At 35.1% G+C, this 72,089-nt stretch overlaps 1 protein-coding gene across 1 annotated transcript; it reads left to right on the top strand.

The window, feature by feature from the left end:
• The first annotated feature begins 17,640 nt into the window (after positions 1-17,640).
• On the top strand, positions 17,641-33,254 carry LOC114304104 (protein NRT1/ PTR FAMILY 3.1-like). The gene is made up of 5 exons (XM_082892614.1): positions 17,641-17,814; positions 18,244-18,461; positions 21,694-22,271; positions 31,605-31,958; positions 32,484-33,254. Exons 1-5 carry the CDS (start codon positions 17,739-17,741, stop codon positions 33,013-33,015), a joined length of 1,758 nt encoding a protein of 585 aa, XP_082748740.1. The 5' UTR covers positions 17,641-17,738; the 3' UTR covers positions 33,016-33,254.
• Positions 33,255-72,089: the final 38,835 nt, after the last annotated feature.

Raw genomic sequence — 72,089 nt, forward strand, 5'->3', positions numbered from 1 at the left:
GCCGATCTAGTTAATTCGGCGGAAGCGGAGAAGCAAAAAGCTGCCATCGTTATGAAGGACAAGTATTTGCGGGAGTTGTTGAAGCTTGAGAAGAGAAAGGACGCCGAAATAAGCGAACTGAAAAAGAACATGGAGGCGGTCGAAAAGGAGGGGTACAAGTGGGGTTACAAGGAGGCGGAGGAAGCCTATGTCAAGCAATGCGACGCCGCCAAGGAGCTTTTCTTCAAATGTGGCTGGAGGGCGGCTGTTGAGCAGCTCGGTCATGACCAACAGACCGAGATCTACAACCCTCCAGAATACTTCATACCGAAGTCCCTTGCGGCGTATGCAGACGCTCTGCAACAAGAGTTTCTGGAGGACTCAGACACTGATGACTCCTCTGCTCCTGAAGACATTCCGGTTGTTGGTGCAAGCCCGTCACTTCGGTTGGAGCCCATGGTAGAGGACCCTCCTATTGAACAACCAAGTGACACCGCGGTTCCGACCGAAACTAACCCGGCGACCGAGCGTGATCTTCCCCTTGAAACCGGTTTTCAAGTTGATGGTGATGCGGCCTTTGACGCTGAAATACAAGAACTCTTTTCTTGACTTTGTACTTTTTCTTTTGTTATTTCGTCTTTGTAACCGGGCTATGCCCCTCTTGTACTTACCTTTTTAATGAATGGAAATTTGGCGCAACTCTTACTCCGGTCTTTGTGTGTATGCTTGCATTTGTAATGTCTTCTATTACACTAATTTCTACTTCGGTTTTGGCTTTTAAACTACGCTTACCAGCCAACCACTCCTTAGCCGATATGCTTACTTCGGCTGAGGAGTACAAGAGTTGGTTTATTCCAGCCAACCATTCTTCAGCCATACACTTACTTCGGCTGAAGAGTAACAAGTGTTGGGTTATTCCAGCCAACCACTCTTCAGCCTTGCACTTACTTCGGCTGAAGAGTAACAAGAGTTGGTTTATTCCAGCCAACCACTCTTCAGCCTTGCACTTACTTCGGCTGAAGAGTAACAAGAGTTGGTTTATTCCAGCCAACCACTCTTCAGCCTTACACTTACTTCGGCTGAAGAGTATCAAGAGTTGGTTTATTCCAGCCAACCACTCTTCAGCCATACACTTACTTCGGTTGAATAGTAACAAGAGTTGGTTTATTCCAGCCAACCACTCTTCAGCCTTGCACTTACTTCGGCTGAAGAGTATCAAGAGTTGGTTTATTCCAGCCAACCACTCTTCAGCCATACACTTACTTCGGCTGAAGAGTAACAAGAGTTGGTTTATTCCAGCCAACCACTCTTCAGCCATACACTTACTTCGGCTGAAGAGTATCAAGAGTTGGTTTATTCCAGCCAACCACTCTTCAGCCATACACTTACTTCGGCTGAAGAGTATTAAGTGTTGGTTTATTCCAGCCAACTATTGAAGTTAGTTTTTCCAGCTAACTTCTAGTATTTGGTTATTCCGACCAAATGTCCTACAGCCTAGATCCTTATCCTGGGCTTAGGAAGGGTGTTGGTTTAATCCAGCCAACCTCTAAGTTAGTTTTTCCGGCTAACTTAGAATGGAATGCTTGCAATATACTTAAGTCTTGAAAGCTAACTTTTACTAAGAGTAATCTGTGCTAAAAAGAATCTCATTTTATTGAAGGAAGAGAAAATTACATAATGTTTGAAAAAGAAAAGCTAAAAGTAAAATATCTTGAGATTGGCCGTATTCCATGGCCTAGGGATTGCCTTGCCATCCTTGTCTTCTAGGTGGTAAGCCCCTTTGCCAGCTAACCCAACCACCTTGTAAGGACCTTCCCAATTTGGGCCTAACTTGCCGTCTCCTGGGACCAAGGTGTTTCCCATTACTTTGCGTAGTACCCAATCCCCAATCTTGAATTGTCTTGGATGCACTTTTTTGCTGTATTTTCTGATTAACTCTCGTTGGTATGAGGCGATGTGGACTAGCGCTCTTTCTCTTCTTTCTTCTGCAAGGTCGAGTTCTAAGGCTATGGCTTCTCCATTTAAGTTTGGATCAAAATTTTTGCTTCGAATTGTGGGGAGGCCAACTTCTAGTGGGATCACTGCTTCTATGCCATAGGCTAAGGAAAATGGTGTTTCTCCAGTTGATCGCCGAGGTGTGGTGCGGTAAGCCCATAAGACGTGAGGAAGTTCATCCGCCCACTTGCCTTTTGCTTTCTCTAGCCTTTTCTTTAGTCCATCCAAGACGACTTTATTTGATGCTTCAGCCTGCCCATTTGCTTGAGGATAAGCCGGTGTGGAATTGTAGAACTCTATCTTGTATTCTTCACAAAAGCTTCTGAAGATTCTGCCGTCGAACTGAGTTCCATTGTCTGAGATCAGTGCTTTTGGTATGCCAAACCGAGTGATAATATTTTGCCAAACAAACTTCTTCACATCTTTTTCTTTGATTGATGCCAATGCTTCTGCTTCCACCCACTTTGTGAAGTAGTCTGTTGCTGCGAGAAAGAATTTTCTGCCTCCGGGTGCTGTTGGAAGTGGTCCTACTATGTCTAAGCCCCACATTGCGAAAGGCCATGGGCTAGTTAAGGGTAGCAGTTCTCTTGCCGGTTGATGTATTTGGTGTGCGAATTTCTGGCATTTTTCACACTTCTTCACATATTTTTCTGAGTCTGCTTGCATATATGGCCACCAATATCCTTGCGAAATAGCCCTGTAAGCGAGCGACCTTCCCCCTTGATGACTTCCACATACCCCTTCGTGTATTTCAAACAGGAATGCTTCTACTTTGCTGGGATGAACGCACTTGAGGTAAGGCCCAGAGAACGACTTCTTGTATAATGCCAAAGATGGAGATAGCCAAAATCGCTGCGACTTTGCCCTTATTCTGTTGGCTTCTTTTTTCTCTTCTGGTAGGATGCCGTCTTTTAGGAACAGGATGATGGGATCCATCCAAGAAGGGCCTAATTCTGCGCAATATACTTCTTCTGCTTCGGGGTCTTCTATGCTTGGTTTTGGTAAGAAGTCGACGAGTAATGGATGAGGGATTGATGTATCTGCCATTGAGGCAAGGCCTGCTAGCTCGTCCGCTCGGCTGTTTTCCTCCCTGCCAATTTGTTCTATCCTTCCCACATCAAACTTCTTGATCTCCGTTCTGACTAGCTCTTGGTACTTGGCCATTCTGTCGTCCTTTGCTTCGTATTCGCCAGAAATTTGGTTTACCACCAGCAGAGAGTCACTGTACACCATTAGTTCGGTTGCTTTCATGAAGTGTGCCGATTTAAGTCCCGCGAGAAGCGCCTCATACTCCGTTTCATTGTTGGATGCTGGGAAGCCAAGGTTGATTGCTTGCTCTATAACCAGGCCGTCTAGAGAGATGAGGACTATGCCAAGCCCTGCACCATGTCGGTTGGATGCTCCATCCACAAAGAGCTTCCACATCTCTCCAACGAATAGTTTCCAGCAAGTGGAAGGATCAGACGATGTCGTGAGGTCAAGAATGGTGTTTTCCTCAAAGTCCAGGTTGGCTGTCTGCCCTTCGTCCTCTGTTTGAACTGCTGGTGAGCCTCTGTTTGGCTCTTCCTTGTTGTCCTTAGTATGGTCTGCCTTTGTGCTTGATGGACTACCTTCCACTAGGGGTTGCGCTATTCCGGCGTCAACTTCCGTCCCTAGTTCGGTTGAGTCAGTCAGGTCGACTGGGCAGATATGATGACTTCCAGGAGTAAACTCTGCGACGAAGTCTGCCAAAGATTGAGCTTTTATTGCGGTCTTGGGTTGGAACTTGATGTCGAATTGTCCCAACTCTACTGCCCATTTCAAAATTCCCCCACTGAAGTTCGCCCTTTCAAATAGAGCTTTTAATGGAAAGGCTGTGAGGACGACTATGGTGTGGGCATGAAAGTAATGCGCCAACTTTCTGGATGCCATCATTAACGCTAATGCTAGCTTCTCTAAGGGCAAGTACCTTGTTTCGGCTCCCAACAATGTCTTGCTTACATAAAAGATGGGCAAGTGTTGTATTCCTTCTGCACGAACCAACACTGCGCTAACTGCGTGCTGAGAAACTGCCAGGTACAAAAAGAGTTCTTCACCAGGTACTGGGGTAACAAGTAGTGGTGGGGAAGACATGTACTCCTTCAAGCTTTCTAGAGCTCGGTCGCATTCTTCATCCCACTCAAACTTGGTTTTTAAAGCTTGGAAGAACGGTCGTAGTCTGTCCGATGATCTGCTTATGAACCGGTTGAGTGCAGCCGCCATGCCAGTAAGATGCTGTACTTCTTTGACTGAGTTTGGTCTCTCCAATTCCTGGATTGCTTTGATCTGAGAGGGGTCGGCTTCGATACCTCGGTTGGTCACCAGGAAGCCCAAGAATTTGCCAGATCCAACTCCGAATGCGCATTTGGACGCGTTGAGGCGCAGCTTGTGTTTCTTCAGGATCTGGAACATCTCGCCTAGATCTTTAAGATGGTTATTCTCATCCTTGCTTTTGACCACCATGTCGTCGATGTAAGCCTCCATTGTTCTGCCTAACAATGGTTCAAACATCTTGGTGACCATTCTTTGGAATGTCGCCCTTGCGTTCTTTAGGCCAAAGGGCATGACCTTGTAGCAATATAACCCCCTTGGTGTTGTGAAGGAGGTGACCTCTTGGTCTGGTTCATGCATGGCGATCTGGTGGTAGCCTCTGTATGCATCCAGGAAGCTAAGACGGTTATGCCCTGCCGTTAGGTCCACCAGTTGATCTATCCTTGGTAGAGGAAAGCTATCTTTTGGGCACGCCTTGTTGACTGTTTTGTAGTCGACGCAGACACGCCATTTACCATTCTTTTTCGGCACTACGACTGTGTTGGAGATCCATCTTGGGTAGTGCACTTCTCTTATTGCTCCTGCTTCCAGCAGGTTGCCTACCTCTTCTGCCACTATTTCGGCGTGGTGGAGTGCCGATCTGCGTGTGCGTTGAATGACTGGTCTGGCGGATGGGTGGACATTGAGTTGGTGACTGATGAAGTTTGGATCAATGCCTGGCATGTCGTAAGGTGTCCAGGCAAACACTTCGATATTGGAGGTCAAGAATTCCAAGACCTCTAATCTCTCAGCGCTGGACAACGATGAGCCAAGCAAGAAGAACTTATCCGGGTTCTTCTCATCTATTTTTACCTCCACCAAGTCTTCCACTGCTTTTTGATCAGCCTCTTTGCCGACGTCAGCGAATAGTTCATTACTTTCTGGCTCTTCCACCGAATGAACGTATCCTTTGGCAGCTCGGCTTCCATTCGCTGTGGCGAAGCACTGTTTTGACATGATCTGATCGCCATAGACTTCTTCAATTATACCGGCGTCATTGGGGAACCGCATTACCTGATGGTATGATGACGCTACCGAACGCATGGCATGCAGCCATGTTCTGCCCAGGATGATGTTGTAGGTGGAGGGGACCTTCAATACCCAAAACTCCACCTGTTTTGTTACACTTCCTGCTCTGACTGGAAGGATTATTTTGCCGACAGGCCACTCTGGCATGGAGTTGAATCCAATCAGGGGAGAAACTGCAGGTGCCAAGTCTTTGTCTTGCAGCTTTAGTTGTTTGAATGTGTCGTAATACATGATCTCACATGAACTACCCTGGTCAATCAGAATCCGCTTGACGTCAAAATCCTTGACTCGGAGAGTGACGACCAGGGCATCATTATGGGGGCAGTAAATTCGTTCTAAGTCCTTATCTGAAAAGGTCATGACGTTTGTTGCCTCTGTCCTCCCCTTCTTGATGGCAGGTTGGGCACTCAATACTTCCCTAAAGTGCTCAGCCTTCTTGATTGAACCTCTGAACTCACATACGCGCTCGGGTTCAAAAACTCCATGAATTACATTGATAATGCCTTGAGGTGGTGCATCGTTTGGCATTCTATTGGGATGGTCATTATGATCTTGGGGGGCCGGCTGCACTCCTCCTTCAATGTATTCGTCCAAGTGGCCTGCTGCCACCAATTCTTCCAAGTGCTGTCTCAGTGGCGTGCAATTCTCAGTTCGGTGCCCCTTTTCTTTGTGGAAGGTGCACCGTGATCTGTCATCGTAATTTTTCTGACCTTCCCCTAGCTTGGCTGGCCACTTGACAAAAGGCTTGTCTTTGATTTCGCTCAAAATTCGATATATTGGTTTTTTGAACACCGTGGTTATGGCAGTGCGGATTCTCAACCATCTTTTGTCTGGGTCTTCTCCGTTATCTCGTCTGCCACGCCCGTTTTTGTTACTTCGGTCGACCGTGTTGACCTTGGCAGGGGTTTTCTTTTCTGGTGCTGCGGTCGTACTTGTTTTTGCTTTAGCACGCGCGCCATCCTCTTCTACCCTGATGTACTGATGCACTCTTTCCATCAGGGCCTCCATGGTGAGGGGTGGCGTCATGGTGATCGAGTCCCTTAATCGGTTCCCTACTGGTAGGCCTCTTTTATATTGCGCAATGGCCAGATTGGTGGGGCAGTCTCCAATCTGGTTGAATGTCTCCCAGTAGCGACTGTTGTAAGATCTGAGGGTCTCTTTTTCACCCATGTCGATGGAGAGTAACTGGTCTATCTCCACCGGTGTCTTAGTATTTGTCCGAAACCTTGTTACAAACGCTTCTGCCAATTGGGCGCAGGAGGCTATGCTACCCTCTGGGAGCTTTTCGAACCAAGTCAAGCCTAGGTCGCCCAGACTTGACGGGAAGAGTATGCACATTAAGGCCTCGTTTCGCCTGTACACAGCCATGACTTGGCGAAAGTGGCTCAGGTGTGAATATGGGTCCGTCTTCCCTTCATATGTATTGAATTTCGGCTGAAGGAAGCCTGATGGTAAGGGCGCGTTTTCGATCGCTGGGACAAACGGCGAGGTCTGTAGTCTTGCCAATGCCTTGTCCGTTGGTTCGTAGGCCGGTCGCGGTATTGGCATTCCAACCTCGACGCTTCCGTGCGTCCGAGGAGCCAACCGTTGTAAGGCCGAAACTTGGTGTAGATCCCTTGCCCTGGCATCTTCCTTGCATCGTGCTTTTTCTTCTAGCACGGTTCGTAAGTCGGATGACCTGGGTAGCTCGGTTTGTCTGGATCTGGTTTGGTGTGAATGTGAAGGCCAATACGTGCTTCCTTCAGTGTATGATCTTTCGGATCTCGTCCTCTCAGACCTGGAGTGACGAGTCCTTGAAGATAAGGAGTGAGTGTCGCCTGTCCTGAGGCTTCTGCTCTCTCCTTGGGAGGGTGTAGTATTCCGACTACGACTCTCTGAGTGGCGAGGGGGCGTCTTGTGCTTGCGCCCCTCTCTTGTCACCACATCTTTGGTCTTCATCTAGCGTTTTAAAGCCTCCATGTCCTCCGCCATCCTTCGAATTAGTTCATCCTGTTCCTTTACGCGATCTTCCAAGGCTTGAGGATCAATCCTCCTCCTTTGCCTGTCGGGACTTTGAGAATGACGAGGGCTGCCATTCCGCCTTCCCCTGCCACTCCTCCTGGAATTATGTTGTTGGGGCTCCAAGTCCGTCATGGGAGGGACAGCAGGTAATCCTTCACGCCTTGCGCCCCCTTCTGGAGTTAGTCCGTCGACGGCGGACTGCGGCAAGTCTTCAATGTGTGCCATTGAATGAGAAAAGGAGAAGCTTGGTCAAGAGGTTTTTGTTCTTGTCTGTTCTTCCCACAGACGGCGCCAATTGTACGGGGAGGAAATAATTCTCTTCGTATAATCCTGTTGACCAAGTCCACGCTCCTCCGTACGACGTCGCTTTACCACCTGAAAACACAAACGTGAGCTAGCCGGCGGGTGTGTGCCGGAAACCTCTCCGATGCCTAAGTCAGAAAGCTTGACAAATAGACAAAGCTCTAAATTCTTAGAAAGATTGTGTTCAATTACCTCCTCCAAGGTGATGCTTGTGAGCTTTTATAAGTTTCATATGGCACAATCCTAGTAGGACTTGTATTTCTCCATGCAGAGTCCTCCTAGGATTCATTCTCCTAAGGATAATGCTTATCCTTTTACACCCTCCCCCACTGCTTAAACCAAGTGGGATGGTTTTCTTTATGGCCGGACTTCCATTTGACCGAAATAAAATTGGCTATACCGAGCCACAGAGGGCCGAACTATCCTTAGCTCGGTCTTCTCCTCTAACTCCGTACTTCGGCTGTTCTGTTCAACCTTGACATACTTAGATCAAACTTCCAAGTAACAAGTTCTGACCGACCTAACCATTGTAAGTCACGACCGGACTAATTCTGACACCGGCCTTCTCAGAACATACTGTGACCGGACTAACTCTGAGACCGGCCTAACTGTGAGTAGCCTCCAGACCGGAGTAATTTTACTCTTCCTTGGGCCGAAGTAACTATCTCTTCTTGAGCCGGAGTAATTCCACCTCCTTGGGCCGAAGTAACTTTGTCTTCCCAAGGTCAGAGTAACTTTGCCCTTCTGGGCCGGAGTATCTATTGCGGCCTTCTTACTTAGTCCTTCGCGTTTTGGGCCTCAATGCCCAACTCGCAGCTCGGCCCAATTTTTTCCAAAAATTACCCTCTCACTAATATATTTCTTAATTATAAATATTATTTTTTAATTTTAATTATTGAGTTTTTACATTATTATTAAATTTCTTGTTGTGTTGTGAATTAGATAGGGTCGGGATAGGGGTTACATTTGCATATTTGGGTTGGGGTAGGGGATAATTCCATGAGAGTCAGATTGGGATAGGGACAAGCTGCAAAAATAAAGATGGAATGGGATAGGGGGCCTCAACCTATACACTATCCGTTGTCATCCCTATCCGTACTATACACCAATCACCAAATGTCATATCACCAAATGTCATATTATGTACTTTCTCTCGAACCCTCTACCGAACCCTCTCACATAAAGTTGTAAGTTTCATCCTCACTATCAATCAATAACCATCACTACGGAGAACCACTTGACCATGCTCCATAAACATAGAAAAACTTATCTAAACAGAGACTGTAGCTGGATGACCTTCATCATGTTCTTTTTGTTTTCCTTTTACTTTTATAAATTGAGAAAGATTATTGCAGAGTGATTCTGATTAGCCATTTGGAGATTCACTAATTTACTTAATTTAATCATTCAATGTCTAAATCTGTTTTTTTCAGTGCTATTCTCACTATGCTTTTGATTAACAACATTGTAGGTACCTTTTAGGAAAAATTACATTTAAAACAAAATATTTAAGGTTCAGTCTTTGTAACAAAATAAATCATGATCTTTTAAATTTTATAAATTTGAACACTAATATTTTGTTTTTTTTTTAATCTAAATCATTTGTTTATTTTTATTAAGTAAAATTGATGAAAAAAATAATATTTTAGTCATTAAACTCAATGCAAAAAAATAATACTTTGGATATTTTATGTACACATACGTTAAGTTTAATAGTTAAAATACTATTTTTCTCTCGATTTTACTTGACAAAAATATGCGAATGATTTAGATTGAAAATAAATAATAAAAAATAGAGTTTAAATTGATAAAATTAAAAAATTAGAGTTTATTTGGTTACAAGGTCAAATTTTTTTTTTTTTTTGTAATTTCTTTTACTTTTTATAATAAGAACAAAAAATTATATAAGCACAAAAAATGGAGAGTTTTTGGTGAATTGGAGTGAAAATAACATCACCTTATTTTTTAAGAGTTTAGGGTTGTTGCTGCACATGGTGCGTAGTAGCAATTGTTACATATTTTATTGGGTCCATTTCAGGGTCTAATTCAATAATCTAAACCGTTCATATTTTAGAAGTTATCGAGTAGAATATACTAATAAAAAATCACGTCAATTGGATATCGTTGACCCTTTCATCAAATCGCATTTGTATTTTAAAAAAGAAAAGATAAATGTAATTTAAAATATAAAACTCAATGCAAATGCGATTTGATAAAAGAGATAATGATATCTAATCGACGTGATTTTTTACAGATATATTCTACTCAATAATTTTTAAAATATGAACAGTTTAAATTATTAAATTAGGCCCTAAAATAACCTAATAAGATGTGCAAGTTGCAGTTGCGCACCATGCACAGCAGCGACTGCAAATTTTAATTGATTTACTGATGTTCCTTCCACATTGGCCTCTCTCTCATAAATTGTAACTACTGCGAATCGTTTAATGTCAAAATAAAATCTTACTAATAATTCAGCCCTATGAATAATTAGTTAAATTTAGCCCTATTAAATTTAGGCCCATGCTGCTCTTTTTAATAATTTAGCCCTATGAATAATTAGTTAAATTTGGACAATTAGCAAAACTCAATTATAATTGAAATTTGAACCTTTTAACAAATATTTGAATTTAAATCATAGAGAGAAGCGCGCGCGCACACACACATATATATATATATATATATAATATTTTTATTTTTTAATTTATTATGTAACTAACTAATATAAAAATTAAAATTGAAATTTTATAAATGGACAAATCCGGCCAAGCTAGAGTTCCTCATTCCAAACTCACTCAAAGATTGAATGGACTCAAAATATTAACCCTATCAAGTCATATGCGCCAAAATATTCACACTAACCCTTAAAATATGGGGCTTGTTTGGGCAGACGACTGGGTTAGTAGTCAACCCTATCGAACTTATTTAGTGCAACTTTTTTTTCCTATTTTGCTTATAACTTTTTCTTTCTTTCTTTTTTATTTATTTATTATTATTTTTTTAATATGTGACATAATGTTCAATATCGTTTCTATTTATAATTTAGTAGCAATACACCGGTGCTATGCACGATTAAAATAAATATTTGTTAAGAAGAAATTTTTCTTAGTATTGCCCTTCGAAAACGAAATGTAATTTTTAGAATATTAAAGGTAACATCTTTTCTTATAGTTTCTCTAATTATCAACTAATTATATTACTTACACATCATTGTGTCTAGAAAATGGACTTTTATATCATTTTTTTTTAAATTCAAAAAATTCAACAAAAAAAAAAAAGTATTGAAATTTTGTATCACCAAGAACCTCCAACGTTTTTGTTTATATTATATAATAATAATGAGACTAAAATAATTTAAATAGATTTAAAAAAAAATTGATTACTAAGGGAAGAATAATTTTAATGTTTACTTTTAATTATTACATTTTAATTTAGAAAACAACAAAATATTTTGAAAAAAGTGAGGTTATATTATATATTTCTCTTCACCAAAACAGACAATACAAGGCTGAAGCGGAAGGGGAAAGGACAGAGATTGAGAGTTTTAAGTACAAAGCACTAAATGGAAGTATATATGTGGTAGGAAAATATCTCGTAGCTCAAATTTTTTTGGCCATTTGAGTCACTTTTGAGCCATAAAATTTGAGCTACGTAGCATTGTCGTATGTGGTATTGAAGAAAAAGAAGGGAATTTTTTTTTTAAATATCACATCAATTGGTGAGTTTCACGCATTAAAATTTCTTTAGAGCTCTTATTTTAAAGCTTCTAAACATTTTTGGAAGTGGATATTACGAAATTTAGCTGTCTGTATAATAGGAAAATTTGGCCAAGATTTTTTCATTTGATCCTTATTTAGTGAAAATGATAGTTTAATTTATTTTGTTTCATAAATTCTCTTAAGGAGGAGGCGCATAATTGAGTAAGGTCAAAATCAATATTCTTTTTTTTTTTTTTGAAAAATATTGCTAGAATAACATATTACTGTGAACTAGAATAACATGTTATTATTACTGTGAATCAGAGTAACATGTTACTGTTTATATCAATTTCAACGGTAATAATTTTTTTTTTTTTTTAAAGAATTTCATAGTCAACATAAATCTGAGGGCAAATTACACTAACTTTACATAGTCAACATAGATCTTAGGGCGAATTACACTAATTTTACATAATTTTATCTTTAGTGGGTAGAAATAATTTTTAAAAATTTAAAAATATTTTTTTATCAAATTAGTGTATATTTTGTCAAATTGACTATTTTGCCCTTGAAAAATCCAATAGTATCTTCAATTGTCCTTATTTGGAATAAGATTCAAATTCAAGATCAAATGTATCATAATTGAAAAGTTATGGACCAAAGTGATACAAGTCCCAAATTATAGGGACCGTTAGTGTAATTCACCCTAGATCTTATTTGATAGATCTTGATGAGAAGATTCTAAAAATATTAACTTTATTAAAGACAGACATTTAGTATAATAATGGTATGTATTAGACTTTTTAAAGAAATTTTTTTGTACTTGTCCTTAATGCATTAAAATTTTATTATGAAGGGGTTTTGACTAAATCCTCCTTTATAATATACAAGTGATTTAGACAAAAATTAGGCTTTGATTACAGTTTTCAGAAATTATTTTTTAACGGATATTTATTTATTTTTTCTATATTTTAATCAAATTTTTTATTTTATAGATACATCGAGATTAGATGTATCAAAAGTATTAAAAAAAAATAACTAAAATATGAAGGGAAAAAAATCACTAAAAATAAACAAAAATCCAATTTTTGGTCAAATTTTCATCAATTTTTTACTTAATTTTTTTTTTTAAAAAAATTACTCAATTTGTTTTACTTTTTAGATGTATCTTGATTAAGTATATCTAAAAAATATAAAATATTAAAAAAATTATTAAAAATAAACAAAAATTCATCTAAAAATAATTTTTTAAAAAATCAAATAAACAGAACCTAGCTTTTTTAACATTTTGTACTCTCTAAAGAAGTTTGTAATCAAATCTCTTTCATTCTCAACGAATCTAAAGTACACACATCACTTACTTATATACAATATAATGACTCTAACAAACTAACAACTACGACAACTAACTCCTAACTAATTCTATAAAATATCTTTTCAAAATATCTAAGCTAATAGTTGAGGTTGAAGCTATGGTAGAAGCTGTAGCTTGGAGCTGCGACTGGAACCTAAGCTAGTGAAGCTAGCAACTAATCTAACTGGTGGTGTATCTTTAACATTCCCTTGCAAGCTGTGGAGGGAGAAACTGACATTGAGCTTATCTTTAAGATAGGAATGTCTGGAGACAGACAAAGGTTTAGTAAAGATATCTGCCAGTTGATCAATGGTAGGAATGTAATGCAATACAAGCTTTTTAGCAAGCACTCGATCTCGAACAAAATGACAATCAACTTCTATATGCTTAGATTTGGAATGAAATACAGGGTTAGAAGCCAGAGCAATAGAAGACACATTGTCACACCAGAGAAGAGGAACTGTAGGAAGAACAATTGAAAAATCCTGACGCAACATACCAAGCCAAGCAAGCTCTACTACTGTATGAGCTAAAGATCTGTACTCTATTTCAGTAGAGGATTGAGAGAAAGTGGCTTGCTTTTTAGATGACCAAGAAATGAGGTTGGATCCTAAAAATACATAATACCTTAAGGTAGACTTTCTGTCAACAGAATCTGCAGCCCAATTGGAATCGGAATAAGCATGAAGATCAAATGAGCTGGGGGTATAGGTAAGACCATGAGAAATAGTGCCCTTGTTGAACCTGAGCAACCTCTTTACAGCAGCATAGTGACCAACAGTGGGATTATGCATATGTTGATACAATTGATTCACAGCAAATGAGATATCAGGTCTGGTAATTGTCAAATATTGTAAGGCTTCAACTATGCTTCTATACATAGGTGGATTGGCAAAGGGCTCATCTGAATGTCTAGGCAGACCAGGCTTGACAGAGATAGGAGATGAGCAAGCTTTGCAATCCAGCATACCAGCTTTAAGAAGAATATCTTGAGCATACTTCTTTTGGGATAGAACAGTGGTGAAACCAGAGGTAACTGAGATGCCAAGAAAATAGGAAATAGAACCAAGCTCCTTCATAGAAAAAACTTGATGCATCTAAGTAATAAGAGCTTGAATATGTGTATCATCATTACCAATGATCAATATATCATCAACATAAACAAGTAAGGCAAGAAAAACAAAACCAACTTTTTTAATAAACAGAGAAGAGTCACATTTACTGTTCTTGAATCCTTGAGATAGCAAAAAAGAGAAGAATGTGGAGTACCAAGCTCTTGGGGCTTGTTTAAGACCATACAAGGCCTTATGGAGTTTGCAAACAATCTAAGAAGTAGAAGACTGATTAGGACATTGATCTTCAAACCCTAGTGGTTGCAGCATGTAAACCTCCTCTTCTAAGATCCCATGAAGAAAAGCATTAGAAATATCTAATTGCTTTATAGGCCAATTGTGATGAAGAGCATGACATAACAGAACACGAATTGTTGGTAATTTAGCAACTGGGCTAAAAGTTTCTTGAAAATCAATCCCCTCCTATTGGAGATAACCTTTAGCAACTAATCTGGCTTTATGCCTAGCTACTGTCCCATTTGAATTGCTTTTAATTTTGAACACCCACTTGCAACCTATGACAGTCTTGCCTTGAGGAAAAGAAACCGAAGACTAGGTGTGTTGGTTTTGCAAAGCTTGGAACTCCTTAAGCATAGCTTGTTTCCAAATAGGGGTAAGTAAGGCTTCCTTATGAGTAGGAGGCTCAATATTAGTATATGAAGAAGATGCAGGTGTCTTAACAGTAGACAAGGCTCATAGGATGGCAGTTAGAAAGAGAAGAAACAGAAGCAATGGAAGAAGAGGGAGCAGGTATATGTAATTGAATAGAAATAGAGTTAATAAGAATAGAAAGCTAAGGAAAAGAAGTAAGAAAAGGTAAAGAAGACTGTCACTTAGATGAAGAAAGACTAAGAGTAGCAGCAGAAGAATTAGGAGTACTGAAAGAAGAAGAATGTTGTTTAATAAAAGAAGAAGATGGAGAAGGAGAGGCCCAGAAAAAGGACTGAAGAGAAGGTAACTGAGAGGAAGAAGAAAAAAAAGGAAGAAGAAGAAGAAGAAGAAGAAGAAGACAAGTGAGCAAAAGGAAAAACTTGTTCATTGAACAACACATGTCTAGAAAGGTAAATGGTGCCAGTTTTGGAATCAAGACATCTGTAACCTTTAGCAAAAGGATGATAGTCTAAGAAAACACACTCAATAGATTTAGGTTGCAATTTGGTAGAAATGTAAGGTTTAAGCCAAGGGAAACACTGACAACCAAACACCTGAAGAATAGAAAAATCTGGGTTGCTTTGAAAGAGAGTTTCAAAAGGAGTTTAGTAGGCCAATTTGGAAAAAGGCAGTCTATTTATAAGATAAGTGGCACAAGCAATGGCATCAAACCAGTAATGGAGAGGGACAAGTGAGTGGTGAAGTAAAGTAATTGCAACTTCAGTGAGGTGTCTGTGCTTCCTTTCAGCCACACCATTCTGAGATGGTGTATAGAGACATGAGTGTTGATGAACAATACCTTCAGACACAGTAAATTGCTTCATTTTATTATTAAAAAACTCTGTGCCACCATCAGTTCTAAGAATTTGAAGGGATGTAGAAAATTGTTTTTCTGCATAAGCTTTGAATTCAAGAAACTTATCATATACTTCACTCTTGTAAGCTAATGGATACAACCATGTGAATCTACTAAAATCATCCACAAAGAGAACATAGTATTTGTAACCAGAAGTGGAAGAAAATGGGCCCCAACCATGTGAATCTACTAAAATCATCCACAAAGAGAACATAGTATTTGTAACCAGAAGTGGAAGAAAATGGGCCCCAAACATCACTGTGTATTAAAGCAAGAGGTTTATTAATAGTGGAATTAGAAAATGAAAAAAGTAATCTGTGACTCTTGGCAACACAACAATTAACACATTCATGAACCTGAACAGAAGCAGGATTTTTAAGATGCAAATGAGGCCTAAGATGCTTGAATTTCAAACTACTAGGATGACCTAACTTATTATGCCATATAGTACTAACAGCAGAAGAACTAGAATGCGCTTGAGATGTGAAACTGGTGTGTGTTGCTGCAGAATGAGGAGTGAGAGCAGGTAAACTGGTGTATGTGGCTGCAGAATGAGGAGTAAGAGCAGGTGAGGTAGCAGTGGAAAAGAAATGGTACAAGCCAAGCAGATTAGAGCCTTTGTGAAGAATTCTCTTCGTAACCTTGTCTTGAATCACAAAATGAGTATCATCAAAACTAATAATGCAATTGTTATCTTGAGCCAATTTGTGAACAGAGACCAGATTAGATGATAAAGAAACTGTATGAAGCCCTTTGTTAAGCTTAAAAAGATGATGAGGAGTGGGAAGAAGACCTTTACCAGTATGTTGTATAGGAATAGAGTTACCATCTCCTATAGTAATCTGATCTGATCCTTGATAGGGCTGATAACAATGTAGTTGGCTAAGATCATTGGTCATATGATCTGTAGCTGCAGAATCCAAGAACCATGGACTTGGTGCAGATGATGAAGATGAAGACATAGAAACATTGGAAGCAGTAACAAAAGCTCTTGATGGTAACTGTGAACTGAAGTTGCCGATGCCAGCAGTCTAAGGCAGAATGACTAGAACCTCCACAAATCTGACAAAATTAATTAAAAACTCTTGATCATTGGCCTTGAAATCTACCATCACCAGAACCTCTGTAAGATCCTCCATATCCTCTATATCCATATCCTCTGTAGGATCCTTGAGTACGACTACCTCTTCCTTCTCTAAAATAAGATCGACCACATGTTTGATTAAAAGACTGAGCTCGTGAATTGTTAGATCCCTTAACTGTAGAAAAAGCTACAGTTGATTCTGCAGATTGTTTATTCTTCGAATCTAAATGAAGAGCCTCAGAACATGGTAAGGAGGAGAGATTATCCATAGTAATAACCTCTGGTCGAGCACAAATTGTGGTGGAAAAAGCATCATACTCTAAAGGAAGACCATTCAGAGTAATGAGGACCAGATCCTCATCATCAATGATAATAGAGGCCAAAGCTAACTGACTAACTATGACCTTGATTTTGGACAGATATTCTTCCATTGTATCTAATTTCTTAGCAACACTATTCAGTTTATTTTTTAATTGACGAACATACGAACGAGATAAAGTCATAGATCGCTTTTGCAGAGATGTCCATACCTTTGAACTGTGATGAAATTACAGAACAGATACATAGATCGATGGTGTAAGAGTTGCAGTGATGCAACTTAACAGATGTGCATCAATCATAGTCCATTGAAGAAATTCGAGATTAGGCACTGAACTCCCTATTGAATCAATGATTGTAGATGAAGGACATGTGATTGAGCCATCAACATAACCAAGAAGATTGGTGGCTCGAAGAACATTCGAGAGTTGAGATTGCCAGATGATGAAATTTGTTCCATCAAGCTTGACCATAACAAAGGATGACAGATTAGAGATCAGTAAAGTCAGATTCGAAGGAAGAGAAGAAGAGAGTGATGTTGCCATTGATCAGTTGCTCGATAGAGCTTCTATAGCTCTGATACCATAAAGAAGTTTGCAATCAAATCTCTTTCATTCTCAATGAATCTAAAGTACATACATCACTTATACTTACATACAATTTAATGACTCTAACAAACTAAAAACCACTATAACTAACTCTTAACTAATTCTACAAAATATCTTTTCAAAATATCTAAGCTGATAGCTGAGGTAGAAGCTGTGATAGAAGCTGTAGCTTGGAGCTGCGACTGCAACCTAAGCTAGTGGAGCTAGCAGCTAAGCTAGCTGGTGGTGTATCTTCAACATCACTTATGCACATCATGTGCCTACTACTACACTTGTGGCCATGAATTTGTCAGTGAATTTTAATTCTTTAAGAAAAATTACAAATTACAAGAGCATTAATTACTATTCTAAAATCTTCATGGAGCCTATAAATATTGGAGTTTGAGTGACCATTTAGAGCACTAAAAAGAGTTGCTAAGAAGATGGAAATGAGGGAGAGAAAAGATTCCCAAGTCCAAAGACCAAAGGGTGGGATGATCACTATGCCCTTCATTTTTGGTAAGTTTTTGTTGTTTTAATAATAAATGCCCTCTTCCTCTTTTTCTACTACTACTGGTTGTTACATTTTGAACTTTCAATATCTTTATTCATCAATATATATACTAATATCGACTCATATATGATTGTATCATTGATTTAATTATTTAAAATCGTGATATTGCTACACCCATCATGGGCCATCAAATCGGTAAGTGAATATCATGGTTTTAAGTAACAGCATGAATGATATTGTAAAACAGTATCAGCCGATATATTAAAAATGACAGTATTAAAAGTCCAAATAAGGGTTCAAATCTCCTCTGGCTTGCTCAGTTCATAGACATAGGGTGGCCTCTGAACTTGGAGTGCTCCAAGTGATTGTTTTGAGATTTGGGGGTTTTGTGTTTGTATTTGTGTTTTATGTTTTGAGTGGTGGATTTTGTGCAGCGAATGAGGTATGTGAGAAGTTGGCTGTGGTGGGATTTGGCACCAATATGTTGAGTTATTTAACACAAGAGCTTCATATGCCATTAACAAAGGCAGCCAACACAAACACAAACTACAGCGGAACTTCAAGCTTGACTCCTCTCCTCGGCGCCTTCATCTCCGACGCCTATGTTGGCCGCTTCTGGACCATCACTGTTGCTTCCATTCTTTATCAGATGGTTAATTCTCTCTCTCTCTCTCTCTCTCTCTCAAGTTTTTAAATTTTGATTTGGATAATTAAAAGCCAAAATATTACGAAACATGAAAATTTATTTTAAATTTCATCTTAAAAATTATTTGTGCAGTGTAAATTTAAAATTAGTGAGATGTAAAATGAATTCACAATGAATCTAACTCATTAATTTTTTATTTTTTTTGAATAATTTGAATTTATAGTATTGCTCTTAAAACATACAAGAAAAAAATTATTAAAAAAAATTGGACTCAAAATTAGAATTATAAAATTTTATTTATTGATGAGACCTACCTTTGAACCGACGTAGAATTGCTTACCTCATGTAAAACTTTGAATGGAATTTCCTAATAATTATATGAAACTTTTGGTGATCTTGTCTCATAGGGGCACACTAGATTGGATAAAGATTATTATTATTTAAGTTGAAAAATTATATTTATTTTTGAATTTTAATGATGTGACAATCAATTATATATTTGAGATAATATTTTTTTATATCTTTCGTAATCATTAATCAATTATATTATTTACACATCATTAAATTTTAAAAAATAGATTTACGAAGTGCACATGTATATCATTTTCTTTAGAGAGATTAATTACAAAGTTGATTAATGTTAAAAGGCCGTTGATAGAGTCGAGTGAAAAAAATATATTCATGTAATCAATTCCATGTGATAAGATTTACAGTTTAATTTGGTTTGATTTGATTAGAGAAATAATATAAATAACATAAATTTGTTTGGTTTGTACCATATACATTTTGATTTAGGCTAGGGATCTTTTCTTTTTAAATGCTTTTGTTTATCTGTCCTAATGTAATCTTAATCATATAATTATATGAGATATAGAGATACGAAAATTAAAAAAAATATAATTAATACATTGAATTTGATAGAACAAAAATCAAGTAACATGATTTGGTCGGTTCAGATATGCACCGTATAAAATCTTATCAATATCTCATATCTTCCAAACATGGTAGTAAAAAACAAAAAAAAATTTTGTCAAGCTTACGTCAAAGTCAAATGTATGTTATTTCCATTTTATTGGACTTCGTTGTTAATTTAAGGAAAAATTATGTGCAGGAAGAATTGAAAAAAAAATAAAAATAAATTTACAAGCATATTTTTTTTGATCAGCAAACAAAGACTTTATTGATTAAAGGGGCACAATACATGCAAAACAAACATCAACAAAGTAGAGAAATGCAAAAAACATCATAGCTAACATCTGCAATCCCAATTAGGTTGGCACCACAAAAGAAGCACAATCATTTGTTAGCACATCACCCAATATTGGTGAGGAACCAATCAAAAGCACCCAAAAAAGAAAAGAAAAAAAGACATTAGAGTAATACACCCAGCAGAACAAGACTATAGCAGCAACATAAGCATAACAGCAGCACCAAACTCTTCTACCTATAAACAACATCTCATGAGCAGAACAAGACTATAGCAGCAAAAAAAGACATAACAGCAGCACCAAACTCATGAGCAGAAGCACACCCCAGCAAACTCCTTTACCTATAAACAACATCTCACCTGATTCAGATTAGCCACAACATCATGCACTATATAATGAATCTCTGGCAGCCCAGACTTGTCCCACAGCCCAACCCTTACTTTCACAATTTCACTACGCTCATCCATATTAGGCTGGCTCCCTTTAAAGACACAATCATTTCTTAACCTCTATACTGACCACAACATTGCAATTGAAACAAGCCTCGAAATCCTTATAATTGACTTCTTAAATTTTGTTCCCAGCCACCATAACAGCACACCATCAACTGTAGCAGGAATGACCCAAGATACTCCCCACCATTGTAGCATAGATGACCAAACCTTCCAAATCTCCGAGCACTGCAATAGAATATGATCCATTGACTCTGTTTCCAGCTTACAGAAAGGGCACAGATTCTCCACATTGCTACTTAAGGCCCCAAACGTCTGTAAAAGACTAATTGTTTTAACCCTCCCCATCCATGCCAACCAGTTCAAAAATTTAGCTTATGGTGGAGTCACACCTCTCCATATCAGTTTAGGAACCTGCGATTTTGGGCCTTGAACCAACTAATACTATTTTCTCATAGATGCCACAGTGAACTGACCTGCAAGAGACGCAGTCCACCTAACTGAGTCTGGCAACTCCTCATTAAGTCTGGGAACATCTCAAGTCAAGACTTGCAGCCTTTGAACCTCCTCTTCCACCCAAGCAAAAAGTGGTCTTGTAAACAATAACCTCCAATTTCCTAAGATATCCCTCCTCTGAAAGAGTTTAGATTCACCTCTTTTTCCATAGATAGTCTAAACAACCTTGGGAACTCTACCTTTAATTGTACATTCAACAGCCACTTATCATGCCAAAAGTCAATCCTACACCCATTTCCAATCACAAGCTTGCAATTAGACTTAAAAAAATCAAATAGCTCAGCGTTAGTCCTTGACACACTCAGAATATCACTCCAAACATTAGATTCTTTACTAGTCCCTTCCATCACTGGTAACCATCTTCCACCAAATATATGAGGTGTAAGCCTATTTGTAATTGGGTGTAAATAATATATTGGTAATTGTTTTTTTTTTTTTCAAGTCATCCCTGCATGTAGTTTCCCTTAATTTAATACAATTTGGGAGTGAAAGAGAAATTGAATACTAACCAAACTGAATTGACCACTTAAGATTAATTAAAATTATTTTTTAATTTATTTTTCATAATATACTATCGGTCTTTATTTTATTTTTTCAAAAATTACACTAACATAAATTAAATTGATTGAAATGTTATATTTTAATATTTTAATATTTAATTCTTTGAATTTTAAATTTAAATAACTAATAATTTACGTTTTATAATAAAAGTTATAGAGTCGGCCATTTATAGAGTAATTATCATTTTTTTTTTCAATTTTTTTTCAATGTAAAATTTTACAAGTTGCTGTAAAAAATTTTAAAATCTCATGTGAATCCTTCATTTACACCAAACCTACAAAAGCCAAATCATGGCATGATGTAAGTTTCAGCTTCTCACAAAACCGAAAGTTTAGTTAGAAGTTAAATTTTTCCTCAACTTCAACCAAATGGAATTGGTAGCTAGTAAGAAAAAAAAAATGTTAAAAAAGAAAAAATTACATTGCATAATAATAAAACTCGAATTCAACATTTTAATTTAATTAAAAACTTACTTTCTTGTAATTTTTTTTTTAAAATTAGGGGCTGACTGGCTTGACAATATCAGCAGTCCTACCACAATTAAGACCTCCTCCATGTAAAGGTGATCATCATCATAATAATCAATCACTCTGCCAAGAAGCCAATGGTGGACAGCTGGCAATCCTCTATGGATCACTCTTCCTATGTGCTTTAGGCGCGGGTGGGTACCGACCCTGTATTGTGGCATTTGGGGCGGACCAATTCGACGAAACGGATCCTAAACAAAAGGTCCAAACATGGACCTTCTTCAATTGGTACTATTTTTGTAATGGGGCTTCAATGCTTGTTGCTGTCACAGTGATTGTCTATATTCAAGACAATGTTGGGTGGGGTTGGGGACTTGGAATTCCCACCATAGCCATGTTTCTTTCTATCATCACCTTTGTTTTCGGGTACCCGATGTATCGGAACCTGGACCCATCCGGTAGCCCGTTTACCCGATTGGTACAAGTTTGTGTGGCTGCTTTTAAGAAGAGAAATTTGGCTAGGGTTTCTGATCCCAAATTGCTCTATGAGAATGATCAACTTGATGCTTCTATTTCTTTGGCAGGAAAGCTTCTACATACTAAACAGATGAAGTAAGTCTCTCTCCTTTTTATTATAATTTCTTAGTGTTAGACATAATTGTAAGAACAATTGATTAAAAAGAAGAAGTTCAAAAAAAAAAAAAAAACAAAAAAAAAATTGATTAAAAAGAAAAGAAAAGAAAAAGATTAGACTTCGTATTTATTTATGGCACATGGTCATTCTAGATTCGATGTCTAGGACAAACCCGGATTGAGCTTAACCCATACACTGCAAAAGAGCTGAATTGAGTTAAGTTTTAGTATGTTTGAGCTTGTTTATTAAAACTTTAACATGTTCGAACTCACTAAAAATTTAACAAACCGAGCTCGAGCCAAATTGACTTAGGTTTGACTCGAATTTTAGCATGTTCACGAGCCTTAACGAACTAAAAAAAATATAAATTCATACTTACCTGTAAGACTAAAGTTACAATAGAAACTTTGATTGTACAATAATATATATAATATATATAAACATACTAAAAAAAATATCAATATCTTACTAAAATAATAATATCTACCGCTAATATTATATAATATATTATGTATAGTTAGCTATGATTTACATATAAATAAATTTAGATATTATTTACATTTATATTATTTAAATATATAAATAACATATTTATCTTACTCTTTATACATATTTTTATATTATTTAATATATAAATAATATATTTATTCTATTATTTAAAAAAATGTTAAATGAGCTAGCTAACAAACCGAGTTTTAGTATGTTTAAACTTGTTTATTAATATTTTAACGAACTTGAGCTCGAATTCAATAAAAATTTAATAAATTGAGCTCGAACAAGCTCTTACTGAGCTGAGCTCGAGCCTGTTCATGAACAGTTCTATTGACTTGCAACTCTATTGGCAAGTATTTTTTTAGGCAAACATTGAAGAAAAAAAATTAAAAAATAAAAATAAATTTAATTCATTAAAAAAATTAAAAAAATTCCAATTCACTCTATAAAGTGAAAAATTCATCTCATTCACATTATTTTTTGCACATTTTTTATTTAAAAAAATGAAAAAAAATTTCTTAATTTTTCTCATCTCATATTTTAATCAATTTTTTTTTGAAAAAAATCACTTTCCGAACAGACTTTAAAAATTGTGGAAAGAGCATCTTCCATATAGATATGCACTATATAATTCCTAAGAAAATATCTACAATATATTGTATTGTACAGATTCACTTTAGGAGCTAATCTGGACTCCACATCAATTTTTTTGATAAATTTTTTGATACTTTTGTATTTTGTGAGTTTTTAACTTTTCTCTTGCCGATTATCTTATATTCAACTTTCACAGAAAGCAAAATATTATGACTTTACTAATATGCATAATTTACGAATAATTTTGCATATTTAAAATTTCTTTCACAGAAAGCAAAATATTATGACTTTACTAATATGCATAATTTACGAATAATTTTGCATATTTAAAATTTATTTATAAGATTTTATATTAAATAACTGAATAACAATATTGGTCACACTACAACAAAAAATACAAATGGCGACTAAAAAAAAATTTTCGTTGCTAAAAGTAGCACTTTCGGCGACAAAAATGGAATTAGTAGCTAAAAGTGAAGACTTTTGGTGACTAAAACAATTTAGTAGCCAAATGTATAGTTATTGACGACTAAAAATCAATTTAGTCGCTGATTATATGGGTTTTAGTGACTAAAGGTTTTTTAGTAGCCAAAAGTGACGGTTTTAGCGACTAAAAAACAGTTTGGTCACCGATTATACGTGTTTGGCGGCTAAAAACAGTTTGGTCACTGAAAGTGAAGCTTTTTGGCTACTAAAAAAAATTTAGTAGCTAAAAACAGGCAATTGGCGACTAAAATTTAGTTTAGCAGCCAAAATGGGACGTTTTTGGCGACTAAAAACAGGTTTAGTCACCAAAACTGGTTATTTTTAGGCGGAACTTATTTTTTTAGCGACTAAAAAATAATTAATAGCCCAAAATTATAGAATTGGCGACTAAATAATGGATTTAGTTTTAGTCGCCAAAAGTGGCCTCAATTTTTTTTTAGTAAATAATTTATTTTTTACATAAATTATATTAAATAAAAATAATTATTTTTATATATATAGTTTTGTATTAATACCGGTCAATACACTATATAACTAATATATGTTGCATTTATATTTATGTGATGGTGTACTGGCATAGTGGGGGAGTGTGTTGCTAAAAGTTTAGAATGTGGAAGGTTGGTGGTTCGAAACTTGGTAACAGCAGAGGGTAATTTTTTTTTTTTTCCTGAAATATGCTTTTGGCGACTAAAATGTGTTGTCGCCAAAAGATTGACTATTGGCGACGAAAAACTTAGTCTGCAAATGTATAAATAAAAAAAAATAATTCACTATTGGCGACTAAAAGATTAGTCGCTAAATGTATACTTTTTAAATATGCAATTGACTATTGGCGACAAAAGCTTTGGTCGCTGAAGGCCTGTTTTTTGCCGACTAAAACATTTTTAGTCGCCAATACCTCCGGCGACCATGTATTCACGACAAAATCGGCGACTAAAATATTTAGTCGGAGAAAGTGAAAAGTCGACTTTTGATAACTAAAAAAAGACTTTTGACGATTAAAAATTTAGTCGTCAAAAATACTTTTTCTTGTAGTGTCAGTTATAATTTTTGGTCCTTAAAAAAATCATGTGTATCTATATATATTACATAATAAATTAAGTAAAATGTTCGAAACTACCAAAGCAATGATAAATTCACTCACAAAACTCATAATTACAACCTCATACTCTTACTCCAAAAAAAAAAAAAAAAATTTGTTACTTTCGGCGCATAAAGTCATCTTTTCTATTGTGTGGTTTAAAATTTTTTGTTTTCGTGTGACAAGTTGAAAACAAAAACAAAGAAAACCCACGTGTAATCCAAAAGAGGAAATAAAAAATCTTAGATGTAAATTTTAGAAAATATTACACTTTCATTAATTTTGAATAATTTCAAAGTTATCCTTTTCATTATCACGTTGGAACAGAAACATCAGACAAGTGTAAACGGAGACCACTCCAATTGTGGTTTTAATATATCATTATCATCAAACCCAATCAGTCTTCTCATTAATAAAGACACTATCTGGTGTTTGAAAAGTTGTTATTTTAATAGGTTATTTTAATTTTTAGTTATTTTAGAAAGTTAAAATTTTTATGTTTGAGAAGATAGTTAAATTTTTTTTATAGTTGGATGTGATGTTTGTGAGATAAAAAGTGAAATGATTATAGATTTGATGTGACATTTTGTCTTATTAACTATTTTAGTCTATTTTTTCTTTAGTGCTATTTCAACCAAAAAAATTAAAAAAATTGCTTCCCAAACACTCCCTATATATCCAGTGGCGGAGGCATCATAGGCCCCCGGTTTTGGGAATTTTTTTTTAAACATAAAGAAAATATTTTAAATAAAAAAAAATTTTAAAAATATTATTTAAAGTAAAATGTCAATGACATTTTAAAATTATGAGAATAATAATGATTATTTTGATTGAAAATAAAGAAATTATGATAAGTCATATTAGTATTTATGAAAATTTTAATATAATGGTAATGTCTATCACTATTGACATGCAAACATAATTAATTTCAATGAAGATATGAAATTTATTAGATTGTTAGTTACATTTGACATGTGGAGTTTATCCTCCATGTGTTTCTTTCCATTCATAATTAAAATGACCACTATATAAATTATAATCAAGCAACATATCTTCAATTATAAAAAACAAAAAAAAAGAAAAGAAAATTACAATAAATTAATATCTGAATGAGTCATAACTAACTATTACTTGATATATAGTCATAACCAAAATAACAAACCACAAAAAGTTATAACTAAATTTTATCTAACATTATAATGTGTTATAACTAAAAACCACAAATATCATAATTGCGACATATGATAGACACTTTTATTGTAGTATGTTTTATAAAATTTCTCTACTAAAATATATCATTTCTATCTCAACTTATCTTCTTTTTTAAATTTCCAATCCACTTATAAAATAGTTATTCCCCAATATTTGCATAAAATTTAATCTCAATTCCTTTAATTTAAAATTCACATTTATCCAAATGAACTCTTAATATTTAAGTTTAGTAATATCTCATTGTTGTTTATTATAAAAAAAAAGTTAATGTTGTCATTAATTTGTGCCCCTCTCCACTGAATTCATGGCTACGCCACTGTATATATCTATAATTTATATTTAAAGTTTGATTCAAAATATAAATGTAAATTATATTGATAGTCTCTGTATTTTGTCTATTGTATTATTTTAGTCTTTGTCATTTTAATTAATTTAATTTTAACCCTTAATTTTTTGATATTTTGTTAATTTAATCCAATTAATAACACGGATTAGAGTTTTCGAAGAAAAAATGTCACTGAGTTAGTTGAAATTAACTTAGTAAGTTGAACAAATTTATAATTTTGCATATAAAACCATGACATATGTCACTTATGTTAGCATTTTGTATCAAAAAATTAAATAATCAATTAAAACAAAATCATAAATTTATAATTAAAATCGAGTCTGTTAAAATTTCAAAAATCAAAATGACAAAAATGTCAAAGTATAATTTATCTAAAATTTAAGTATATAACTCAAAATTAATCTACATATGAATCTCACAATATATTATTTGAACCTTAAACTCTTCATTTATATTCTGATATAAAATTCCGAGTTGTTAGACTTCTGTTATTAATAAATCATTTGCACAAGCATAAACATATATACTTGTGACTTTGCACATGTAACATGCCATAGGGTTATTGTAAGTGGACCATGCCAACCACACATAATCTTCTCATGCATGCATGTGGGCCCATATATATAATAATTATAAGGATACAAAAGTAATCATAGAATTAATCATGAAAATGACAATAGATACACACAACAGATGATGAGATGAGATTGACTCAATAATCAAAAGATGATTGTACTACAAAGAGTTGATCCAAATATAGTATTTTACAAATATTTTTTTTATTAATTTTGTAATTAGTTATTCATGTAATTATTATAGAATCTGATTAATTAATGTCTTAATGGACATGTTTGTTTAACAGATTATGTTAGATATAATTATAAGTATCATGAAATTGAGTAATAAGATTATCAGTATAATGGTGTTAAATTAAAAATATAAGACAAAATACATTTATTTACGTACTAATTGAATTTACAAAATTATATTAAAAAAAAAGAGAAAAGAAAAGAAAATAAAAGAAAAGAAAAGAAGAAGTAAGTGAGGCAAAATTGTCCACCAATCCATAGGTTGGGATTAGCAATCCCACCACGGGGGGTGAGGATTGATAGTCCATGAGATTGTTAATCGCATGTCATGTTTTTTTTTTCAAACAAAAACACAGTTTAGAATCCATATAGATTATTAATCTAAGGTTTGTTTTGAGAACTACGAAAAACTTCAATTTATTGATTTTTTTTTATTTTTTTTAAACGTATAAAAAAAATAAAAAGATAATATGATTCAAATAAATCAATAAGCTAATAAGTTGATTTTTTTTTTCATATTCTCAAAAAAGGTCTAATTTCTCTCTCTAAACTCCCAATCAAACATAGCAAAAGTATTTGTTAACAAAATTTAAATTAATTATATATTTCTTTATTAAACACACTATGAACAAAAAATTAAAATTTTATAGACCAAAATTTAGAGACAAATTAATTTTTAAGGACCAAATATTTTTTTGCAAAAAATGTCATTATTATATTTTTAACAACGAAAATTGAATATTAATGATGAGTTATTATCCTTTTAGGATCAAATTTTTTATCTTAAAAAATAAACAATTTTGAGACTAAATTATTTTGTTATTAAAAGTCAATCTATTAATGACATTTTTTAAATTTTGTTGCTAAAAACCTAATGTTAGGTTTTATTTCTTGGCAATCCCGTTTGACAAAACTCCTTTGAGTTGTAATTTTATTCGCATTTTTATTTCAGTGAGGCTATGAGTTGTTAGATGCGAATCCAACCCGAATCAAGCATTTCAGAGAAGTTTGTGATGATAAAGCTTTCAAGATTGCCACTTCGCTGATTATGACGGGGATCGAGCTGCCCGGTCAGCTCGCGGGGGTCCAGGGGGCAGCGCCCCTTGGCGGGTCCGGGGCAGCGCCACGGCGGGGTCGAGGGGCAGCGCCCCCGAAGCAAAATGCAAAAATGCATTCAAAGTTGCCTGTCCGATCATGTTATATTTTTCCAGTTTTTCCATTTTTGGCCTTCCCGCTCGAGCGGGGAAAGTGACGCTCGAGCGAGGATTGGAAGCTCTCAGCATCTCTGCAGTCGCCTGTAAAAATACTGGAATGTGTGATTTTACGCTCGAGCGGATTCTCCTACGCTCGAGCGCATCTCAGTTTGTTCGCACGTAGTTTTTGGTCAGTCCGCTCGAGCGGGCTGTGTTGAGCTCGAGCGGAGATCGCGGGACAGATTCTATAAATTCGCGTGTTGGGTCAGATTTTAGGATTACTTCTCCAGATCTTCTTTTTGGTTTCTAGGGTTTATATCTGGAGATACTTTGGGAGTTTTCTTTGATGTTTTATTAAGTATTCAACTCATGTTCTAAAGAGAGTACATCAAAGGTTGTGTTTTGTTCTACAAAAGAGAGTGTTGTTCTTCAGTTGTGTATTCTGAAGAATTCGAGCCTGAAGCTGTGGTGGAATCCAGAGTGGCTCATCAGAAAGACAATTCCGTGGTGAAGAGGGGGTTGGAAGAGGCACTTAAAGGTTGGTTCAATTAGGCGTTGTGGATTCGCTAGGTAATTGAGAGTATACCTGTGTAATTCCTTTAATTCTTCTTAGTGGATTGTCTTGTGGCTGTTGCCCGTGGTTTTTTGATCACAGTTGGAGGTGTCCAATTGTGGTTTTTTCCACGTTAAATCGTTGTGTCTGATTGTTTGATTGTTTGATTGGTATTGTTATACTCTGCTTAAAATTGATACATAATCACAAATCAACATCTAGGGGATTTCTAGATTTTTCACCTAATTTTTTACTTTTGGATACGATCTTTTAGCGACTATCTTCACGATGATAAAAATTGATCTCTAAATGACTTTTGTAACAAAATTTTCACTTTTAGAGACCAAAAAATTTAGTTTCTAAAACTCTTATATGTTGTAGTAGAAACTGATGTATAAATATTTTAAATTTCTTAACAAATTACTAAAAAATTCATTATTATACATATAATTGTCTCTATTTCTTGTGTTTGGGTAATGAATAATTTCTCTTTCCTCGAAGTTGCTTTTATGCTAACCAACGAAAAGTTGCGTCTTCTAGTCATTATAGGTCATACTCACAAGCCACTGGAAGAGAAACATGTCATTTTGAAAATATCAGCAGCCCAGGCTGGAAAAAGCTCTGATTAAGCTGACTTCGTATGGGTTGGTTTGGGGTGCGTTAAAAAAGTATACTTTTTATCTTTTTACGAAAAGAGTAAAAAGATGTACAGAAAAGTAGAGAGGTGATGTGATGAAAAAAAAATAAAAAGATAAAAAGATGAATTATATAGTATACCCCAAACCAACCCATAGTCATCCAAAATTTAGCAAACCAAACATACAAATTGAGATTGTTTCTATTCTCATATTATGTCCTATCTGATCCTCCCTACATCATCTTGTAGTTGAATTTTCACCATAAAATTCAATCTAATCAGATCACACCAATCCACATGATCAAAGGTTAACACTCCCTATCGTATGACTCGAATAGACAAAAAAAACTTAAGTTTGGTTTAATTTTAGAATTATGATTTGAATGTGAAATTATAATTTAAGTGTGGAATTGTCAGTTGAGTTTTGAAAAGAAAAAAATTTTTTAGTTATAAGTTTTGAAAAGAGTTTTAAGTTTTTGAATTTTGAAAAGAGTTTTGAGTTGTGTTTTGAATTTTGAGTTTTAAGTTGTATTTTAAATTTTTTTGAATTTATTTTTTCAAAATATTAAAAAATGTTTAAGAAAATTTTAATTTTTTATTTTAAATATATAATTTTTTTAATTTAAATATTTTAATTTATTTAATATTTTAAACTCAAAATATAATTCCACATTCAAATTATAACCAAATACATAACGCAAAACTCAATTAAAAAATTATTTTCAAAACTCATAACCAAACACATAAATCAAAACTCAATTCAAAAACTCTTTTTAAAATTTATAACCAAACTCTTTCCAAAACTCTTTCCAAAATTCTATTTAATTGTTAAGCTGACAACATTCTGCATATATCACATTTTGATAATTTTAATTGTTTATTTTGAGTCACTAAAATTAAACACATATCACATTTTGATAATTTTATTCATAATCATACTATGCCAAAGCCTAACACGCATTAGTTTCCCATTAATTTGATGCCCTTTTCTCAATATTTTCTAGTGATTTTTATATTTTATTGATAACAAAAAATTTAATTAGAGAAGATTTGATGACATGACACGTGTACGTAGCTTCTTTGTTTTTTTTGTTTTTTTTTTTTTTGTCCTCTACATGTGAATAAAATAAATTTATTGGAGAGCTGATTGTACATTCACTCATCCACAAACTACCAACATCTGTTGAAGATTGGATTACATTATCCTGGTTTTAGTTTTTTCTCTCAATTTCATGTGGATAAACTTTTTTCATTTAAAAAACTTTTTATATTTGATTTTTTTAAAGTACCATAGATCGATATTTCTACATTCTGAACCTCAGTTAGGATTTTTGCTTTCTTTAAATGGGAGATTCTCTTCTGTCTATATAGTTGATTGGAATGTCAAATTTGGGTCTCTAGGTTTGAACATATAGGTACATTTTTTATAATTTTAGTGGTATATTTTGTAGGTCATGTATCATTTATATATATATACATATATGTATATCATTTATAAAAAAATTCGAATTGATTTTATAATCATAATCATATAATTTTATTTTATTTGTCTCAAAAGATAGATGATAAATATGATTTGAAAAGTAAGATTTCTATTTATTTATTTTAATAGATATGATAAAATTATGTGATAATGATTATCAATTTAACCTTTTTGTATATGAACTACACAAGAATCTATAAGATAAATAATTCAGATTATCATAATGTCATAATGAAATCCGTCTAAGTCTTAAGAGCCCAAAATGAACAAAAACCTGAACAATTTTTTTTTAGAAATGCTATGTGCCTATAAAAATATTAAAAAATGGTTCAAAATTCAAATGCAGAGTGTAAATTTTAAATTTAGTATAGTATAGACCTACAAGCTGAAAAATTAACCCTTTCTCTTCCTATATTGGTATGCAGATTTTTGGACAAGGTAGCCACTGTGACCGAAGAAGACGACCTAAAATCACCCAACCTATGGAGGCTAAACACTGTCCACCGTGTCGAAGAACTAAAATCAATGATTCGAATGGGACCTATATGGGCTACCGGAATCATCTTCATCACCGCCTACTCCCAACAAACCACCTTCTCCCTCCAACAAGCCAAAACCATGGACAGGCACCTCACATCCTCCTTCCAAATCCCCGCTGGTTCCATGACCGTCTTCACCTTCACCTCTATGCTTGCCACCACCGCCTTCTACGACCGCCTTTTTGTCCCTTTCATCCGTACTTTCACCGGCATTGATCGTGGCATCACCTTCCTACAAAGGTTGATAAAAAAGTTTCTTATGAGTGAAAAAAGTTAACTTGACATTTGACTTTTTTTTAACTAATAATAATTTTGGGTTTTTTAGCCTTTTTCTAACCATAAAGTAGGCTTAATTTGCACATCCCAAATATCCTTGTATTAGTTTTTTAGGCAATTTTCGTTCATAACTCATTCATACATTTCTGATAGATGTGAACACTAGATGAGGAAGATTATTAATATATAGATTATATCTTAAAACCGTTGCACTCCAATTATACCTTTACTGAGGGAAAAACGACTTTAAAACAATGATTTTATGCCTCTCAATCTCAAAAGTCAACTCTTTCTTATTTTATGTTATTTTACATGCATTCTTATTTTAATTGTTTTATATCTCTTAATTCATTTTTCATTGAATAAAATTGTATTGTTGCTTAATATTTTTCTGTTATTTTACATGCATTCTTATTTTAATTGTTTTATACCTCTTAATTCATTTTTCACTGAACAAAATTGTATTGGTGATTAATATTTTCCGAACAGGATGGGCATTGGTTTCGTCATTTCAATCCTCGCCACCCTAGTCGCTGGCTTTGTCGAAGTGAGGCGAAAACATGTGGCTTCAGCCTATGGCCTCATCGACAACCCTAAGGCCACCATACCCATCTCTATCTTCTGGCTCGTGCCGCAATACGGCCTCTATGGTGTGGCTGAGGCCTTCATGTCCATTGGACACATGGAGTTTTTGTACGATCAAGCGCCAGAGAGCATGAGGAGCACCGCCATGGCTCTTTTCTGGTCCGCGAATTCGTTGGGGCATTATTTAAGTACCCTTTTGGTTACTGTGGTGCATAAGTTGAGTGCTGGTCCTGGCGGATCAAACTGGCTTCCAGACTACAATTTGAATGAAGGGAAGTTGGAGTATTTTTACTGGTTGATTACAGTGATACAAATTATTAACCTTGTGTACTACGTGTTTTGCGCGAAATTTTATACTTTCAAGCCGGTTGAGATTCATAGGAAGGAAGAAGGTGAATCCACTAGAGATGCAGTTGAGCTTGCTAGCCATGTTTAGTTGCATTTTAAGCTTTGGACAAGTTTAGTTTCTTTTCCTTTCACTATAGCTTGACTTTATTTTCTATAGTAGACAAGCTTGTAGAGATGGACCAAACTGTATTTTATAATGATACTGGTGTGGGTGCACATATGATGCGCATACAAAGATCTATAGTTTATGAATAAAGTGTTATATATGATTCCCCACAAGTAAATCAATCAATGGGAATAAAAACTAATGCGAAAAAATTAAATCAATAGCAACACAAGAATTTTACGTGGTTCCCTCAATGTGAGGTATGTTCACGGAATCGAAATCTGATTCCACTATCAACCGTAAAGTTTTCAAACGATTACAAACGAGACACGAATGGTCTCACAAACCACCCTTAGGTAAATTTCAAATAATCACAAATAAATAAGAGGAAAAACATCACCAAATAGATGAACAAAAGTCTTCAAAACAAAGTTGTAAAAGACCCAAATTAACTTCACCAAATCATCCAACTATGAAGCCGAAGCCGAAACCAAAGCACACTAACTCAAATTTAATTCCACCGAATTGGTTTTCCAATATTGTAGCAGCCGCACAGCACCTCTCCTTTGGAAAAACAATACCAAATATATATATATATATATATATATATATAATTGATTCTTGGGTTATGTTATCAAAATCCTAATTATTATCAAACTGAATTAGGCCTCTAAAAGTTAGATATAATATATTAAAATATATTATAACTAACACCAAACCAAACTAAACTCTTTTAATAAACCAATTGGGTCTCACACTCCAAATAAAGAGATATACCCAACAATTTTTCCCTACCAACTTAGGTGGAGACATCAATCATACCCGCCAAAGTTTGACACTTTAAATGTTTGTCCCTCGACAAAGTAGTCAACATATCCGAAATATTATTATCTGTGTTAACCTTTTTGAGTTGCAATAATTTCGAATCTAACACATCACGAATCCAATGGTATCTCACATCAATGTGTTTTGATTTCGAATGAAAAGTGAAATTTTTACTCAAATGGATAGCACTTTGACTATCACAATAAAGCACATACCTTTCTTGCTTCAAACCCAATTCTTACAAAAATTTCTTCAACCATAACTCTTCTTTCCAAGCTTCCGTAATGGCAATAAATTCAGCTTCGGTAGTTGAGAGAGCAACATATTTTTGTAATTTAGATTGCCACGTCACAGTTTCCCCTGCAAAAGTTATCAAATATCCTGAAGTAGATTTCCTAGAATCAACATTACCAATCATGTCAGAATCCGTGAACCCATCAAGCATCGGCTTACCATCCCCAAAACACAAACACACCTTCGAAGTCCCTCGAAGATACCTTAGAATCCATTTTACCGCTGCCCAATGTTCTTTACTCGAATTAGAGAGAAACCGACTCACTACAGCAACGGCGTGAGCAATATCCAGCCTTGTACAAATCATGGCGTACATCAAAGAACCAACTGCTGAAGCATAAGGAATTTTCAACATCTCTTCCTTGTCTTTGTCACTTGTAGGACATTGATTCGAACTAAGCTTGAAGTGACCCGCAAGTGGACAACAAACCGACTTTGCTTTATCCATGTTGAACCTCTCAAGAACTTTTTCAATGTAGCTTTCTTGAGAAAATCAAATCAGCCCCTCTTTGCGATAACAAACAATTTTCATACCAAGTATTTGCTTTGCCGATCCCAAATCTTTTATAGCAAAAGACTTGCTCAACTCCAATTTTAACCTGTTGATCATGGTAGAAACTTGACCCACAATTAATATGTCATCAACATAAAGCAAAAGAATAATAAATTTGTCATCCGAAAATTTTTTTACAAACACACAATGGTCCGAAGTGGTTTTAGAAAAAACCATTATTTATCATGAAATAGTCAAATTTTTTGTGCCATTGCCGCAGGACTTGCTTGAGGCCATATAAACTTTTTTTCAATTTGCAAACAAATTTCTCTTTCCCTTTCTCTACAAAACCTTCTGATTGCTCCATGTAAATTTCTTTTTCAAGGTCACCATGAAGAAATGCGGTCTTCACATCAAGTTGTTCAACTTCAAGGTTAATAGTTGCAGCTATGCCAAGTACAACCCGAATAGAAGACATCTTCACAACTAGTGAGAAAATCTCATCAAAGTCAATATTTTTCTTTTGCCCAAAGCCTTTCACAACAAGACGTGCTTTGTATCTCAAATTCTTGCCATCATTTTTTAATTAGAAAACCCACTTATTTTTCAGAATTTTCCTCCCCTTAGGCAACTTTACTAAATCATAAGTGTGATTTTCAAGTAAGGAATTCATCTCCTCTTTCATAGCCTTTTTCCAGTCATCTTTCTTTGCATGCTCAATTGCTTCTTGGTAGCTCTCAAACTCTCCTTGATCGGAAATCAACACAAATTCATTGGGAGGATGCTTTCTCGAAGGTTATCGGTCCCTTGTAGATTTCGTCAACTCAAGTTGTGGTGACGATTCTAGAGTTGGATGCTCTTCCTCAATTTCTAGCTCAAGTTCATTAGGGTTAGTATCATCCTCCACATCTTCAATCGATGGCTGCACATCTCCCCCATTTTCATCATCAACTGAAGATGAAGGAGATGGATCCATGTCAATGAGATAATTTCTTTTTGGCTCCAATTGATCACCTTTACCAAAGTCTTCAATTGTTTGGTCTTCAAGAAACACAACATCACGGCTTCGAATGACTTTCTTGTCGATCGGATCCCACAATCTATACTCGAATTCATCACGCCCATAGCCAAGAAAAATACGTTGTTTTGACTTACTATCAAGCTTAAACCTCTCATCCTTTGGAATGTGAACAAAAGCTTGGCAACCAAACACTCTCAACTGCTCATAAGACACATCTTTCCCGGTCTAAACTCTTTTTGGAACATCACCATTCAAAGGATAAGAAGGAGACAAATTGATCACGTCAATCGCTGTCCTCAATGTCTCACCCCAAAAGGATCTTGGTAATTTAGCATGTGAAAACATACACTTTGTTCTTTTCATAATGGTGTTGTTCATCCTCTCGACAACGCCATTTTGTTGAGAAGTCTTCTTAACTGTCTTTTGGTGCCGAATACCTTGGCTACGATAATACTCACCAAATGGCCCAATGTATTCACCATCATTGTTTGATCGGATGCACTTCAATTTCTGTCATGTTGCTCTTTCAACCATAGCCTGAAAATGCTTAAATACTTCTAGAACTTGATCTTTAGTTTTTAGTATAAAAGTCTAAACTTTCCTTGAATAATCATCAATGAAAGTAACAAAATAAAGTACACCACTATGTGTTCTAACTTTCAAAGGACCACAATCATCCGAATGAATCAACTCCAAAATATTTTCTTTTTTAGAAGTAACATTTTTATGAAAAGAAACTCTATGTTGTTTACCCGCCAAACAATGAACACAAGTTTTAAGATGTGTACCTTTCAAACCGGGTAGAAGCTCTTTCTTGAACAAAACTTGTAGCTCATTTTCACTCATATAGCCAAGCCGCCCGTGCCATAATTCGGTAGAAGTATCATCTTCAAGTGCATTGACAACACCTTTACAAATTTTTCCTTGCACTTAGCCACCACCAAAGAACCCTTTGTGAGCTTCCATATTCCATCATCAAATTTGTTGTTGTAGCCTTCATCATCTAGCTTCCTGGCTTCCTGGTAGAGATCAAATTGGGGCCACTGTCGGGAACATGCCTCACATCTTTAAGTAACAACTTGCAGCCCAAATTTGTTTCCAAGCAAACATCACCCATGCCAATAATCTTGGACAAACCTTTATTACTTATTCGAACACAACCATAATCTTCTTTGGTGTAGGTAGTGGAGAAATCAACTCAAGAAGTCACATGAAAAGAAGCACCGAAATCAATCACCCAATTGCTCTCTTGGCCTACAAAATTGATATAATTATCTTCACAAACGACCATGAGATCACCATTGGTAGTAATCGCCATTGTGTCTTCTTGCTTCTTATCCACACTTTTGTCAAGACTTTTCTCCTTGTTCTTAAGCTTTCGGCACTCCCACTTCATGTGCCCTTTCTCATGGCAATAATAACACTCAATGTCTTTCTTTGAAAAAGAACCATCTCTTGATTTGTTACCGCTTTGATCATGACCATGAAGAGTCTTACTCCTTGCCCTTGTTTTACTTTGGCCTCTTACAACAAATGCTTCTGAATGAGAGGAACCCGCTAATTTTCTTCTAGTTTCCTCATTCAACAGGCTATTAGTGACTTGGCTCATTGTGACAACTCCAACAGGCGCTGAATTACTAACCGTCATAACCAAAGTCTCCCAATTTTCAAGCAGAGAACTAAGTAATAACAAAGCCTGCAACTCATCATCAAAAACAATTTTCATAGAAGCAAGTTGGTTAACAATACTCTTTATTTCACTCAAATGTTCCAGAATAGGATTACCCTCTTTATATTTTAAATTAACCAACTTACGAAACAGAAAAGCTTTATTTGTGACTGATTTTCTGTCATAAAGGCTTTTTAATTTTTTCCATAAATCATGTGCTGAAGTTTCAGTAGCAACATGATGAAACACAATGTCATCAATCCATTGACGGATAACACCAACGACTTTTCGATTAAGCTTCTTCCATTCATTATCTTTCATATCATCAGGCTTGTCACTATCACCCTCAATAGGCCCACACAAATCTTTACAAAATAATAGGTCATCTATTTTAGTTTTTCAAATTACCCAATTGCTTCTATTGAAGCTAAACATACGACACACATTCCCCTTCATTGATTTACACAAATAAATAAACCCAAATATATCGTAAGCTCTGATACCAGTTGTTAGGGAAAATATATGATTCCCCACAAGTAAATCAATCAATGAGAATAAAAACTAATGAGGAAAAATTAAATTAATAGCAATACAAGAATTTTACGTGATTCTCTCAATGTGAGATAATTTTATTAGAAATTGTCCATGTTTTTGGAGTTTTAAATATCTAAATCTGATTTATTTTTTCATATGATAATTTCAAATTGATTATTTGCTGTGGGAATTTTTGAAAACTAAAAAAAAAAGTATGACAAAGTTTAAAAAGTATTTACATCAATTAACTTATACATTTTATATAATGGTATAACCAATAGAGTCCCCTCTTAAATTAGTATTTGCGTTGACATTTTCACTCCGTTGTTGTTTGATATTTCAATCTGTTGTTTACTCTTATGATTAAATTTGTGCTGAAAATCGAAATCTTTGTCCGCATATGACTATCAACTTTGGCCGTGTAATGTAATTCATTATGATATTATTAAAAAAGTTCTTTTTTTTCTAATCAAAAATAAAAATTCATTCTGATATCATTAGTAAAGTTCTTTTTTTCCTAATCAAAAATAAAAACTGTGCTACCGGAGTTTGGTAATGGGTTTTTTAGTATTTTTTTGATCTTTTAAAAAAAATTAAAAAAAGAATTTGATGTGTTTGAGAATTGCCAAAAAAAGTACTTTTTTTTGTTAGTGAGAAAATTGGAATTTCTTAGTTAGCGTGGCTTTTTAACTATTCTCAAATGTACTTTTGCTTTTTAGTTTATTTAGCCAAGAAAAAAAAAATGATCCCAAACGGAGCTTTAGTCCTGGTTTGGTAAACATTTTGGGACTAAAAAAGCACAAAAAGACAAAATAAGCTATATAAGCTAATAAAACAAAATATCACATTCAAATCATTATTATTATATTTTTTCTCTCACAAAAATCAAAAAGTCCAAAAACAAAAACCAAACGAGGCTAAAAAAGTTAGGCTAAAAAAATCTCAACATAAAAAAATTGACTACCGTAACCAATGTCAAACGAAACTTAGTATTCCTGAAATTCCCAATGAATTCCCCACTCAACTCCATGGCCAATTGTTCCAACTTATTCATGGGCTAAACAAGCCCAAGCAGGTTACTGCACCTAGTTGTATTGGACTGGGCCTGACTTTCAGCCCTTTGCCATGTGTTTTTGTAATTTTTTTTTTGTTGGCCCATAAGTTCAATTCATAAATTTTTGGACAATAGCCCTAAGATGTATACTTTTGGGGGGTTAAAAGAACAAAAACAATAATAATAATTAAAAAAGATCATATTATCATTACTTATCCGCCTATTTGCATATTGTCCATCTAACTATCCAAGTGTCATTTATTTATCTACATATTTGTCAACATGTCATCTATCTATTTGTCTATGTGTCACATTCTTATTTATCCAAGTGTCATTCTCACCATTTTGTAATTTTGAGTCCCATCTCCTATGAGTTTCCCAATATTTGAACAAAAAATATTTTTTTATTTTTAAATTGTAAAAAATATTTTTCATACTAAAAACTTACCAATGCCATCAAGCTACAAAAGTTATTACCACCACCACTACCACTACCATTAATATAATCATTAATACATTAATTTCAAGAATGCAACTAAATAAAATAAATAAATAAATTAATTAAAAATGTAAAAAAAAAATCATAAAAAGAATGTTATATGTTTTTTAGGGCACAAATGGTTAAAGTTTTTTCAAATCAATTTGTGGTTTTTAAGAACAATGCATTTAAGCAAATTCTGGACATGTTTGGCAACCTGCTATAAAAAAATAAATAAATAAATAAATAAAATTCACTACTAAAAAATTAATTATTCTTTCTATTTTTTTATACAAATTTTTATAAAAAAAAATAAAAATCAGTTAAAATAATTAATTCTCAAAATAGCCGTCTGCAAGATTGTTGGTTCGGATTTCTGAAAATAAAATAAAAATATTTATAGCTCGTTCACTATCTGATAGTACCAAAATCAAGCCGTCAAACAAAATACATAAATAATTGAATCCATAATAATCTCTCCTTTGCTTGCAATCTGGACCTTATCACTGCCAGTTGCGTCCTTTATCTTGTAGATTGTCCATCAATACTTCTAGGGTAAATTACATATACCTCTCTCGAGATTTAATTAAATTACAGATATTTTTCTGAAATTTTGAAAATTATAGATACCTCCTGAGGTTTATATTTTCATAACAAATTGTCCCCTGAGATTTATATTTTTATAACAATTTGCCCCTTAATTTGTTATGCAAATAGTACCTTCAGGGGGTATCTGTAATTTCTCAAACCTCAGCAGTATCTATAATTTTGCTAAATCTCGAGGGGTATATGTAATTTGCGCATACTTTTCTATGATTGGGACAACTCATTGTTGAATATTCATCTCTCTTCTTTAATGCATCATAGAAAATAATTGGAGCCTTGATTTTTCATATTTTATTTTATGAGTTTTATTTTGCACTTACAATAATAATTGGAATGGTTGATCTTATAGATCTAAGCAATAAAGATGAGTTGTATAAAAATTAATTTCATCAAATACCATTAGACACATAAACAAATTATATTTTATTATTTCAAATGCACTATAATTAAGAGTTTAAACTTAAATTATTCATTTTATAAAATAAAATGTGATTTATTCATCTATTCGTCGATATCTTATAAAGTTTTTTTTTTATTTTAAAAATGGTCTTCACTATAAAATTTACGAAATGAACAGCTCAAATAATCATTGTAAGCTCCAAAATGATGCCCACAAAACAAAGTATGGAATAATATGACAAATAGTGATATGAAAATAAGCCATTCACAATATGAGTTGTTTTGTTTGTATACAATTTGATACCAAATGTCATTTCTTATATTTTTCTCACATAAAATTATAATACTCTCATGTTACATATGAGCAATCATATTGCCAAGACTTTCAAAAAAAAAAAAATTCCCTTCAATGAGTCATCATCATATTACCTCCTAGTTTTAGTAATCCCATTTGACAAACACTGTCTCACATATAATAATTCTCTCAATTGTAATTGGTTTTAATTCTATTGAGAATCCAATCCAATTAAATTTTTGAGTTGGTTAAATGTGCTGTCCATCGATTGTTCGATTGTCTTTGACATTTTACTAGAGTTTAGAGTCTTCTGAAAATATCAAATATTTAAATTCACTATTGTTCTAAAGTTAACCAAATTAGTTTTTTTTTTTTTTTTTTTCTTTGAATGGCAAAAGAAATCTTTATTGATGAAAAATACAAAGTATGGTAAAATACATCAATAAAGAGGAGTTTGGAGCTAACACAAGCTCCAAACTCCAGTTGGTGAGAAGCCAACAAGCAAGCAAAGGAAACAAAACAGACAAGAAAGGCAACCAAAATGCAGTCCCAACTAACAGACAATAAATGCAATTCAACCAAAATACATCAATGAAGAGTTTCCTTACACATCAAAACAGAGCTTCTTGATCAGCATAGCAGACTAACAGACAAGACTAGCAGATCAATTCAACAGGGTAATGGGAGCATGAGACCTGCCATCAATTCATCAGGGTAAAGAAAACCTCATCAGATCAAATCACTGCTGCCATCCCATGAACATTATCAACCAAAATACACCTCATGAACGAAGGCAATGCCTCACACTTGAAATATTGAAGAGAAGATCATTAATGGAGAAGTGGAATTCTTTGGAAGAGGACTTTAACCAGATTACAAGCCTTGCGATTATGAGTTTCTGCAACACCTGTATGTTTACTTGGGAGGCTTGAAAGAGGCACTCATTTCTGATCTTCCAGATGGACCAAAGAGTGACCAGTGGTATGGCACTCCAAATTCTCCTCTCTTTTTTCCTGCAAATGTACTGCCCACCACTGTAGCAGATCCTCAACAGAACCAGGAACCACCCAAAGAGTTCCCCACCATTGTAACATCCCAATCCAAATCCTCCACACCATAGGGCAGTGAATCAGTAAATGAAGAATTGTTTCCTGATGTGCTTTGCAGAAGAGACATAAGATAGAAGCAGACCTATCCAATACACCAATCCGTTGCAAGAACACAGATGTCTTAACCTTGTGTTTCTATGCGAGCCAACCAAAAAATTGCACTTTGGGTGGTAGGTAATTGAGCCAAACCAAACTACTAGAACTAACAGTTTTACCAAAGGCAAGGTTAGTATGGTTATATAGAATGGATACATGGGACTACCCAGGTTTTGATGCTAACCAAACTGCACTGTCTTTTACACCCAGATTCAGAGAAGAAAATGCTGCTAAGATGTTAAGAATTCTGTGAAGCTCTTCCTTTTCCCATTCAAAAGAGACCTCCTAAAGGTAAGCAACCAATTGTCACCTGAGTTAGTCACAAAATCCTTAAGTGGTCCCTCCTTATTATTGGACAATTGAAAAAGCCTAGGAAACCCATCTTTGAGGCAAAAAGCCCCATACCAGTGATCATACCAAAACTTGATTCTACAGCCATTCCTAACTTTTAATTGTAAGTTACTAACATAGAACATTAAGAGAGAATCTCGCTGATCAGCTGCTGCCACAATGCCACTCCAAATTTTTGAGAAATTGTTGCTTGAGCTGAGGTTTGGAAGCCATGTCCCTTCTTAAAATTTGTATTTACTACATATGACCCTCTTCCATAAGGAATCATGATCAGAAGCAAACCTCCACCACCACTTGAGTAGTAAGCACACATTCACATTCCTAATTCTTTCGATGCCCAGCCCACCTTGTTTTATGCTCTTTGTTACCTCCATCCATTTTCACAAGATGTATTCTTCTCTTTAGATCTGGGCCTCCCCATAAAAATGAAGCTTGAATTTTGTCTATCTCCTTAGCTATTCCTTCAGGTAACTTGAATAGAGACAAATAAAATACTGGCAGACATGACAGCACTGCTTTCACCAAGGCAACCCTACAAAAGAGAGAAACCTCCTTTTCCATCCAGCAAGCCTCAGTTTGAATTTTTCAATAACTGGCTTCCACATCCCCTTTCTTCTTGGATTAGCACCCAAAGGCAATCCTAGGTACTTAAGTGGTAAACTTTGAGTCTTGCAATTCAGCAGGTATGCAAACTCCTCAAGAGCAGTGTTAGAAATACCAACCCCACAAACCACCGAATTAGTTATAACTGCATGATTGGTTTTTTTTCTCTATAAATGCAAAAAAAAAAAAGTTTAGAACAATCTTTTAAGTGAGTTTAGATAATCGCTTGAAGAAATTGAAGTGATTCTTAAATTATCTAAGTCATGGATTGAAGATTTTGAATGGAGTTTAGGTTTCAAATTCTCTTCTAAAAATAAATTCTTTTGGTGGGTTTCAAGGGTTGTAATGGGATTTTTCAAGAATAAATTATATTATTGTCAAATTGTATACAAACAAAATAGGGACAAATGTGACAAATGTTTTATCACTTGCATAAGCTAAGTGCTGATTCATAATTGTCCATTGTCCATGGTGCTTGTAACATGAACAATTATTTTATCATTGTAGACAATTATTATTATTATTATTATTATTATTATTGAATTGAATCAAAAAAATAAATAATTGTCCATGGTGCTCGTAACGCTAACAAGCCTATCAAATGTTGTATACTTAGCATGCTTTATTTGTTGAGCACTTGTGAGCAGATGTGTAGTGAATACTTATTTATTAAAAATTTTGTTTTAATTTTTAGTGATAAATTTATTATTGTAAAAATATTTTTTTTAAAATAAGATTCGACTATTTGCACTTCATACATCATATTTCAATACAAATTAATAAAAATAAACTAAAAATTAATCTAAAATCACAAACAAAAATTAAGGGTAAACTACCGATATGTTCTCATGATTGGATTTAATTCTCATTAAGTCCTATTTAAAATAAGTCTTAGTAAAATCGTTGCTAAAAATAATTGTGGCCTTTTTTGCATATGTCGCTGAAAATTGACAATTAGTGACTTTTTTTGTCATGATTATTATAAATTGTTGCTAAAACTTACAATTAGTGATATTTTTCTGTGACAAAATTTTCAAACTGTTACTGAAAGTTAAAAATTAGTGACTTTTTTGTGACGATTTTTTTAAATTGTTACTAAAACTTATAATTAACGACATTTTTGAGACAAAAATTTCAAACTGTCATTGAAAATAATAATTAACGACGTTTTTTTTTTAAATATTGTTTGATGAAAAATACCATTAATTATCATAGGACCTATTAGACAATAAATTCACTTATTAGAACCTACACGTAAGTCCCTCTAAAATCAAAATATCCCAACCAGTTATCATTTTGATAAATTTATCAGTATTATGACCAATAATAAATAATCATTCCACAAATACAAAATATATCTAAAAAGTCCCAAAGAATTTCATTATTAAAATGATAGACAAATATATATATATATATATATATATATATATGTATAAAAAACAATCTCTGATTCCAAATAAGGTGCTTGACACAGGGTTATAAAGCTAAGCACGTCTGTCAACGTTTTACTAGGGAACTGACCTATACGCAATCACTGCAACTATGGTCTTCTAACCTATACGCGACTTGGATGACATGCCACTCAACCTTACTTTGTTCTACCCTTATTTAGCACAGACTCAGGAATATTATCATTTATATTATTATTATTATTATTATTATATTAGATTTAAATACCTACATTTATGGTCTCATGGTTTTACTGTTGAGGTGGAGGCCGGCCGGCAGCCGCCCACAGCAGATCTGCTCCTGGATCTACTGTTGGATCCTGGTTATTTTTTTATTACAAAATTCTAACTGGTTAGAAAGATACGGCTGTAAATACGGATCTTTAGCTTGAAGCTATTGTAAATATATATTTCTACTATCAAGATAAAATTCTAAAATATTAATCAAATCAACAAGTAAATTTACAAGCATACATACTAAAGAAGAAAATACTTACAACCAGAATCTTCAAAACAACATAATTCTTCAACACTTAATTTATATATCATAAACTGGGAAATTTTACGAGAGAGAGGGAGAGAGCACTTAAATTTTATACTTGAAAAGAAAACAAATTCTTGAAAGAAAACTCTAAAACAACTTTGCCTCAACAAGGGTGGGGATATCCCTTTTATAGAAAAAAGAAAATAAAAGATAAGATAAGGTGAGGACAGGTGGCGTGTCCTTGCTAGTTGGAGTTGATCGTCCATATCCTCAAAGCTGAATGGGAATTTTCTTTTGACTCAGCATCCTTATCTTCTTTAGACTGGAGTGAGACAATTGTTGGTCTCTGTGTTGGATGGCAGACAAGGAATCTACTTTTATAGAAAGTAGGTGTACTGTTAGCTGTCGTTTTGTGCCAACGCTCCTAATGAATGATTCTGGTGGGAGGCAAGATAAAGACTTATGCTTTGCCTTTACCTTTTTTATCTTTTCTGCAATCATGCTGGTGAGTGAATCCTAAAAATCACCAAAGTTGGGTTCATCTTCTACTGGATCCTGTGATTCGCCGGCTAGAGTAGCAAATTCATTTTCATCCTGGTCTACATCTTCCTGATCTTGGTTGCTAGTAATGGATTTCATGGAGGTGCCATCACTGGAAATAGTTTGGAGAAATTGTTCCTCCATGAAATCCTTGCTTTTAATGACTAATTCTTTTTCTGACAAATTCGAATATTTTTGGCATAATTTTGTTTGAATTTGTAAAAAAAAAAAAAAATTGAAGGTGTGGTTGACTAGGAATTTTTTTGGAAATAGCATCCCAGCAGGGTTGAGTATGGGCCTTAATTTTCTAGATAGTTTCTGGTAAGATGGGATTCATACTCTTATCCCACCATCTCACAAAGAAAACTCTTTTGAGACATGGAATCTTATTCTGATAATCACACTGGAAATCTCATTTCCATATCCATGAAATACTAAAATGGATAGTAAAATGAACCAAAGATTTGGTCATAGAAATATCATTTTGTCCTAGTAAATGAGAATAAGCAATTTGCCATTCATTAAAAACTTAACGGATAAATATTGATAAAACTTCAAGTTGTAGTCCAAATTTGTCCCACCAAATGAGAAACCAATTGGGTAAATCGTTTTTGAGGACGTTTGGACAAATTTAGATAAACCAGGAATGATTACGGATAGGATTCTAGTAATAAAATGCATAAGTAAAGGCATCGATATATTCCCAATAACTATATCGAGTTTCTTTATTGCGCATGTCAAGTTGACAAGTAGTATGCAGGTGAATGCCCCATGTAGCAACAGGCATAATATTACGGATGGTAGTTTTATTGAATTTGATCGGACTGGCAGTCTTGGAAAGATCATGCAAAGTATGCTTAATCTCCATGACGGCAGTCTCAATGAGTATATGTTCATAAATATAACGGTACTGGTCAAAATGTGGGGGAAATTGTTGGGTCATAAGATAACGACATTTAATTTCCCATGTATCTGTCATCTATTTTTTATCTGCTGGTTCAATGTAAAGGATTGTTTCTTCAGTAATACTGTTAGGAGTGTACTGTTCAGGAGTAAGGAGAACATCTTTGATAGACTGGCTAGGGGATTCCCTTGGATTACTATTAGAGGCTTATAGTGCCAGAAATTCTGCTAGATATGGATTTTGGTAAGGGTTTCCCTTGTCCCGGCCCCGACGACCCGGGCCACGGCCACTTTTACTGGTTATGATCCCTGCAAATATTCACGAGTTAGAAAGTCGGGTAAAGAATTCTATTCACCTTTGATATAATCAATATCAAAGTCAAATGCAGATAAAGCACTTTGCCAATTTGCAAATATCTGTTTATGAGCAAGATTAAGAACATCTTTTGAAATATTTGTTTAGTTGCAAAGCAATCCACACAAATTAGAAATTTTTGGTTTAGCAAATCATCCTGAAATTTTAAAACACATTTAACAATAGCTAAACACACTTTTTTAATTGTGGGATAATTGAGAGCAGCTTTAGTCCAATTTTCTGATGTAAATCTTAATAATTCTTCTTTTTGACTGGTAGGATTAATCTATTTTAAAATACCTCCATAACCATAGTTAGAGGCATCAGTTTCTACAAACTTTTGCCATTCTAGATTTGGTAAAGCATGACAGGGAAGTTGTTTTACTTTAGCCTTAATTTTTTGTACGACAGCAGTGTGAGCTTCTGTCCAAGGAGAAGGATTTTTTTGTGATCTAGTGAAAAGGATAGCAGTATCCTGGGATAACTGATAATAGTAATCTCGAATATAATTGAGACTACCAAGAAACCGTTGTAATTGAGTTTTATCTTTTATCTCATCGAGAAATTTAGAAACAAACTCAATATTTATGTCAATTGGTATAATTCCATTATGAATATTATGACCAAGAAAGCGTATTGTTGTTTGAAAAAGTTTCATTTTTGGTACAGATATGACTAAATTGTTTCTGAAAATAACATGCTTAAATATATTAAGATGCTTTATATGCTGATCAATAGATGATGAAAAAATAAGAATATCATCAATATAATAGATAGCAAATTCTGTATAAGAAGTAAATATATCATTCATTATATGCTGAAATTCTGATGGAGCATTTTTTAAACCAAATGGCATAACATTCCACTCATAATGCCCAAAGGGTACTGTAAAAGCAGTTTTGTACCGATCTTGTTCAGTTATTTGTACCTGCCAATATCCTGATTTCAAGTCAATTTAGAAAATATGACTACATCTTGTAATCGATCAAGCAAATCTTTTTTATTCGAAATTGGATATCTGATCCACTTTAAAATATCATTAAGAGGTTTATAATTAATGACTAATCTTGGCACACCTCTTTCTATTTCTGCATTTTTATTGACATAAAATGTTGTACAACTCCATGGAGAATGACTAGTTCTGATTAACTTCTTTTGAAGAAGATTTTGAATTTCTATTTTGCACATTTCTAAATATTCTTTTTCATTTGGCAAGGACGAGCTCTGGTTGGGATGAATTTTTCATCAAAGTCTGATTCATAAGGAAGAGAAACTATATGTTTCTTTCTTTTCCAGAAAGCATTGGGAATATCACTGCAAATTTCTGTTTGGAATTCTTTTTCAATTATTTTAATTTTGTTCTGTAAAGATGACTGTTGTAATTTCTGCTCGATAGTAAGAAAATTGATTTTTTTTTCTTTAAAATTAACTTGATCTTTGATTTGATCTAAGTTTTTAGTATAAGGTTTTGTTATGAACTCAAAAATAATGGGTTGATTACTGATTGTTGTATGAATGCCTATGGAATCAATCTTTGTAATAGGCATTAACAAGCACAAAAATGGTTTCCCTAAGATAATACTTTGAGACATATTTTTGATAAGGACAAAAGTAGTGGGAAGACATATGCCTTGATTACAGATGAAAGCTTCTGGTACTTTGTATTTAATTTTCATAGAGTTACCACTTGCACTGGTTAATGATTGAGTGGTTTTCTGGAAATATTTAATAAGAATTAATCATTCTTGAATACAGTTCATATCAGCACCGCTATCAATTAAGGCGATGGCATCTTTGATAATAAAATTAGGTTTTCTTATAAAAGTGATTCTAATATACCATTTCTGAAAGGTAATCTGGTTTATAAGTATTAAATACTAATTTTCTGGTTTTTCTTGATTTTCCTTCTGTTTTGAGTTTGCTCTTTATTTTTAAGTTGACTGTTGATTTTCTTAATGTCATTAAAAATTGACCGGTTAGCAATTTGGAGATGCTTTACTTCTGTTTTAAGAACATTAATTTCCATTTTAAGATCTTGAATAGTTACTAGTTTTTTCAAGAATCGGGGAGGATTGTATCCTACTCAAAACTTCTTTCATACTGCAGTGTTCTAAAGGAATAACCTCTTCAGTTTTTTGATTGTGATAACATAATTCTAAAAAATTTAATTTCATTTCTGGATCCTTAATCTGATCTGCTAATTCTAGCATAAATTTCTGGTCATTAGTTAAAACATTAAGACTTGGGCCACCTAAATCTAAACCATTCATTTCAACTATAGCTTTTCAATAATTAATCTCAGTTAAAGAATTTGTATTATTGGTTTGACAAAAACATTGTTCTGGAGTATCTGAGTCAGAATTAGACACAAATGAGGAATAAATTTCAGCAAGATCATCATCATCTGAACTGGTTATATTATCGGCACTAGATAGAGTTTGTAAAATCTGTTGTTGAAGATGTTCATCCAAAGACATTTCATTTAATTTATGTTTTAATTTAGCTCTACATTTATTAGCATAATGTTCTGTTGCACCACACTTGTAACAAGTAATTTGGGATCGATCTATCTTTGGGTAAGATTTCTGCTTACCTTTAATTGTCTGTTTAGGTTTTTGATAAGACAGTTGAGATTTATATTTTTTCTTTGTGGAATCTGATTTTCTAAAGGATTTTTTATGTGTTTTATATGATCGTTGTTTCTTAGATTTAGACGGGTACCGAAGTTTGGTTTCATAGGCAAATTGATCACAAAATTCACCTAATTCTTTTTTACCTGTTAAATTCTTTTTTTTCATAAGATACTAGAGTTTAAGGTCATTGCAAAGAGAAAGACCTTCTTCTATAATAATGCCAATAAGTTAGCCATAAGTATACTAGTTATAAGGAATTTGCATCCCATTATGGCGATTCCGAAGCTTTTTTCGTATTTTTTCGGTAAAAAGATTGGGAAGACTATCAACAATTTTTGCCTTCCAATGTTCACTGTTGGCATCACTACGTTGCATAACTTTAAGGGAAAAAAACATCTTTATACCACCAAAAATGGGTTAAAGATGGACATCTTAGATTTTGTAAAAGCTCATGGCTACGATTGCTGTTACCTATTTCGGGTCCAACAAAGTGGCGTAAGATAGTCTGGATGAGGGTATAAACAGCATCTTCATTCTGTCGAACTTGATTGGTTATGGGGTCAGTTTCAATTTTAAAAGAATTAAGTATTTCATTCTGTTGAGTAGTGGTGAGAACATTATCCCACCATCCCCTGCGAATCTCGGTAAAGCCATTAGCCATAAAGCGGGCAACGTGATGATCAGTATTATCATTTTGTTTGCAAACAGTGCCATACATTAACATTTGATGTACAGTTTCAAAAATTTGATATTCTGATTTTCCATCTATATTCCATTCATAAATGGTTTTGCCATGGTAAGCCCTCTGGTTGACTTGCTTCTTGTAGATGTCCCGGACATCGACTGCCCCTTCGGCGTACGCCTTCTGATCTACAGCTTTGAGCTCAGCGTCTTTTGTGGTGAGTGTCGTTCGGAGCTCAGTTTGAGCCTCGGCCTCCTTAACTTTTGCTTCTTTTGCTTCGGCCTTTGCAACCTCGGCAATGTTTTTGGCCGCTTTGGCTCACTTCTCGGCCTTGCTTTGGGTAGCCAAGGCAGCCTTGTTTTGATTTAATAAGCCGCGGATACGAACCTCGACCCGATTCAGAGAAGTAAGGAGTTTGGCTTTCTCCTTGGTCTTCTTGGTCACCTTCTTCTTAAATTCCTCGGTTTTGACCGCGAGAGAGTGACCTTGCTGAATAGCCTACAAAAGAAAAAGACAATTAGAGAAACTTTGGCTAAAATACAAGCAAAGGAAAAAATAAACTGGTAATTGAACAGGATAAAAATGAAGGCATGAAAGCTTACCAAAACAGAATACTGCATCATCAAAGCATAGTTTTCATTTTCAGTCAACTCGGCCATTCGGTTGATGTTGGCTGGTAGTAGAACGGCGGTGGAAAGGATGGCACCAACTTCCACAAAGTCAAGCGCACTATTCCCGACTAGCAAAGGTCGGTCTCCAACCATGACTACCGGGGTCCAGGGCTCATCGAAGCGGAAAGAGCCAGATGGAGCAGCACCATTAGACCTCGACTTTTTTGATAGTTGTTGGTCAGATGCTTTAGTCTCGACAGGCCTCTTCTCGGCCGCAGAAGTCGTCTTCTCGATTTCAGCCAATTTGGAAATTGACACTGTGTCCTCGGACTTGACTTCAGTAGCAGCGGCTTTGGCCTTGACCCTTTTCACCCTTTTGACTTTGGGCTTCGGTTGGGACTGAGAAAGAGAGGAAGAATAGACAGACACCATTCCAGGGATGTCGACAAGAAGGTCGTCGGGGACTATTTTGGCGTAACCCATTTCGTTAGCTGCAGCGGTGACGGTGACTCTGGAGCCGAAATGAATTACTGGTAGGGCGATTGGAGGGTTTGCTAGATCATGCACCGATGAGTCAGAATCTCGGTATTTGTGATTGCAAGTTTTGCCGGCGGGTGCGTTCAGAGGAGCTCAACGTTGGCGCTAGCGCTAAGCTGGAGGAATTAACTGGGGGACAGAAGTAGATGGCTGGTCTGTTGGGTTAGAGGTGAAGGCCTGATATGGCCTTGGAGATGAGGTTGTTGGAGGAGTTATGGTAGAAGGTGGAGTTTGGCTTCCTTTAGAGACGTCAGGCAATGGACTGCGGTTGGTAGGGATGTAGTTGAGAAAAAGAGAAGTTTTGCGTGCCTCGATTAGTAAGCTAAGAAGGCAAACCAAGTCTTTGCTCGGCACGTAGTACTGGCGAAAGTTTTTTTCGGGCTGAGGAAGGGCTGCAAAAATAAAGAAAGAGCATTATAACAGAGTAACATAAAGAATGATAAAGTAATTTAAAGAAAGGACTTTGGGGGGACTAAACCCTTACCCTTATCTTCTTTAAATACTTCTCGGCGCAAAGGGAAAAGTTAGAGCTCGTCGTCTGGCGCAAACTCCTAATTGCCCGAGACAATCAGGTAGTCATCCCCGACGTCCTTATTTGAGTCTAGGATATCCGCTATCAACTTGTATTGTATAGATCTCGGCTTGAGGTAATATATGTAGCCGTTGTTTGTTTTGAGACTACACATGGTGTAGTAGTACTGGATATCAGAAAGGGTAGTTCTGGCATTTTGTCGGCATGCCAGTGCGACGATACCATTAATGATCCTAAAAGAATTGATGGCTAGTTGCATAGGGTTAAGTTTGTAGAAGTGAAGAACTTCCTTAAACAGGATGTCTAGAGGGAATCGAAATCCACACTCTATAAACGCAACTTCAGGAAAGAGCATGGAGTTTTCATCAGGCATGATAGAGTCCTCCTTCTCAACCAACCTAATTTGAACGTCGACTGGGATGAAAAACTCTTGCCGGAAGTACTCTAGTTTGGTCGGGTGTCTACCTTCTACCAAAACATACCCATGATCTCGGCTTGGGGTGTATTATGATGGATTTCAGAGAAAAGACACTGGTAAAGGTTTGAAAACCTCGGCTAGGGACTAAATGGTACTAGGGTGAGGGTTTTGCTGCCTAGGGGAGATTTTGAGTTTCAATTTTCCTAAAATATGTAATTTCTAGCAAATCCCAAAACCTAACTATGTCGAAGCAAGGCTTAAAAGCAACATATCTAAAAATAATCAAGAAAAATAGAAAAGAAAACATGATTCAGAAATCAAGAATGGAGCAGAGAACGACAAATAGATTTGCACGCACAGAGCAAACAGAGTTCGTGAACATTAAATAAGTGTGTCTAGGGCAATGTGGAAGAACCACAAGCAATACTAGCACTCTAGACCTCAAGGACAGATTATGAGGCATAAAACAGATTCAAGAAATAAGAAAATTGATTCATAATACTGCTATGAATACAAGATTCATTGACAACGAATGTAGCAAAAATAGCATAAGGCGAGTTTAGAGAAGCAGTACATTAAGAGAACAATACAAGACTAAATAAAGGAAGAAGAAATTAGTGACTTACCAGTTGAGATCGACGAAACGAGCGTCGAGGTGGAGATCGCCGGAGTCAGACAACGTAAATAATTAGAAACAGATAATGAAAAGCACACCAGATTAGACAAATAAAGCAATTGCAGAGCTTCCAAAGGCTTGAAAATGACAGAACAAGGAAAAATGCAAAGAGAGAAGGTCAGAGAGTAAAGAGAGAATCCACGAATGAAAAGTGAAGAGACGGGAAGACAAAAAGGAGTTTTTGTCAAAAACACGAGAAGGCGGCAAAACATAATGAGGTGCCTTGGATGACCTGCTTGTCAGGCGGCATCAGAAGTGACGCAACCTAATAGCGTGTGTTAGGTATGAACCAATGAGAAAGGGACGTGTGGAGGAAATGGTTGAAAAGACCGTGCGTGGCAGCTCATGCGTAGTCAAAACTCTTGGAGGTCATGATTAATGAAGCAAAAACCTCGACTAGAAGAGTAATCTCGGTAGAGATGCTCAAAAAAGATGACTATTGGTTCTTGATCCTTGATAAAGATGGACAGTTGAGTCTTGGGTACTTGAAATCGACGAGTCATAACCTCGGTTGAAAGGAAAAATGAATTTTAACCGACATAATATATGAACAAGCGCTGTAGGTTCCATCACTTCAAGTTACCGAGGTAATAGAATTTAGAGAGCAGTTGTGGGGACATATTTTGTAAATGACAGCACGTGGCCTAGGTGATGCCGAAGTGTCAGCCAAGGTGCCACGTGGCCTGACCATGATGCCGAGGTGATCTTAGCTAGGTCAAGGTTATCTATAGAGATACCGGAATCTGAGATAAGCAGACAAAGGGCAAGAGTCTTAGAATATGGGAGGATCTCAGTTTGAATAAAGACAAAGCTCTCAGGGAGTTTATCACAATCTAGCTGAGAGTCCAAGATGAACATTGAGCATGAGTCCACTGAAATGAGGCTTCTACAAAGATCAGGTCAGTGCTGGCTATAAAAGTAGGCACCCCCGTGGGTCTCAGGGATATGTGATATACTGCGAGTAGTAAATTCTTTCTTGTGAGTTAAGCACAATTTGCTATTTTTGAAAGATATTTAATTACTGACTTGAGTGTCAGAGTGTCCTTAGGTGGACAAACCACTGCCGAATTCTTATCTTTCTGTAATAGGTTGTTCGGGCTTAATCTATTCTACCAGTGCTCTTCAGTTGAGTTTCTCGTTTGATTGTGTGGTCAAAAATCAACATCCATCATTACAATTCTCTGATCAATGAAGTGATAATCTTTAATGTCAATTGTCATTAATTTTTTTAATCATTTTGAGCAAACAAAAATTCCCCCTTCACCTACACACGAAAGTAAACATGTTACACGGTGAAATCGCCGCAGCCAACGTGTGAAACCCACTATAATTCTAGTTTTTTTTGTTTTTCATTTTTTTTTTTTTTTCGGAACAACACTATAATTTTTAGTTCAAAGTTAATAATAAAAAATAAAAAATAAAAAAAGATAAATTATAAATACATCCCTTGAGATTTGCTTAAAATACAAATTATCCGATATGGTTTGAAATATTACAAATATTTCCTTATTAGAATTTTTTTTTATTTAACAGAATTAATTAAAAAAATGAAATTCATAATTGTTCTCCTATACAAAAATAAAATTACCTAAATTATTAATTGAAACATATTTTTAGCATCAATAAAAACTGTTAATTGACTTGATAATTTATTAACAAATCAAGGGGTATATTTGTAATTTATTCTAAAAAAACTATTTTACATTCTAAGACCTACTTCAAAGAGATGACTTGTAAAAACAACAAAAATAAAAGATATCATGGACGAGCAAAACAAACCTACTCTCAAATCATGGAAGATTTTATGAAAGATCTCATGGGAGAGCAAAACAAACCTGCTTTCGAATCATGGAAGATTTTATGGAGATATTATAATTCAGTCTAAATGATCAAAAATAAATACACAAAACAAGAAGTATAATATTTTTTTTTTGGTATAAAAAAATCAAAGAAAGAAATGCATAGGACAAGTGGATAGGCGGCCAGTAGCGGAGGAAAGTAGGATAGGGAAGGAAGCAGACAAAAAGAATGCCTCTGATAGGTTATATGGTGCAGAAATTATTACATGAAAAATGTGCGCGTGCAATGAAATTATATCATTTATATATAATTCTTTTACTTTTAGTGTTATGTAATTATTAGACTCTCTTTTATTAATAGTTAAAACCTTTCTCTTAGACTTTTATTTAGTGAAAATGATATCTTTATTTACTTTGTTTCATAAATTTTCAAGAAAATGGCATATAATTGAGTAAAAATAAAATAAAATATTTTTTTTTCTTAGCTAATATTATCAGTAACATGTTACTGTAAACTATAGTAACATGTTATTAAAAAACAAATTAATATGTTACTGTTTAAATTAATTTCGACTGTAATAATTTTCTTTTTAAAGAATTTCATAATTAACATGAATCTTATTTGACATATCTTAATGAGAGAATTTTAAAAATACTAATTTTATAAAAAAATCAACATCTAGATTAAAAATTATATTATTTTAAAATTTAATATTTTGATAATAATGATATATGTTAAATTTTTCAAGAAATTTTTTATGTTTATTTTTAATACATTAAAATGTTATTATATTATGAAAATATTTTGACCAAATCTCCCACTATTAATAGTGTGGGGACATAATTTTTGAATGACAACACGTGGCCGAGGTATCACCGGAGTGCCAGCCGAAGTGCCACGTGTCATGGTCATGATGCCGAAATGATCTCGGCTAGGCCGAGGTTATCTGAAAAGATACCGAAATCCGAGATAAGTGGATAAGGGACAAGAGTCCTAGAATGAGAGAAGACTTCAGTTTGGGTAAAGATAAGACTCTTAGAGAATTTATCCTAATCCTACTGGGAGTCCAAGATTAGCAGTAATCCTAAGTCCATTGGAACTAGGTTTCTATTGGGACTAGGATTATGTTGGCTATAAAAGAAAGGCACCCCCATGGGTCTAAGGTATGCTTTTGATATTCTGTCTAATGAGTTAAGCACTATTAGTTATCTTTGAGAGATATTGAGTACTGACTTGATCGTCGGAGTGCCCCCGGGTGGACGAGCCACTGCCGGAAACTCTTCTTTTTGTTGCAGGTCGTTCAGGCTTAATCTATTCTACCGGTGCTCTCCAACTGGGTACATATTTGGCAGTGTGGTCAGAAAATCACCCACACAATTTGGCGCTGTCTGTGGGAACGAAAGGAGAATAGATGGCCAACGACAAACCGAAAGAGAAGGTTGGAGATGACACCCCTACTGAGAGTGGAAAACATATCAACCTTGGCGTCGAAGAAGACAACTACAACGAAGAAACTCGTGATAAGAATCACGGAGAAGAGGACGTCGGCCAGGAGGGTGACGTGCCGAAGAAATCAGACCGAAACGAGTATTATAACGAGGACGACCTCTAGGTATGGAAAGAAAGATGCTTATGAAGGGACGACGAGATGAAAGGAATGACGAACAAATTGGCAGACCTGCAAACGGTTGTCAATTTCATGATGCAAAATAACGTCATGCAGCCACCGTTCCCGCTGCAGGACACGCCGATTCCAGCGGCCAATGCCCAGAAGAGAGGGCAGAAAACAATCCCCGTAGCCCCTCAGCACAACGGGAATAAAAGATACTCTCACCGACCTTCCAGGGAGATCGGACAAAGAGAGTCAAGAAGAGAAGAATCACGGAGGACGCATCGCACAAAGGAGGCAGACCCCAAAGGACATCGGCATGTTCAAGGGCAGGCACTATGCTTCGATACAACTCATGGAGAAGGGTCGAAGAGGACTCACCGCGAAGCTGAGAGTAGTGCACCAAAACGACTGAAAGCAGGAGATAGCCGAGCTCCTGGGCGGACAAAAGAGGACTTAAGAGATTACCTCAAAAGGAAGCAACAGAATGCCGACGCCGAGGTAACCTCCCCAGATAAGCCGAGGACACCATTCTAGGAGGAGTTGGACAGGTTTGAGGCGCCAAAGAGATTCAGTATGCCAAGGTTTCAAATATACGATGGTAAGTCAGACCCCAACTTCCACGTTGGATTATATTTGAACTCAATGGCATTGTATAGTGGGAACGAGCCGTTGCTCGGCAAAGTGTTCCCCTCATCCTTCGAGGAGATTGTATCAGATTAGTTCCACAAATTACCAAAAGGAAGCGTGAAGACTTGAGAAGGCCTGGCCGAGATGTTTGTGGCCAGGTTCGTAACAAACAAGCTGCAGCCATTGCGGGTGGACGCATTGATGGCTTTGAAGATCAGTAAAGATGAAGGCCTTAGGGCCAATGCAAAAAGATACTATAAGGTATTCAACCGAATACCAGAATGTAATCAAGAGGTGGCGGTCGTATCTTTCAAGAACGGCTTGAAAGACAACTGTCCACTTCGAAAGTCTTTGGCAAAAACATTGCCAAAAAGCATGGAAGAGCTCATGGCGAGAATCGAGAAGTATGCCAGAGCCGAGGAAGACACGTCGGGTACTAAGGAAACAAAGCAAGAGAAAGGAAACGGCTCGCCGAAGCGAGGCTGAGGTAACAATGGATCGAACAAACCAGAAACATAACTGAGGGCTGCACAGGCAGTGACAACTGTGTTCCGAATCCCAATTCACATAGTCCTGGAACAAATTCGGAATCAACCCTATTTTAGAGCACCAGCAAGGGCTCCAGGAGAATTTATGGGAAGAAACCTTGGTAGGCATTGTGCTTACCACAATGAAAACGGGCATATGACTCAGGGGCTGCAGAGCCTTGAAAACACACTTGGAAGACCTGGTGAGACAAGACCATCTGAAAGACCTTGTCGATGAAGCCAAAACAAGGGAAGAACAGGTAAGACTGCCTCAGGCACTAGCAGCTCCGCCTCCTCCAGCACAGCAACCTCAGGCATGAGGACCTCGGGTAATTAATGTAATTCACTCGAAGGTCAAAGAGAACGAAATTAGGGAGGAGACCCAAAAGGTGAAGCACTTGCAGCATGACTACCAAGTCAGAGAGAAGAGACATCGGGCAGAGGAGTGCCAAGGACCAGTAGTGTCCTTTTCTAAAGCCGACCTTAAGATGGTGTAGTATCCTCATAATGATGCCTTGGTAATATCCCTCCAGGTTGGGGAATGCCAGGTAAAGCGCATCCTGATTGATCAAGGCAGCTCTTGTGACGTCATGTACGTCCGATGCTACAAGGAGCTCGGCCTTCACCCGGACGATATGGAGCAATCCAACAGCCCAATGGTCGGGTTCAATGGAACCCCAACATGGCCACTGGGAACAACTAGCTTGGAGGTGCAGGTAGGCACCAGGAAGATAACAACAGAGTTCACCGTAATCGACACACCCTCCCCTTACAACATCATCTTGGAAAGGCCATGGTTGCATGCAATGGGGGCTGTTCCCTTAGCACTACATCAACTATTGCGGTTCCCAACAGAGCATGGGATTGAAGAGGTCAGAGGAGATCAACTGCAGGCAAAGAATTGCTCCATGGCAGCAATGAAATCCACCTGCAGCATTCGAGAACCAGAGAAGGCAGAGATCGAAGACGAGGGCGTAGAGGTCCTAGAGGATGTCGGCAAGGAGCCAGGCGAGAAAAGTGAAGAAGCACTGAAGAAAATCCCCGTCCAGAAGGGAGATAAAGAACGCTTCTTTCTTCTCAGCTCGGGCTTAGCTGAAGAAGAGGAAAAAGAGTTGGAAGCTTTTTTGATAGCAAATGTTGAGGTGTTCGTGTGGACGCCTTACGAAATGCCAGGCATTGACTCCGACGTCACTTGCCATAAGCTGAACGTTGACAGGTCGGCCAAACTTGTAATCCAACGAGTGAGAAGACCGACGTTGGTACACATCGAAGCAGTGGAAGAGGAAGTAGATAGACTTCTCGAGGCCAGGGCCATTCGAGAGGTAAATTACCTGACATGGCTATCGAACACAGTAGTGGTGAAGAAGAAGAACGATAAATGGAGGGTCTGCGTAGACTTTACCAGTTTAAACAAAGCCTGTCCCAAAGACAGCTTCCCTCTACCCAAGATTGACCAGCTAGTGGATGCCACTTCAGGGCATGGAAGGATGAGCTTCCTGGATGCCTACAGGGGGTATCACCAGATAGCTATGGACCCTGCGGATGAAGAGAAGACTGCGTTTATTACTCCCAAGGGGCTATACTGCTACAGAGTGATGCCCTTCGGGTTGAAAAACGCAGGAGCCACTTACCAAAGATTGGTAACCAAGATGTTCAAACACCTGATTGGCCGAACGGTAGAAGTTTACATTGATGACATGGTCGTGAAGACCAAGGAACCTGAAGGTCATCTAGCCGACCTGAAAACAGTATTTGACATCCTAAAAACATATCAGCTCCGACTCAATGCAGCAAAGTGTGCATTTGGAGTGGGATCTAGTAAGTTTTTGGGATACCTGGTGACCAGAAGGGGCATTGAGGCCAGCCCAGATCAGATTAAGGCCATCCTGGAATTGAAGAGCCCGACGTCGGCAAAACAGGTACAAATGTTGACTGGAAGGACCGCAGCCCTGAACAGATCCATCAACAGAAGCTCAGACAAATGCAAACCTTTTTTTAACTTAGTGAAGAAAGCCACGGACTTCCTATGGACCGAGGAGTGCGAAACCGCTTTGGCTGACCTGAGGAAATATCTGACCACGGCTCCGGTCCTTTCAAATCCAGAACCTGGAGAGGAGCTGTTCCTGTACGTAGCAGTTCAGAACACGCAGTAAGCGCAGTGGTAATCCGAGAAGAAAAAGGAGAGCAAAGGGCTGTTTACTATGTAAGCAAAACCTTGGCCGATGCAGAAACAAGGTATCTAGCCTTAGAGAAATTGGCACTAGCTTTGGTAATGGCTTCAAAGAAGCTGAACCATTACTTCCAGGCCCATAAAATTGTGGTATTAACTGAACACCCCTTGAAGTCCTTACTGCAACAAGGAGACCTGACAGGAAGAATAGCCAGATGGGCAGTCGCCTTGGGCCAATATGACCTGGAGTACAGACCCAGGACAGCAATCAAAGGCTAAGTTTTGGCCGACTTCGTTGCGGAGTTCACGTCGGAATCCATTGAACATCGGGCTCTGTTGAGCCAAGATGAACGATGTCCAAGCAACCAAGGAGGAGCCCAGCCAATGGCAAAAGAACAAAGGAGAGAAGAAAAACTCAGACCCTGCAGCATTTACATCGGTGACTCCTTTCGACTGTTCGTTGATGGGAGTTCAAACCGACAAGGAGCGGGGGCAGGAGTAGTATTGATATCTCCAAATGGGTAGGTACTAGAACAATCAATTCGTTTGGGGTTCAAGGCCTCAAACAATGAAGCAGAGTACGAAGCACTCATTACAGGACTAAAACTGGCAGCAACAGTACAAGCAGATGAGGTAATAGTCTTTTGTGACTCACAGCTTATAATTAACTAGACAACAGGTGAGTTTGCAGCCCGAGATGAAAGAATGTCGGCTTACGCAAAGGAGGTCATCAGGTTGTCAGCCTTGTTTCAGAACTGCCGACTACTTCAGGCAACTACCCCAAGCAACTGGGCAAAGGAAGTACTTGCTGATAGCAACGGATTACTTCACTAAATGGATAGAAGCTGAACCCCTTGCCAAAATCCGAGATGTAGATGTGAAGAACTTCATTTGGAAAAATATCATCACAAGATTTGGGATTCCAAGAGCAATAGTTGCCGACAATGGAACACAATTTGACAGTAAGCTAATCAAGAGCTTCTGCGCAAAGTTTAAGATCAAGAACTACTTTTCAACCCCAAGTTTTCCTCAGAGCAATGGACAAATAGAAGCATCCAACAAAGTTATTTTGGATGGGATAAAGAAGAGGCTGTAGGCAGCAAAGGGAAAGTGGGCGGATGAACTACCAAGTGTGCTCTGGGCATATCGAACTATGCCGAGACGATCAACGGAGGAATCCCCCTTTGCCATGGCCTATGGCACAGAAGTTGTCATTCCGCTGGAGGTCGGCATCCTTGGGATCAGAACCCAGGGAGTAGAGAACGGGACTAATGATGTACTCTTAGCCTGAGATCTGGACCTACTAGAAGAAAGAAGAGAGAGAGCTGCAATTCAGCTGGCAGCATACCAGCAGCAGCTTGCCAGAGCTTACAATAAAAACGTTAACCCAAGGGAGTTCCAAGTCGGCGACCTAGTCTTGAGAAAAGTCATCGGCAACAAGAAGGATCCCAGGGAGGGCAAGCTTGGCCCAAACTGGGAAGGACCCTACAGAATCACTTCGGTATTGGGTAATAGGGCATATCGGCTTGAAGATAATGAGGGCAAAGAGTTGCCAAGGCCTTGGAACACTTGTAATCTGAAATTCTTTTATCATTAGATTTTCCTTGTTTCTTGCCGACATAATGAATAAAATTTGAGCAGAATTCTTCTACATTTCCTAGATACTTGCCGATATTTCTTGAATACATGCGTAATGAGAACCCAAGTGGAACTTAAGTTCACCTTAGGGGGCAGAGAGATGGAAACCGATATGATGTTTAACACTTGTTGAAACTTAAGAAAAGTTTACAAGTTGAAGTTAAACCGATATGATGTTTAACACTTGTTGAAACTTGAGAAAAGTTTACAAGTTAAAGTTAAACCGATATGACGTTTAACACTTGTTGAAACTTGAGAAAAGTTTACAAGTTGAAGTTAAACCGATATGACGTTTAACACTTGTTGAAACTTGAGAAAAGTTTACAAGTTGAAGTTAAACCGATATGATGTTTAACACTTGTTGAAACTTGAGAAAAGTTTGCAAGTTGGAGTTAAACCAAGATGATGTTTAACACTTGTTGAAACTTAAGAAAAGTTTACAAGTTAAAGTTAAACTGAGATTATGTTGAAAATTGAGAAAAGTTTACAAGTTGAAGTTAAACCGATATGATGTTTAACACTTGTTGAAATTTTGAGAGAATTTACAAATTGAAGTTAAACCGATATGATGTTTAACACTTATTGAAACTTGAGAAAAGTTTACAAGTTGAAGTTAAACCGAGATGATGTTTAACACTTGTTGAAACTTGAGAAAAGTTTACATGTTGAAGTTAAACCGAGATTATGTTTAACACTTGTTGAAACTTGAGAAAAGTTTACAAGTTGAAGTTAAATCGGGGTCATGATTAAAGGAAGGAATGATATAGATTCCATCACCTCAGGATGCCGAGGTAATAGAACCTAGGGGGCAGTTGTGGGGACATAATTTTTGAATGACAACACATGGCCGAGGTGTCACCAGAGTACCAGCCGAGGTGCCACGTGTCATGGTCATGATGCCGAGATGATCTCGGCTAGGCCGAGGTTATCTGCGAAGATACCGGAATCCGAGATAAATGGATAAGGGACAAGAGTCCTAGAATGGGAGAAGACTTCAGTTTGGGTAAAGATAAAACTTTTAGAGAGTTTATTCTAATCCTACTAGGAGTCTAAGATTAGCAGTAATCCTAATTCCATTGGAGCTAGGTTTCTATTGGGACTAGGATTATGTTGGCTATAAAAGAAAGGCACCCCCATGGTCTAAGGTATGCTTTTGATATTCTGTCTAGTGAGTTAAACACTATTGGTTATCTTTGAGAGATATTGAGTACTGACTTGATCGTCGGAGTGCCCCCGGGTGGACGAGCCACCGCCGGAAACTCTTCTTTCTGTTGCAAGTCGTTCGGGCTTAATCTATTCTACCGGTGCTCTCTAGCTGGGTACCTATTTGGCAGTGTGGTCAGAAAATCACCCACACAAACAGAATACACTATCGATATAAAATTTCTAAACGGCAAAATAATTATTCGTTTGGATGCTTTGTGTCATCGCTTACCTCATTTCCTAACAAACAAACTTTTGTCAGATAGTAGTGGACAATTATGTGACTTAAGTCAGCCGTGGGGGAGATTTAGAAACTTTGTAAAGCTGCATATTTAAAATTTAAAATTTAAAATTACATGAAATATATATTTATCAACAACTATGTTGAAAATTAATGATTTTTCGATAATTTTAATTCGAAAATAAAATGGGATTCAACCGTCGATTGAGATGTATTTGAGTGATTTTGTTCTCTCTTAAGTAAAAAGATTGCAATACAAAAATAATGAGTCAAAACTATTGAGTTATGAATGGGAATTGTTTAATAAAGTGGGCATTAATAAAGTTGAGTTTAGATTTGAACTTAGTCTTGGTTTAGACTGTGCCTAGACTTGTACTTGTGCATATGCTGAGTTTGGTCTTAAACTTGGACTTGAACCTAATCTTGAACTTTGGGTTGAGCTGTGCTGATCTTAGTTTGTACATGAGTTTGAAATTAGGCTTGGATCTGGTTGTGACCCAACACCCGCATCCATTTTGTAACCCATCTAGTTTAATTCTCAAAACTTACACATTATATACATATTATGATTTATATAATGGTTTTGGAGTTTTGAATCTTCGTAACTCTAGCTCTAATGGCTAGAGTTGATGACATTTGATAATCCCATTGATATTAGCCTTCATAGCTAAGGCTTTCCCTACTAGTATAAATAGAGGTCTTTCTTCTTCAACTTAGTAGGCTGTTTAGAGAGGTTTTGTGATAAAAATGAGATGGTGTTTTGAGATAAAAAGTAGGAAATGGTTTTTTACACCAATTTTTTTTTTTCTTTCTATTTTCTTTTATTAGCCTCTTCTTTGGTTCTTGTTAGAGAAAATACATCCATTGTCAAGTTCGTCAAAACTATTCAGAATGTGTTTCGGTATTAGCTGGTTTCGACCGTCGTATCTTAAGAAACAGACGCAGGCGTACCTTCAGCATCCATCGAGAGGCAGTGAATCTATTTTAAGGAAACTGTCCAGTGTAAGTTTTGGTTTGTTTCTTTTATTATCATTTGTTCTTAAATTTTTCAATATTTAATTTTCAAAGATGAGTTTTAATATTTAGTTATCCATGTTAATAATTTGTTCTATTAGTAATGTAATCTAATTTATTTCTGTATTTTTAGTTGTGTCGTTTATTCTGTATTTAATCCTTTTAATAAAAAATAAAAAAATTATTTTGTCATTTCTATTTAATTTATTTTATATATTTTTCATATATTATTATGAAAAAATACTAACAAACTATACTCTATTTTTAACTATGACACGTAGAATTTTACAATTAGGTTAGTTGGTTTCGACATAAAATATTTTTATGTAAAAAAATATTTTTTATAAATTGATTTTATATAGAAAAATATTTTTATTTTTATTTTTTAACGTTTAGTTGATAATTGAAACAAAAGTATTTTATTGCTTAAAAGAAAATTTTCGATTCAATAAAGTATCAGTTATGACTTTTTAGTGAGTCAAGATATTTATTTGAAAACGTTAAATGTGTTGAAAAAGTAGTAAGTGAGAGTCAATTTTGTAAAAATTGACTTACGGAATTTTTAGAAGTAAGTCATTTTTTAAAAAATAATGCAAAAATATTTTATTTTTAAAAAATTTACTTGCTTTTTGTTTAACCAAACAATAGGAATGAAAAATATTTTATTTCAAAACAAATGGAAGCTTATTGCCAAATTTTTTTGTGTATTTTTGATCTAGTATTTTAAAAAAAAGGTGTGTATGTATTTTATTTATTTATTATTTTCCTAGTCTATGTTACGTATTTATCTCATCAATATTACAGAATTTTTTAATAAAATTACAATAATTTTGATTGAAATTACGTATTTTGTGATAATGTTATTTACTTTTTTGGAAATATTATACACCCATTAAAACATTTTTAAACTATAAAATGAGTAATGTTACAAAAAAAATAATAAAGTCATTTTTAAATAATAAATTGTCATAATATTATCAAAAAATTATGTAATTTTATCAAAAAATGTAGAACATATAATAAAATAAAATACATATGATTCACACTTCATGCTGTGTTTCTATCAACTTTGGCCCAGTTTGGAAAGTGGATTTGTAACTTCTTTTTTTTTTTTTTTTTTGTTAAAATTCACAAAAAGATAAAAATAAGTTAAAATAGCGAATAAGATAAAATGTCATATTAAATTCATAATCATTTCATTTTTTCTCTCTCACAAATATCACATCCAATTATATAAAAAAAATTTAACCATCTTTCTAAGTACAAAAATTTTAATGGGTAAATTACACTGACACCCCCTGAGATTTATGTTTATTACAATTTTCCCCTTCACTTTTGGGAAATTACACTGACCTTTTGTTAATTTAATTTTATGTATGATGATCATTACGGTGAGGGGGGAACTATTATGAAACTTTAAACCTCAGGGAGGGAATGTAATTTTCAAAAGATGAGAGGAGGAACTGTAATAAACATAAATCTCACAGGATGTCAATGTAATTTATCCACTTTTAATTTACTAAAATAAACAACTTTTCAAACGAGACCTTTAACAAATGCATAGTTGTTAATACTGTAAAAGAAAGTCTGCTGACTCACTTTTTTTTTTCTTCTTTTTTTTTTTTTTTAAGTGAGATGGGCCTTACCAAATTTGTGATTTTGGTGACAAATTTCTGGATGAAATTTTCGTTGTGGGTAGGATGAATGATAATGTAATTAAATAAAAATTCATCCTCTAAACAAATAATTCATAATTTATAAATTTTATTGTAAAAATAATAAATAAATAAATAAATAAAAAGTCCATTCTACTATTGCAGTCAAGATAGGTAAAATTACAGTTTTCATAAATAATATGGAGCCAAAAAGAAGATGTACCTTTCATAATTGCTGCTTTTTTATTTTTATTAAAGGTGTCTTCATCTCGTTGGCCAAGAGTATATTTTGATTAGAGTGCTACTATATGTACCAATTAATATATTAATTATTGTATTAATATTAGTTATGACATTATTATTGATTTCACACATTGTATAAATTACAAATATTAAAAATATCTTAAATTATATCACATCATTAATTAATACACTAATTAATACACTAATTGATACATATAACATTATTCTTTTGATTAAGCCACTTACAACGGATTTGGGGTCACTGCTGTGGCTAATGCACAGCAGTGACTGTTGTGTTACATTTTGTGATGTATTATGGACTTATTTTTATGATCTGAACCGTTCATTTTGTAGGATTTGTTGAGTACTTCAAGCCTACCAAAAATCATATTAATCGGATATCAACAACTATATGATCAAATTGCATATTTTTACACTATTTTTCAAAAGAAAAACTTCTTGTTTGTTTTTTTGGTTATCAATCATATAGTTATTGGTATTCGATTAATATGATTTTTGGTAGGTTTGAAGTACTCAACAAACCCTATAAAATGAATGGTTCAGATCATAAAAATAATCTCATAATACATTACAAAATGTAATACAACAGTCACTGCTGTGCATTAGCCACAGCAGTGACCCCAAATCCACTTACAACATAGTGTTTTGCATGTCATTAAAGAGGCTTCAATTAATGCAAGTATTATGGTAGCCATTTTAACAGGTAATTATTTGTTAGTTATAGAATATAAATGTCTATTACATCTATGCCAAAAAAAAAAATTGGATCATCAAGTGTTCGGACCAATTTATATGTATCTTAATTAATCTCGGGATTCATGCAAAGTGTTCCCTCCATGTAGATCGGGTAAATTTCGGACAAAACCTACGAGCACGCCCCTAAGGAGTTGATATAGTTGGAGTTGAACTTGAGACCCTAAGCTCCACCTTATAGAAAACAATTGATGCCGCGCTGAAATTCTTGAACTGTAATGGCACCGTGATGTCCAGTAGCAATAGCAAAATTGAATTGATATCTAGAAAAATAAAAGGTTTGCAAAAGCAATAGATAATGGAGAGATATTATAAATGTTGTGCTTGGATTGGGTTACAATGTATATATTTCATGGTTAATTGGAAATCACAGAGATATACAAAAGTATACGTTAAAACCTATCTTCCTAAAAATCAGATTATGGGGATTGTTTTATGCACTCATATTTGTATACACGCTAGAAAATAAATTTCCTATGAATCAGATTGTGGGTTTGTTTCATTCACCCAAATCTTCAACCATTTATCCATATTATGACAACTCTTTTTTAGTAAGAGATAATAACCCCACTACCCCCATCCACATACATATCTCATACTAATAGGAAAACACTTAATTGTGGTTTGACCAAATTAAACTACTTAGTCAACTTGGTCAATCACACCCATTATCTTTTGTAAATAAAATAAAAAACTAAACAATAAAATGTTAGTAAAATAGTAATAAATTAAAACATTATATATATGAACAAATTATTATTAATAAATAAAATATTGAGGGATATTTGGCCACTCAATCCATCACCACCCACTAAACCAACCCCTTGGAATTTTATACAATAGTTTTTAGACAATTAGGTGTCTGGAATTAACTGTGTAGTCAAAAGTTTTATAAGAAAGATATGTTAATTCACCTTTATTAGATAGTTTGGAAATCAAAAATTCTATTGTAACGCCTCGAAATAATTCAACATAACTCTAATACAACAACACACATCCACTAAATAATAATGGCAGATTTCCAACCCTTACATCATTAATCAATAGTTATTACAAAAGTTCTACATGCGATTTATACATTCAACGGTATGAAAACACATGAATCTATAGCATGTGAAGCATCAAATCTCAAAGGTAAATAAAATGCCGCCATGGGTTTACAACTTCCAAGGCTTAAGCTTGGTTACACAAAAGTGGCCTCTTGGACCCATATATGAATAGCCCTTGGCTAACAAAATATATATATAAAAAAATAGAGTCATCTACTCTTCACAAAAATATGTCCACGCCCTCAGCTCGGCGGGACCACCACATCTTTACCTGTACCAAAATCCCATAGGGGTGAACATAAAGCCCAATAAAGAATTCTTAACAAAGTATATACATTTATGTTAATTCCAAATGTTAAATGCAATGCCAATGTTTAATGCCAAATGCTGTGCAATACCATTTAAAGAGAATTTCATTCACATGCTCTTTTGAAAATTTCCATGTTTCCATGATAACTTGGAATCTCAACAATTCTGATACTTCCAATTTTAGTCGATAGGGACAGTAAATACGACTCAGGTAATCCCTAGATTGGTGTCTGCAAGTAGGCTCAACAAGCACTACCAATAACTCCACTTTACCGGTTGCTAATCGGAAGGGAAGTGGTACTTCCTCCGCACGTGTTTTCAGTCTTTCACCGTGGACACTCAAACCAACTTATCACATTTAACTACACCTCCTAACCGGACTTACCAACGTATTTACCTCATAACATTTCCATGATTCTCATTACAAATATTCATTTCTCAATGTAATTATTTTCCAACTCAATTTAGATTGGGGAAATGTATAATGCAAATGATGCTCAAAATTTCATAACATCCTACCATTTTTAAGTATCTCCAATAAAACTATAACAACCTAGATTTTTAATTATTCTGTAGAATTTATACTAATATTATTTAATCACAGTTAGGAAAATATATAATTTATTATATATCATTATGTGTAATTTTGTAAAACAATATAATTATTAAAAGTTTAGGGGTCAAAATATAAATAATAATAATAATATTGATAATAATAATAATAATGATGGATGTCGTAGTAAAATAAATAATTAATTTTCTGTTGGTATATGATAGAGTGTAATTTAATTAGGGATTAACTTATTTATATAATTATATTAAAATATTGGGCCAAAGTGTAATTATCTTAAATATCTATTAAAGATAAGAATGAATCTATATAATTAATGGATGAATCTCGGGGGAAGATATGGGCCACGTATGCGCTTCCCTCCCTATTTAAGGGAGGAGGGGATTCAGCTAGGCGAAGGAAAAGAAAAGGAGAAGAAGAAAGAAAGGGAAAGAAGGAAAGAAAAGAAAGGAAGGAAGAGAGAAAGGAAGGGAAAAGGAAGGAAAAAATAGTGGGAGTTGAGAAGGTTTTTAGTAGTGGAAAGAAAGAGTGAGGTATTAAAGTTAAGGTGAGTTATATTATACCTTGAGTTACCATTATATGTTTTACGTATGTTTTGACTTACCATATTTATTTTATACAAGTTATATTTTATAAATTATTATAAACTATATTATTATTTCAGTTACGTGAATTATTTTTTGAATCCTATTTGTTAAAAGGAAACCCATGGATATGTTTTTTTTTTTATATTTTAAAAAATATTTGACTATAACCTTATAAACAATTATATTTAGTAAGTACCACCACGAGAGTCTCATGCCTTGGGGGACTTAAATAACCATTGGTCTCTGTTTGACTACTTTGTGGTCCTCTGTTTGTCATGGATCCATTGACCTCTGTTCTATACGGAGATAAGTGCTACACTATTGTGGGAGCCACCTCTATAATCCGTACAAGCCACCTCTTGAATCCGTACCTCTATTCTGACTGTCACTCCTGTGGCCCCTGTTCTGTACTGTGGTTATGGTTATTTATTTACATAATTTCTGTATTTCAGTTTCTGCCACTTAAATTATTTATTTACCAAACTGAGTTATGTAAATGTTTTGGCCTAACTAACTATCCATGGTTATTTCGTGTCCCTTATACTCTTGGTATAATATTTGTCACTCTACCAAGTGCTTATAGTTGTTTCCCAATTTTCAAGAAACAGTGCAATTTAGAAATAACTTTTGGAAAGCCGGGTTGTGGAATAGACACACACAACACGTTTATGATATTTTTCTATGTAAATATCGGTCTTTTTGGCCAATAAATTTTGTAATAAAAATAGAAGCTCCGATGATTATTTTGGTACCCTCATTTAAATATTACTTCCGCTCACGTTTATTGATTTGTTTAAGAATTGGTTGTAGGTAACTTCAGTTACTGCCAATCACGATGCTTAACCCTTGGGTACGGGGAGCGGGTCGTGACAAAAACAATGACAACCACATATCCCATTTCCCTCTCTTCAACATGTATTAACAAAAAACTACAAGTTCAATTAAATGTAACAACATATGATAACCTTCCACATTTTGTTTCATCCTCATTACCTTGGCCATTTCAAGGCCATATGCAATATTCTTGAACATTAACCTCTCAAAGATTTCAATGTTCATAATTTATGGATCTCAACCAATGGATCAACTCATCACTACACATGCATAAGCATTTGCCAACAAGTTCAAATATAGTTCCCAATTTCTCATATGTCAAGAAGTCATTATACTACAACCAAGCAATATAGAATTCTCACATTTTTAAAAGAAACCCCCAATTTCTAGGTTTTCACAAAAACCCTTACACTTTCCATCTCTTTGCAAAACCTCATTATACTCCTTAATCACAACCAATGTTGTCCAATATTTCAAGAAAATATTTAAAAGAATAAAAGATAGAGCTTCTTCTACAAAGTCATCAATTTCTTGAGCCACAAAACCCATTTTTGAAATAACAAAAAAGAGCTCACAAAATCAACCAAAAATTTACATAAACATATATATAACTCTAAGTAATTCCCTACCTCAAGTTTGATGAAGAGATTGATGAGACCCTAGGATCAAATGGTGTAGAAATCCGATCTCTACTGTACTCAATGTAGTTCTAGAGGTGCTCTTCCACTTTGATGAAGGATCTTGGATCAAAATGTGTATGGATGTGGATAAATCAAAGATCTTGTGGGGTTTTTGGTGAGAAATGTAGAGAGAAGTGAGAACAATGTGTTTTTAGAGAGAGAGAGATATAAGAAAAGTGATGTTCATTCAGCCCCAAAAGATAAAAAAAAAAAAACAAGATTTTCGGACTGCTCAGCGTCCCGCACGTGTAGCCCTCAACCCCGTACGTGCGGCATGCCCCAGCCACACCACTTCCCACACCTGCATATATTGCAGTATTCTGCCCCAAACCTCCCCTGAATTCCGCACGTGCGGCCCTTGGTTTCCAGCCTAGAACTTTCCCCACTCAATTCTAGGCACCTTGGATCGGACCTCGCACCCTCTGGAACACGTGGAAGTCAACACCAAAGAGACAAGAACAAGAATTTTGAAAAAAAACTTCCGAGCACAACAACCCAGATGATTAACAAGGCTTCAAGTGAGACCCGACACACTAACGTGACAAATCCGAGGTTAAACAAAGGAAAAGAGACGGATGGCATACTAGGTCGTCAATTCTATATTGTGATTTCTTACTAATTATAACTACCAAATAAATAATGTTATTACTCCCTAATTAGTTAAAAGATTTTAGCACCTTAATTCACTTCTAAAACTTTATAAAATGTTTCCTCTCTCAAAGAAAGACAATAAAATATCTATATTTTACACAATTAAATCTCTATATGCATTTTTTTACACATTTTTATAGTATGTATTACATATTTTTATCGTAAATATTATGTAATCTGTTGACAGAATTTATGATAATTTGTTATTGAAAAATAAAGTGACGTATTATGTGATAATATTAAGCATTTTGTGATAATGTTACATATTTTTTTATCAAAAATTTTGAACCACAAAATGTGTAATTTGATCACAAAAATACTTAACACTACCACAAAAATTACGTAATTTCATTTCTGAACAACAAATTATCGTAATTCAACCAAAAAATTATATAATATTTATCACAAAATATGTAATATATATCAAAAAAATGTATAACAAATGTGCATATGGTAAGGTGTGTACCAAAGAGCTTCCTTTTGCACAATCACGAGCAAATACCATAATAAACAAAGCGAAAATTATTTTGTGTCTATAGAACACCATGTGGTCTGTGTTAGGGATGGCAAAATATCCCAATCTGCTAGGCCCTCAACTCTCTCCGACCCTAATGGGATGAGTTTAGGAGTGGTTGAACGGGATAGGGATGGATTTGGAGAAATTTTTGAAAAATCCGTTGGGTTCAGGTAGGATGTGGAAGTGAGTAATTTTTTTACCCAACCCAACCCAACCCAACCCAACCCAACCCACAAATATAATAATAAATAAATAATAATATTAAATATATATAATGTGTATAATATATTGTTGAATTTGTAAAGAATATATATATAATATTTATACAATGTATTATTGAGTTTCTATTATATATATACATAATATAATTTTAATATATGTACAATGAATACTAGTATATTTTTTAATTAAATATTATTTTTTAATTTTAATTATTGAGTTTTTATATTATTATTAAATTTCTTATTGTGTTGTGAATCGGATAGGGTCAGTATAGGGGTTACATTTGTGGATTTGGGTTGAGATAGGGGAGAGTTTCATGAGGGTCAGATCGGGATAGGGGCAAGCGGCAAAAATAGAGATGGAATGGGATAGAGGGCCTCAACCTATACACTACCCGTTATCATTCCTATCCATGCTATACACCAAATGTCATATTATTAACTTTCTCTCGAACCCTCTAACATAAAATTGTGAGTTCGATCACTC

The sequence above is a fragment of the Camellia sinensis genome, chromosome 10 (genome assembly GCF_055761805.1).
Source record: "Camellia sinensis isolate YWXY chromosome 10, ASM5576180v1, whole genome shotgun sequence".
NCBI lineage: Eukaryota > Viridiplantae > Streptophyta > Magnoliopsida > Ericales > Theaceae > Camellia > Camellia sinensis.

Coding starts and splice junctions, on each gene's coding strand:
- LOC114304104 (XM_082892614.1), top strand. CDS start 17,739: ATGGAAATGAGGGAGAGAAAAGATTCCCAAGTCCAAAGACCAAAGGGT. Junction 18,462..21,693: donor CTTCCATTCTTTATCAGATG/GTTAATTCTCTC, acceptor TTTTAAAATTAG/GGGCTGACTGGCTTGACAAT. Junction 31,959..32,483: donor GGCATCACCTTCCTACAAAG/GTTGATAAAAAA, acceptor TTTTCCGAACAG/GATGGGCATTGGTTTCGTCA.